The sequence below is a fragment of the Oryza sativa genome, chromosome 12 (genome assembly GCF_034140825.1).
Source record: "Oryza sativa Japonica Group chromosome 12, ASM3414082v1".
Classification (NCBI taxonomy): Eukaryota; Viridiplantae; Streptophyta; class Magnoliopsida; order Poales; family Poaceae; genus Oryza; species Oryza sativa.
Window position 1 is genome coordinate 15,513,982 of NC_089046.1, and position 69,986 is coordinate 15,583,967.

General features: G+C 44.3%; 5 protein-coding genes and 2 long non-coding RNA genes across 12 annotated transcripts; 4 read left to right on the forward strand and 3 right to left on the reverse strand.

Annotated features, from left to right (window-relative positions):
* Nucleotides 1-18,684: 18,684 nt before the first annotated feature.
* On the forward strand, nucleotides 18,685-25,505 carry LOC112937359 (uncharacterized). 2 transcript variants are annotated; one of them, XR_010738330.1, is made up of 4 exons: nucleotides 18,685-18,776; nucleotides 20,782-20,877; nucleotides 23,962-24,027; nucleotides 25,324-25,505. It is a non-coding gene; the product is annotated as an uncharacterized lncRNA (long non-coding RNA). The 2 variants fall into 2 exon arrangements; XR_003239897.2 differs by lacking the exon at nucleotides 25,324-25,505 and having other exon boundaries at nucleotides 23,962-24,049.
* A 511-nt stretch (nucleotides 25,506-26,016) lies between these two features.
* LOC136354821 (uncharacterized) lies at nucleotides 26,017-28,243 on the forward strand. The gene is made up of 2 exons (XR_010738640.1): nucleotides 26,017-26,586; nucleotides 26,699-28,243. It is a non-coding gene; the product is annotated as an uncharacterized lncRNA (long non-coding RNA).
* Nucleotides 28,244-29,013: 770 nt separating this feature from the next.
* Nucleotides 29,014-32,160, reverse strand: LOC107279656 (uncharacterized). Its single transcript, XM_015763737.1, has 8 exons — nucleotides 31,921-32,160; nucleotides 31,681-31,837; nucleotides 31,348-31,604; nucleotides 30,575-31,256; nucleotides 30,297-30,500; nucleotides 29,529-30,205; nucleotides 29,240-29,405; nucleotides 29,014-29,129 (listed from the first exon to the last, which is right to left on the reverse strand). Exons 1-8 carry the CDS (start codon nucleotides 32,158-32,160, stop codon nucleotides 29,014-29,016), a joined length of 2,499 nt encoding a protein of 832 aa, XP_015619223.1.
* A 1,333-nt stretch (nucleotides 32,161-33,493) lies between these two features.
* LOC4352155 (FACT complex subunit SPT16-like) lies at nucleotides 33,494-39,082 on the forward strand. Its single transcript, XM_015764811.3, has 2 exons — nucleotides 33,494-34,051; nucleotides 35,659-39,082. The coding sequence occupies exon 2, from the start codon at nucleotides 35,675-35,677 to the stop codon at nucleotides 38,882-38,884; it is 3,210 nt and encodes a 1,069-aa protein (XP_015620297.1). The 5' UTR covers nucleotides 33,494-34,051; nucleotides 35,659-35,674; the 3' UTR covers nucleotides 38,885-39,082.
* Nucleotides 39,083-42,029: 2,947 nt separating this feature from the next.
* Nucleotides 42,030-44,375, reverse strand: LOC4352156 (autophagy-related protein 101). Of its 2 annotated transcripts, none has more exons than XM_015763194.3 (7): nucleotides 44,223-44,375; nucleotides 44,032-44,068; nucleotides 43,281-43,366; nucleotides 43,012-43,107; nucleotides 42,765-42,924; nucleotides 42,515-42,668; nucleotides 42,030-42,369 (listed from the first exon to the last, which is right to left on the reverse strand). In XM_015763194.3, the coding sequence occupies exons 1-7, from the start codon at nucleotides 44,253-44,255 to the stop codon at nucleotides 42,309-42,311; spliced, it is 627 nt and encodes a 208-aa protein (XP_015618680.1). In that variant the 5' UTR covers nucleotides 44,256-44,375; the 3' UTR covers nucleotides 42,030-42,308. The 2 variants fall into 2 exon arrangements, with proteins under 2 accessions (XP_015618680.1, XP_015618681.1); XM_015763195.3 differs by having other exon boundaries at nucleotides 42,030-42,399.
* Nucleotides 44,376-44,627: 252 nt separating this feature from the next.
* On the forward strand, nucleotides 44,628-54,860 carry LOC9271078 (putative bifunctional dihydrofolate reductase-thymidylate synthase). 4 transcript variants are annotated; one of them, XM_015763413.3, is made up of 11 exons: nucleotides 44,628-44,760; nucleotides 48,709-49,235; nucleotides 49,337-49,736; nucleotides 49,814-49,858; nucleotides 50,696-50,761; nucleotides 52,019-52,080; nucleotides 52,163-52,237; nucleotides 52,351-52,516; nucleotides 53,574-53,697; nucleotides 54,367-54,473; nucleotides 54,585-54,860. In XM_015763413.3, exons 2-11 carry the CDS (start codon nucleotides 48,826-48,828, stop codon nucleotides 54,693-54,695), a joined length of 1,566 nt encoding a protein of 521 aa, XP_015618899.1. In that variant the 5' UTR covers nucleotides 44,628-44,760; nucleotides 48,709-48,825; the 3' UTR covers nucleotides 54,696-54,860. The 4 variants fall into 4 exon arrangements, with proteins under 4 accessions (XP_015618899.1, XP_015618900.1, XP_015618901.1 ...); XM_015763414.3 differs by having other exon boundaries at nucleotides 48,726-49,235; XM_015763415.3 differs by having other exon boundaries at nucleotides 48,759-49,235.
* Nucleotides 54,861-63,662: 8,802 nt separating this feature from the next.
* LOC136354846 (uncharacterized) lies at nucleotides 63,663-67,133 on the reverse strand. Its single transcript, XM_066306629.1, has 4 exons — nucleotides 66,101-67,133; nucleotides 65,461-65,999; nucleotides 64,547-65,319; nucleotides 63,663-64,438 (listed from the first exon to the last, which is right to left on the reverse strand). The coding sequence occupies exons 1-4, from the start codon at nucleotides 67,131-67,133 to the stop codon at nucleotides 63,817-63,819; spliced, it is 2,967 nt and encodes a 988-aa protein (XP_066162726.1). The 3' UTR covers nucleotides 63,663-63,816.
* Between the last annotated feature and the right edge of the window lie 2,853 nt (nucleotides 67,134-69,986).

The window sequence follows — 69,986 nt, forward strand, 5'->3', positions numbered from 1 at the left end:
AGTAAAACTATTCGAATAGCCGTGCCCGCGGTTATGGGTGGGTCTAACAATGTCTTTCGTGATTAGTTTCACACCTCTCATCATAATAACAGATGCTATAATTGGTAATAATTTGATTAGCTCCTGGTTTGGAATAGTATATTCCTGGTTTGAAGATAGAACTGTGCAGCCGGGATGGTTGTTCAGAATGGTTGGGCCCATGCAACAGGGTATGTTGTGTAGCGTTGGATTAATACTGTTTAATTAATACTTAACTGTTTTATTAAATTCTGAAATGTTTATTAAATGTTGTTTATGCAAATGAAACCCTACTATGCCATCCTTTGTTATCTTGTGCGCTTGCATATTTGCTGCGTGGCTTGCTGAGTATGTCATATACTCACGTTGCAATCATTCATCAGAGGAAGAGTTCTACAGTGAAGCTGATGGTGTGGAGGATTAGGTGTAGGCCTGGTCAAGCTGCCTGTGGAGTGGAGTCGTCTGCGCCGTTTATCTTATTTTCCGCTGCTTAGATCTTTATTGATTGAGAGGAACTATCTACCTCTATAATGACATTTTATTCGCTTATTAATTAGAGTAATAATTGTACTATATTATCAATTTGTTATTGTGTGCCTCGGCTGATTCCTGTACGAGGGTTCACACACATGTAAGCGTTTGGAATTTTGGATAGAAATTCCGGGCGTGACACCCCGGGACAGGTAGGCAGGACTGAGCCCCTAGCAGCAGGACACCGGCCCTGTGCCATCACATCTCGACTACCGGGCCGCAGCTCGTGTAGCCTTCATTTGCCCTAGAGATGTCCATCGACCCCCGACTTTGTCCATCTCCATCCGTGTACTTTTGTTTATAACCAGACTGAGCCACAAACTAAGCCTTACCCACTAGACATGTGGAAGTATGGTAGTACTTTGCAACAGAGGCCCGAAGACCGGTCCTTATATGACCGAGGTGCTACTATCAAAACCATGCACCCCGAGCCCAGCCTAAAACCATTTTGAGGGTTTTGAATAGAGGGGGAGGTGTGAATCCAATTCCACAATAATCCAACCATTCCATAGTGTCTAGGTGATATGAATATTCCCAAAGTCTAGAGTTGTAAAACCACCTAATGTTACCTAATTAAGCGGCGAAGCATCTACCTAAATTCATACTAGTGGTACCATGAGTAGAGTGTCCACTAGTTGGGGTTTTGTTTATTCTAGGGTGAACAAGGTAATAATAACAATAACAATAATAAGGTCATAACAAAGGTAAATAGGCATGGCTAGATAAAACAGTGACAACGCGGGAATTTAAATAAAGCGATAATGCAATAATTTAAATCAAAATAATTTTATAAACTAGGATTCAATATGTTCAAGGATGATGTGACTTGCCTTGCTCGCTTTCCCAAACATCGGCTTCAACCTCCATGAAGAGAGGATCTTCCGAAGCTGCAGCGTCTACACGACCAACGGAAAATAAAAGGGCTTTTACTCTAATAAACTCCATATAACAAGCAGGAACAAAGCACAAAAATGGGTTCTTGACTTCTTAAGGAAAAATTAGAGACTTGAACAGTCCAATTCCGAGTTCAAATGGCCAAGTTATGGCCATTTGAAGTTTATATACTCTTAAAATAAATATTTGCGAATTTCTTCATTTAAATTTTAATTTAAAAAGGGTTTATCGCGTCAGCCGAGGGGAGGGGGCGCGCGGACCGGGTCCATGGGAGTGGGGCCCACGTGGCAGCCTCACGGTCCACGGTGGACCGGGTGCACCCGGGCTCACACCGGCCGGTGCCGTGGGCCCCACACGTCAGCCGCACCCGAGGGCGCGGGCGGCTGACGGCCAGGCCCCACACGGCAGCCACTCGGCGCGCCCGAGGGCGGCCATGCCGGCGCGGTCGGCGAGAGGCGGCACGCCCGCGCCACTATGGTCGCCGGCGGCGGCCATAGACGCGGCGGAGCAGCGGCCGAGAGAGCGGAGGAAAAGGGGAAAGGAGGCGACGGTCCACGGCTCACCCCGGGGCGACGGCGGCGACGGAGGAGGCGGCCGAAGCGGAGGGAGGCGGCGGCGTGGCTCGGGTCAGTGGGGACGGCGGCACTCCGGCGGTCGGCGACCGAAACGGAGAGGTGGACGAGGTCGGCGAGGATGTGGTGAAGCCGAAGTAGGCGGCGCCGAGGTGGGAGGCGGTCCGGGGCGATGACGGCGGCGGACCGGAGCTCGGCGGCGACGGTGGAGAGAGAGAGTGACGGCGTGAGCTCGATTCCAGCGATGAGAAGGCGCGACAAAGGGTAGAAACATGCGAAGGAAGTGCGGGGAGGGTTTAAATAGGGTTGGAAGGGGGAGAGAGCGGCCGGAGGGGCAGGAAACTGGCGCGGGAGGTCCGGCCGCCATCAATGGCGCCGGCGAGATTTGCAGGGGCAAATCCGCCCATTTGAACGCGAGAGAGAGTGGGAAAAATGGGGGGAAAGGGAGAGGGGATCACGGGGAGTATTTCCCCCCACTTTGTTGCACGCGGGGACGGCGGGATGCGGCGGATTAGGCGGCAGCGGCGGCGCTTGGCGCGGGCGGGGCGGCGGGAGCGGTGGGAGGACGGGGATGACGGATGGGCCCCACACGTCAGCGAGGGTGGCGGGTGGGCCCGCCCGTCAGCGGCGCGCGCGCGGGGAGGGAGGCCGAATGAGCCGCGGGGGAGAGGAGAGAGAGAGAGGTGGGGGGAGAGGGAGATGGGCCGGACCGTCCCATGGAAGGGAAGGGGGACTTTTAGGGTTTTTCTTTTTTTTAAAACTTTTTCAACTTTGTTTATTTCTTCTTAATTATTATTTGTGCTCTGAAAATTCCACTAAAATTTATTTACACATTTTAGGCTTTTAGGAAATATACAAAAATCCTCCAAGCCTTATTTGACTTTTACTTTGCACATTTTAATTTTTGGAGGCTTTCACACATGGATTTTAATTATTCTAGGCATAATTTAAAGGATATATTTTAGGGTCGTTTTGGGACGTGACACTATCCTTCCTCCTCGTCGATGTCTCCTCCGGCAGCCCCTAACGCCGTGCCCGTGCGCCAGCCGACGTCGCCGTCTCCTCCGGCATCACCGCGGCAAGGTTGCCCTCGCCCTCGCCTCCCCTTCGGCTGAACCCCGCCGATGTTCGTCGTCGTCGTCGTCGTCCTCTCATCGTTCCCGGTTGTAGTGGCGTTCGTTCCGCCGTCAAGCCGTATCCGTTCGTCGCCTGCGTTTCGTCAAGGTTGCTACGGCCCCGTCGTCATCTTCGTCCATGCCTCCGCGTCGTCAAGCGTTGCGCCGGTCGTGTCTCGCCTTCGTCCAAAGATCACCGGCGCAATGTCATTCGTTCGTCTCCGTCGTTCCCGTCTGACTCCGCCACGCCCGTTCGTCGTCGTCGTTCCCACGCCTCATCGCGTGGTGGTAAGGGCCTGAAAGTGCATCTAGGCCCTTAATGATTTTGATGATTGATTACAATGCGATTAGAGAGGACTAACACTTTTATTCAAGCAAATGTGAAGGTTGTTATGTCCTCGACATGTTGTAATGAGATGCATACCCCATGAATGCGACATCACGATGCAATGCGGCAATGATCAAATAGTATATTGTACCTTTTACCTTACATTGTGTCGTAGGAATGTCGTACTATTAAGAGGGATACCACATGCATATTATTGGTAAAATACTAGTGCTCAAAATGCTTCATCTTTGTGTGAGTTGAAAAACCTAAGTCAAAATTTTAATCACGAGTTGTTTCACTTGTCACAACACTTACACCGGGTTTCTTTGCAAGTTTTTCAAAATCTCTTGAAGGTTTTGGACCATGTTTTATGTTGGGTTTGATAGCCCACGAAACTAGCTTTCCATAGAGTCCAAGATCTTCGAAATCGGAGTTCAGAGTAAAAAGTTATTGCAGTTTTACTTGAGCAACATCATAATATCCGATTTGAAATCAGACTATCCGATGTATCGGACTATCCGATTTTTCATATAACTTCACTCTCTGTCTTGATTTGAAAAAATCCTATCGAGTGAGTTTTTCTATGTATCGGAGTATCCAATGTCGGATCAGATAGTCCGATGATACAGAGACTCCGAAATTTCATAGAACTCGAGTCTCTGTATGAGGACGAAGTTTTTGCTTCTAAAATATCAGATACTCCGATTTAACATCAGATAGTTCGATGTCTCGGAAAGTCCGAAATTTCATGGAACTTCGTTCTCTATTTCTCGTTGCCTTGGAGGTTTAAAATATCGGACTATCCGATCTTGTATCGGACTATCCGACGTGGGCTGAAAGATTCCCCTCACACGGCCACATTTTTGGGGGGTCTATAAATACCCCCCACCTAACCCTTTTCTAGGGTTACCCAACTCATTTCATTCTCATTCACTTTGGGTTGAGCTTGGTACTAAGGTGCTTTGGATCTTTGAGCTCTCTCTCCCTCTCTCAAATCCCTCCTTGTTCTTTGTGTGGTGGATCTTGGTGGTTGTGGATTTGGTGTTTGAGGGCCTAGTGTGTGTTTCACTCGATCTTGAGCGCTAAGGTTTGACCAAGAGTTGTGTGGTGTTTGTTACTCTTGGAGGTTGAGAACTCCTAGATGGCTAGGTGTCACTCCCGAGCCACCGATCTACGTGTGGTTGGCTGGGAGAAGTTTGTGAAGGCCGGATCTCGCCTCCGCAAGGAAAGAGATACCCCTTAGTGGAAGGAAGAGTGCTTAGTGCAACCTCTTGAGGAAAGGGTTAGCAAAGACTCGGCTCTTAGTGAGCTCCTCAACGGAGAGTAGAATCCCCTCAAGGATTTGAACTCCGGGGACAACTTCGTGAACTTCATCATTGGTGATCTCCCTTCATCCTCCTTTTAGCTTTGCTTAATTGTGCCGCTATAGATCTAGTCGTTGTTTGTGCTTTACTCTTGTTTGTGTGATATATCTACTTGTTGTGCTTCATTGGTGGATCAGACAGTCTAATCCAACATCAGACTATCTGATATTTTCGGATAGTCTGACTGTGGATCAGACTTTCCGACCTTATTTCAGTTTTAGCTTCCGCATAAAGTTTTAAATTAGCCTATTCACCCCCCTTTAGGCCTAATTGACCCTTTCAATTGGTATCAGAGCCTAATCTCCTAATTAGGCTTAACCGCTTGGAGAGATCATGTCGGGTCAAACGGGGAATGGCAAGGATGGTGATAAGGGAGCTACGTTTCCTTATGACTATCCCTCCACATCTGCATCTTATGTGAGCACCTATAGCGGCAAAGCTCCGTACTTCAATGGTACGGACTATGCCGCTTGGAAACATAAGATGAAGATGCATTTGAAATCTATTAACCCTTTGATTTGGAGAATAGTCGAAAAAGGCTATGTTTTGCAGAATCCCGTGGAACCCACCAAGGAGGACGACAAGAACGAGCACAAGAACGCTCAAGCCGCTAATGCAATTCTTAGCGCCTTGAGTGGAAGTGATTTCAACCGTGTGGACGGCATTGAGAGTGCCAAAGTGATTTGGGACACGCTTCGGAGTTTGCATGAAGTTACGGATAGTGTTAGCGAGTTCAAGGTGGAGATTCTCAAGGGGCAGTTTGAGCGGTTTGTGATGTTGGATGGTGAGAGCCCAAGCGACATGTATGATCGATTAAGCAAGATCGTTAATGAGATCAAGGTACTTGGCTCTAAGGACATGACCAATGAGGTTGTGGTCAAGAAGATGGTTCGGGCAATCACTCCAAGGAACTCTACCTTGGTGACCATCATTCGTGAGCGTCCGGACTACAAGACTCTCACACCTCATGACTTGCTCGGGCGTATCCTTGCCCATGACATGCTTGAGCAAGAGTCCAAGGAGGTCATCCAATACATCAACCAAACCTCAACCACAAGCATTAAGAAGGAAGACTTGGCATTGAAGGCGAAGGAAGAAGAAGAAGAGAGTCGCAAGAGCAAGAGCAAGAGCAAGGCGGAGATCGATGATGAAGAGATGGCTCTCTTCGTCAAGAAGTTCGACAAGTTCATGAAGCAAAGCGGCTTCTTCAAGGAAAGTTCGTCCAAGTATTCCTCCAACAAGTCAAGTGGAAGACACTCCGCAAGGGTGTGCTATGTGTGCAAAGAGCCCGAGCACTTCATTGACGATTGCCCCCACATCAAGGATTGCCCCCACTTCAAGGAAGACAAGAAGAAGCTTGAGAAGAACGAGAAGCACAAGCATAGCAAGCATGATCGCTATGGCCAAGCTCACCTTGGGGTGATCTTCGGCTCCGACTTCGAGTCAAGCTCAAGTGATGAAGAAGGAGTTGCCACATTCGCCGTCAAGCCTTCATCACCACCGAGACTCTTCAACTACTCAAGTGATGAGGATGCTCCCATTTGCCTCATGGCAAAGGAGCCTAAGGTACCCTCTCCCCTCAAGTCATTTAATGTTGATCTTGTTAGTGATGAGGAGGAAGATGTTGAGGATGAGGTTATGGATGACGAGTTGTTCAAATCCATAGCCAAGGAATCCATACCACACTTGAGTGAGTTGCTTGGGAGAATTGAGAATCAATATGCAAACCTTGAGAGGCAAGAGGAATTGCTCATTCGTGAGAAAGAGCGGTCTCATGAACTCAAGAGTGAACTTGCTAAGGAGAGAGAGAAAAATGAGGCTTTGGTACGGCTTTACAAGCAAACCAAAGAGTCTCATACTAATCTTGAGGTGGCGAACGCTCAACTTCAAGAGAGAGTGGATGGCTTGGACAAAGCTTACCTCTCTCTTGAAGAGAAGTTCGAAACCTTAAAGAATAGTGTCTCTCTCCCTAGCGAGGCATCGTGCTCCAAAATTGTCCCAAGCAACGAACCATGTGTGAGGTGCAAAGATATTGATATTGAAGCTTGTAGTACTAACTCTACTTCTTTGAGTGCTTTACAAAAGCAAAATGAGAAGCTTATGGGACTCCTTCATAATGGCCTACTTAAGTGCCATATGGGTAGTAAGGCGCTAAAGGAGTACCTAGGCTATCAAAGGGACAACTTCAACCATGAAGGTCTTGGGTATGTTTCTCCACCTAAAGGAAAGGTGGACAAGAGTGTGATGATCAAGAATCCCCAAGGTCTTAGCAACTTTGTTAAGGCCAAATGTATCCTTCCTAATGATTATGCTTCTCATTGTTCTTTTGATACATCTTATGTTCTTAGGAAAAATGCTAATGGTCGTGCTGTTGCTAAGTATGTTGGCCCAAGGGGCAAAAATATTTCTATCAAGAGAGTGCTTTGGGTGCCTAAGGCACTTGTTATTAACATGAGAGGACCCAAGCAAGTATGGGTACCTAAAACTAGAAATTGATCTCTTGTAGTAATATCTCTCCGATGGAAGAAGTTGGGTGATTGATAGTGGATGCACAAATCACATGACCGGAGAAAAATCAATGTTTTCTTCCCTTGATCCAAATGGCTCTTCGCAAGAGAACATAATCTTCGGGGGACGATGGAAAGGGAAAAGTAATGGGATTGAGTAAGATTGCAATCTCCAATGATCTTTCCATCTCCAACGTCCTCTTGGTAAAATCTCTAAACTACAATCTGTTGTCCGTTTCTCAATTATGTTCCATGAGCTACAATTGTCTTTTTACCGATGTTGATGTGACCGTATTTAGAAGGGATGACTCATCCGTAGTCTTTAAGGGTGTTCTCGAGGGCAAGCTTTATCTTGTGGATTTTTTCTCAACTAAAGCCAAACATGAGACATGCTTAGTGGCTAAGTCCAACATGAGGTGGCTTTGGCATCGGAGGCTAACCCATGTCGGTATGAGGAATCTTCACAAGCTTCTAAAGCACGATCACATCCTTGGACTAACAAATGTTCAATTTGAGAAAGATAGGGTGTGTAGTGCATGTCAAGCCGGGAAACAAATTGGAGCACATCACCCCGTCAAGAACGTAATGATTACTACAAGACCGTTGGAGCTTCTTCACATGGACCTCTTCGGGCCAATTGCTTATCTAAGCATTGGAGGTGACAAATATGGTCTTGTTATTGTTGATGACTTTTCACGTTTCACGTGGGTGTTCTTCTTGCATGACAAGAGTGAGACACAAGCCATCTTCAAGAAGTTTGAAAGAAGAGCCCAAAACGAGTTCGACCTCAAGATCAAGAACATTCGAAGCGACAACGGCAAGGAGTTCAAGAACACGTGCATCGAGAGTTTCCTTGATGAAGAAGGCATCAAGCATTAGTTCTCGGCTCCATACTCACCTTAACAAAATGGAGTAGCCGAGAGGAAGAATCGGACTCTCATCGAGATGGTGAGGACAATGTTGGACGAATACAAGACATCGGACCGCTTTTGGGCCGAAGCCGTCAACACCACATGTCACGCCATCAACCACCTCTATCTTCACCGCCTTCTTAAGAAGACTCCCTATGAGCTTCTTACCGGTAACAAACCAAATGTCTCTTACTTTCGTGTTTTCGGTAGTAAGTGCTACATTCTTAATAAGAAGGCTAGATCCTCAAAGTTTGCTCCTAAAGTGGATGAGGGGTTCTTGCTTGGGTATAGGTCAAATGAGTGCGCATACCGTGTTTTCAACAAAACCTCCGGTATTGTTGAGATCGCGCGTGATGTGACATTTGATGAAATTAACGGCTCTCAAGTAGAGCAAGTTGACTCACATGTGTTAGGTGAAGGGGAGGACCCTAACGAAACAATCAAAAGGTTGGCTCTTGGAGACGTACGTCCTAGGGAGCCACAACAAGGGGCCTCTTCCTCAACACAAGTGGAGCCACCTACATCGACCCAAGCCAACGATCCCTCTACTTCAAGCTTGGATCAAGGTGAAGAAGGCGAGCAAGTGCCACCCTCTCCGATAAATCTAGCTCACCCAAGAATCTACCAAAGTATCTAACGAGATCACCCCACCGACAACATCTTAGGAGACATCAACAAGGGAGTATCCACTCGTTCTCGTATTGCAAATTTTTGTGAGCATTACACGTTTGTGTCTTCTCTTGAACCTCTAAGGGTGGAAGAAGCTCTTAATGATCCGGATTGGGGGATGGCGATGCAAGAGGAGTTGAACAACTTCACCCGGAATGAAGTGTGGACTTTGGTGGAGCGACCTCGGCAAAATGTGATTGGCACAAAGTGGATCTTTCGCAACAAGCAAGACGAGGCCAGGGTCGTGATAAGGAACAAGGCGAAATTAGTGGCGCAAGGGTTCACCCAAATCGATGGATTAGATTTCGGTGAAACTTTTGCGCCGGTAGCTAGACTTGAGTCAATTCGCATATTGCTTGCTTTTGCTACTAACCTCAATTTTAAGCTATTTCAAATCGATGTCAAAAGCGTCTTCCTCAACGGGCCTATCAACGAGTTGGTATACGTGGAGCAACCACTGGGCTTCGAGGATCCAAAATATCCCATCAACGTGTACAAGCTCCACAAGGCACTCTACGGTCTTAAGCAAGCCCCTAGAGCTTGGTATGAGTGTCTTCACAATTTTCTTGTGAAAAACGGCTTTGAGATCGGGAAAGCCGATTCAACTCTTTTTACTAAAAGATATGATAATGATATTTTTGTGTGCCAAATATATGTCGATGACATTATATTTGGTTCTACTAACAAGTCTTTTAATGAAGAGTTTAGTAGGATGATGACCAAGCGTTTTGAGATGTCCATGATGGGTGAATTGAAGTTCTTCCTCGGCCTTCAAATCAAGCAACTCAAGGAAGGAACTTTCATTTGCCAAACAAAGTATTTAAAGGACATGCTCAAGAAGTTTGGAATGGAGAATGCGAAGCCAATCCACACTCCCATGCCATCAAATGGCCACCTCGACCTCAACGAGCAAGGTAAAGACGTCGACCAAAAGGTATACCGTTCCATCATTGGCTCACTCCTTTACCTTTGTGCATCTAGGCCCGATATTATGCTTAGTGTGTGCATGTGTGCAAGATTTCAAGCCGCTCTGAAGGAGTGTCACCTTGTGGCCATGAAGAGAATTCTTAGATATGTGCACACACCTAATCTTGGTCTTTGGTATCCTAAGGGAGCGAGTTTTGATCTCATTGGTTATGCCGATGCGGATTATGCCGGGTGCAAAGTGGATAGGAAAAGCACATTGGGTACTTGCTAATTCTTGGGTAGATCCCTTGTTTCTTGGTCTTCCAAGAAGCAAAAATCCGTCGCCCTATCCACCGCCGAAGCAGAATACATTTCGGCGGGGAATTGTTGTGCTCAACTTCTTTGGATAAAGCAAACCTTAAGAGACTATGGCCTCAATGTGTCCAAAATCCCACTCCTATGTGACAATGAGAGCGCCATTAAGATAGCCAATAATCCCGTCCAACATTCCCGAACCAAACATATAGATATTCGCCACCATTTCTTGAGAGACCATTCCACAAGAGGCAACATAGACATCCAACATGTGAGAACCGACAAACAATTGGCGGATATCTTCACCAAGCCACTAGATGAAGCTAGGTTTTGTGAGTTGAGAAGTGAACTAAATATCTTGGATTCTCGGAATGTGGCTTGATCTTTTGCATGCATTTGTTTTTATTTCCTAGTATAAGTTGCTTTCCACCTTGTGATAAATTAAACATTCAATTCATGGATGTACACTAGTCACACTTTTGTGGATATTTTGAATCTATGTGTATGGGGATCTCATTTTTCAATGAATTTTGGTCCTTGCACAATTTGCAATAGATTCGTACATTCCCTCTTTGAGGGTGAATCATCATGTCTCATGATAATTCACTCTCATTTGATCTTTGGATCATCCATTTGACTTGTGGCTATTGTTTTGTGTGGTTGATTGTGTACTAGCCATTAACTAAAATGGGGCCTAAATGTTCGACTATTCCTTTCTCTCCAACTTCCATCAAAATTTTGTGAAAAATTGAATCTCTTCAAATTCCCGGTGCGATTCCCTTAAAAAAATTCATTTCCAAAAGTTTGCAAAATATTTTCATCAATATTCCGGCGAAAATCTTCCCTTTTTGGTGCTTAGATGCCAAAGGGGGAGAAGATCTATCCTTTTATTATGGTCGAACATGAGTGGTTTTTATTTGTATGAGACATGTGTGTTTCTTAAATTAGTTTAATGCTTTGTAAGACATTATTGTTTAATTATGAATGCTTGGGATGTAATGGATAATATTGTGATTGTGATGAGCAAAATGTGATATATTTATTTTCTCGTGAGCTTCAATGTGGATGCAAAGATTTAGGGGGAGATCTCTACTTGCTTTAATGCACACTTTTAGGGGGGCTTTTACTAAATCTTTGCACCAAAATCATCTATTATATTCATTCTCTCTTGTGATCTAATCGTATTGTCATCAATCACCAAAAAGGGAGAGATTGAAAGTGCATCTAGGCCCTTAGTGATCGTCAAGGTTGCTACGGCCCCGTCGTCATCTTCGTCCATGCCTCCGCGTCGTCAAGCGTTGCGCCGGTCGTGTCTCGCCTTCGTCCAAAGATCACCGGCGCAATGTCATTCGTTCGTCTCTGTCGTTCCCGTCTGACTCCGCCACGCCCGTTCGTCGTCGTCGTTCCCACGCCTCATCGCGTGGTGGTAAGGGCCTGAAAGTGCATCTAGGCCCTTAATGATTTTGATGATTGATTACAATGCGATTAGAGAGGACTAACACTTTTATTCAAGCAAATGTGAAGGTTGTTATGTCCTCGACATGTTGTAATGAGATGCATACCACATGAATGCGACATCACGATGCAATGCGGCAATGATCAGATGGTATATTGTATCTTTTACCTTACATTGTGTCATAGGAATGTCATACTATTAAGAGGGATACCACATGCATATTATTGGTAGAATACAAGTGCTCAAAATGCTTCATCTTTGTGTGAGTTGAAAAACCTAAGTCAAAATTTCAATCCCGAATTGTTTCACTTGTCACAACACTTACACCGGGTTTCTTTGCAAGTTTTTCAACATCTCTTGAAGGTTTTGGACCATGTTTTATGTTGGGTTTGATAGCCCACGAAACTAGCTTTCCATAGAGTCCAAGATCTTCGAAATCGGAGTTCGGAGTAAAAAGTTATTGCAGTTTTACTTGAGCAACATCAGAATATCTGATTTGAAATCGGACTATCCGATTTTTTACAGAACTTCACTCTCTATCTTGATTTGAAAAAATCCTATCGAGTGAGTTTTTCTAAGTATCGGAGTATCCAATGTCGGATCACATAGTCCGATGATACAGAGACTCCGAAATTTCATAGAACTTGAGTCTCTGTATGAGGATGAAGTTTTTGCTTTTAAAATATCAGATACTCCGATTTAACATCAGATAGTTCGATGTCTTGGAAAGTCCAAAATTTCATCGAACTTCGTTCTCTGTTTCTCGTTGCCTTGGAGGTTTAAAATATCGGACTATCCGATCTTGTATCGGACTATCCGACGTGGGCTGAAAGATTCCCCTCCAACGGCCACATTTTTGGGGGGGTCTATAAATATGTCACACCCTAAAAATCCTAAATATATAAATTGTTGTTTAATTGGAATTATTAGAATTTATTTTAAAAGCCTAGAAGAGAAGATCTAGTTTTAATTAATAAATTCCAATATAAAATGGGGCCAGATAAAATTTCATTTAATACTTTGCTTAATTCTTTAATTCCTAGATTTTTCTGGGATTTATTTGAGGTAAGGAAGTATTTTTAATAAATGGAATTGCATTTCATGAATAATTTAAATTGGAAAAGGTTTTAAAAGTTCTCTTTTGGCTTTGGGCCGAAAGTCGGCCCAAAACCTTCTCTCTCACTCTCCCCGGCCCAAGCCGGCCCAGTCCGCCCGCAGCAGCCGCGTGCGAGCGCCCTCGGACGCTGACAGGTGGGGCCCGCCTGTCAGGTCGTTGTCTACCTCCGGCTGCCCGCCGCCCGAGCCCTAGCGTCGCGCCGCCGCCATCTCCATCCAAATCCGGCCGCCCCTTTCCGTTTCCGATGAAATTAATAGAGGGGAAATTATCCCCGGGATCCCCTCTATCTTTTCTCTTATGGAATCATCGGCTAATTTCGTTTGGAAATCCATGGATTCGATCTCGAATCGGATTCGTCTCTCTCCCCGAACCCTAGACCTTCCTTCGCGTCGCCGGTCGCCGTGGGCCTCCGACGCCGCCTCCTAGCCGCTATTAATTGACCCCCAAGCCCGCCGCTACCCGCCGCCACCCTCGCCTTTGCCCGCTGCCGTCTGTAGCGCCCTAGCACCGTGCAGCCGTGCGCCGCCGTCGCTCCGGTCGTCGTTGCTGCTCGGGGAGGTCACCGTCGTGGTCACCAAGTCGTCGCCGTAGGTCGCCGGAGCATCGCCGTAGGTCGCAGATCTCGTCCACCCCTCCGTCGTCGCCGTCCGTTGATCTTCCGCCGCTGTTTTGGTCACCGGTGAGTTCGCCACGTCGCCCTCTACGTGTTGGTGTCCTCCGTTCGCGTCGTCGCGCCATTGTCCGCCGGCGAGCTTGCGCGCCCGAGCCGCCGCCAGTGATGACGTCATCGCCGACGTCATCGTTGCCGTCCGTCGTAGACCGGTCGTAGACCGTTAGATCTTGGTCGTCCGTTGTGGATAGGATCGATCTCGACCGTTCGTTTCCGTGAGCCGCCGCCGTGCACCCGGTCCATCGCGAACCCTAGCCGCTGACGCAATAATTCCCTTTTCCTTTTCAAAAATAATTCATTATTGCGTCATAATTCAATTAAAACCCATATAAGTGTTTTAATCCAATTTAATCTTTAAAAATTCATAACTAATTCATCTTAGCTCGGATTTAGTTGGTTCAAGTCTCTAAATTTTTCTAAAATTGAGATCTACATGTTAAAAATATCCACATGTACTGTTCATGCCTGTTTATGTGCTGTTTTGGTGATTTTGCTCCTTTCTGTCTAGATTCCGACGTTTCCGGAGAGTCCGTTTTTGCAGGAAAAAAATTTGAAGAGTTCCAAGGCCAGCAAGGCAAGTCACACAGATCCCATTTAAAGCTATTGTTTCTATTCAACTATTGCATTTATTTTCGAATGCCATTTGGTGGAATTAACCTATTGTTTGTTATAGCCCTTTTGTTCTTGATTACTTTATTCCTTGATACCTTGGGTTACTATAACTTGACTAGTTGAGCTTTATATATTGGTTCAGCTAGATATCAGATATGATTGCTTAGCCATGCTTAGAAACATTAGCACACTATTGGGATAACTTATAATTCACTATTATTTAATGATGGCTTAATGATAGTTCACGATGGTCAATCGTGATTGGTTAATTAATTAAATTGCCAACTAAAACTTGATAATGGTGGGTTGTGAGCACATGGTTTTGATAGTCGTGCCCATGACAATTAAGGACCGGTTCACGATTTTCGGATGTGAAACATTAACCGTGCCAACCACAAGCCAGCGTGGGCAACGGCTTTACCTTTTGTATAGCATGGTTCATTGCGGAGCACCAGACTGAGAAGTGGCGGAGATAAGCCCATGGGGGTTGCTGGGGAGTCCATGCCTTGTTTATAAGGGGGTGATTATGATCCAGGAATGGTGCGCTGTGGTGGATTGTGTTGTGCGAGGGGTACTGTCACAGCTCCTTTCTGAGGTACCGTGGTGGTATTGAGGCGCATGGTGACATGTTGTGGGGCTGTGTCTTGTGGGTACAGTGGTACATCTCTGGCCAGAGTAAAACTATTCGAATAGCCGTGCCCGCGGTTATGGGCGGGTCTAACAATGTCTTTCATGATTAGTCTCACACTTCTCATCATAATAAAAGATGCTATAACTGGTAATAATTTGATTAGCTCCTGGTTTGGAATGGTTAATTCCTGGTTTGGAGATAGAACTGTGCAGCCGGGATGGTTGTTCAGAATGGTTGGGCCTATGCAACAGGGTATGTTGTATAGCGTTGGATTAATATTGTATAATTATTACTTAACTGTTTTATTAAATTCTGAAATGTTTATTAAATGCTGTTTATGCAAATGAAACCCAACTATGCCATCCTTTGTTATTCTGTGCACTTGCATTTTTGCTGCGTGGCTTGCTGAGTATGTCATATACTCACCTTGCAATGATTCATCAGAGGAGGAGTTCTACAATGATGCTGATGGTGTAGAGGATTAGGTGTAGCCCTGGTCAAGCTGCCTGTGGAGTGGAGTCGTCTGCGCCATTTATCTTATTTTTCCGCTGCTTAGATCTTTATTGATTGAGAGGAACTATCTACCTCTGTAATGACATTTTATTTGCTTATTAATTAGAGTAATAATTGTACTCTATTATCAATTTGTTATTGTGTGCCTCGGCTGATTCCTGGACGAGGGTTCACACACATGTAAGCGTTTGGAATTTTGGATAGAAATTCCGGGCGTGACAAGTTGGTAAATTCCGGGTCTATAATTACCCCCCACCTAACCCTTTTCTAGGGTTACCCAACTCATTTCATTCTCATTCACTTTGGGTTGAGCTTGGTGCTAAGGTGCTTTGGATCTTTGAGCTCTCTCTCCATCTCTCAAATCCCTCCTTGTTCTTTGTGTGGTGGATCTTGGTGGTTGTGGATTTGGTGTTTGAGGGCCTAGTGTGTGTTTCACTCGATCTTGAGCACTAAGGTTTGACCAAGAGTTGTGTGGTGTTTGTTACTCTTGGAGGTTGAGAACTCCTAGACGGCTAGGTGTCACTCCCGAGCCACCGATCTACGTGTGGTTGGCTGGGAGAAGTTTGTGAAGGCCGGATCTCACCTCCACAAGGAAAGAGATACCCCTTAGTGGAAGGAGGAGTGCTTAGTGCAACCTCTTGAGGAAAGGGTTAGCAAAGACCCGGCTCATAGTGAGCTCCTCAACGGAGAGTAGAATCCCTCAAGGATTTGAACTCCGGGAATAACTTCGTGAACTTCATCATTGGTGATCACCCTTCATCCTCCTTTTAGCTTTGCTTAATTGTGCCGCTATAGATCTAGTCGCTGTTTGTGCTTTACTCTTGTTTGTGTGATAGATCTACTTGTTGTGCTTCATTGGTGGATCAGACAGTCTGATCCAACATCAGACTATCTGATATTTTCGGATAGTCTGACTGTGGATCAGTCTTTCCAACCTTATTTCAGTTTTAGCTTCCGCATAAAGTTTTAAATTAGCCTATTCACCCCCCCTCTAGCCCTAATTGACCCTTTCAGGGCCCCTCCCCCCGCTGCCCCGTCCTCGTCCTTTCGGAGTCGCCCCGTGCCTGTTGTGCGGTTGTCAATCCCGGTACCCGTGTACCGGTGTCGATAGTTGTTCGTGTGTGCATGTGGTGACCGTGTTTGTGTGCCCACACGGTAGCCACGTGGTTTCCACGTGTGTAGCCCGCGTGGTGTCTAGTGGAGTCCGTTTGTCGGCCACTCGCCTCGGTTGACATAAGGGGTCTGCTTCCGTCGACCCGTGGACCGTCTCTGTGTACTCGGTCCACCGTGGTCCTTTAGGTTGACATGTGGGGTCCGCATGTCAACAGCGTAGCCTTCCTGTCTTTTCCAGGCTAGCGCTCACACATGTTTTATAGTTGCAAAGCCTAATTATAATAATCCGTAATTCTCCATGTAACAGCATTAAACTTCGGATGATCATATCTTGGTCATACGAACTGCGAATCGACCCGTTCAAGTCTCTTAATGTTTGTTATAACCTAAAGAACCCTGTGCTTTCTTTTTATGTATTGTTATTGCTTCTTTATAGGCTTGTAGCTTTGCTTGTGTGCTTCGCGTAGCTTCTGTCATTCTGAGGTTCCCGAAGCATGGTTCGCGGTCGTCTCCGAAGGTTCGGAAGGCCATTCTCTCTGAGCAAGGCAAGTCACATCATCCTTGAGCATATTGAATCCCAATTTATAAAATTATTTTGATTTAAATTATTGCATTACCGCTTTATTTAAATTCCCGCGTTATCACTGTTTTGTTTAGCACTTGCTATTAATCCTTGTTATAGCCTTATCATTGCTATTGTTTATTACTACCTTATTCACCCTAGGAAAATAAAACCCCAACTAGTGGGTACTCTATTAATGGTTCCACTAGTATGAATTTAGGTATATGCTTCGCTGATTAATTAGGCAACATTAGGTGGTTTTATAATTTTAGACTTTGGGAGCTCTCATGTCATTTGGACATTATGGAATGGTTGGCTATAACGTCCTGAAAATTACCGACAATAAAAATCACTAAAATTTTGAACTTTTTAAAACTTTTGCATCATGCTGGATGTTATGATTGTTATTGCTCGCCAAACTATAAAATTGTCACAATGGAAAAATTAAACTAAATATATATACATCTAAGTAATAATCACAATAATACATTATTTATTATTAACCACATAAATATTTATGCACATGATAGCAAGCCAAATAAAACACAAGTCAATTATTAATTTCTATAATGTAAATTACAAATTGTATGTTAAATACTTGAACCATATCGACAAGTGTCATGACATCTAAGTAATTAGGAAATAGTCACCACTACAACGACCCTATATATAAAGGAGTGTTCCACTAGAATAATTAAATTAATATTTATAACTTTTATCGAGTCCCTCATGGAATAACATTGACTCACATAAGATAATTGGTCATGAAAACGAATAAAGCTTTATATATAAAATACATTTATGTGAGTGTTTAATTAAGCATTTAGACCAATATTGTACCAAGCCTCAATTTACTTTTATGACATAATAGATTGAACATGTCCATGTAAAATACATTGTTATACAAATAAACTCGACCAATGTGCTATGGTATTATGAAAGGTCACATTAGAATATTTAATTAGTTTTTAAGAAATATCAAAGCCTAAAAGTAATATTGGATAATTTTTGGATAATCTAATGGAAAGCAAACTCATTTGGGAACTAATGAATAACCAAATAAATATTCAAATCAAACATTTGAATTCTCAAAACCAAAATGTATAGATTGCATCTCAATTCAAATTCCAATCCCATTCACTTTTGCAGTTTAGCCCCTCCCTATTCCTCTTTTTCCTTTTCTTCCTTCTCTCTCTTTTCCAGCCGGTTACTATTCATGGGCCACCAACCGTTCGATATGGGTCTAGCCCAGACCGAACTCTTCCTGACCCAGCGCCGCTCCTCCCCGGTCGCCACTGAACCGCGTGCGCGCCTTCCCTGCCCCGTGCGTTTCACCGTGCCGTGTGCCGCTCCCGTGCGCCGCTCCGAGTCACCGCGCCCGCGTGGACCCACCGCCCGACCAAGCCGCCGAAACCCCGCGCAAAAGCTGCGCCGCCACGAACACGCGCGTCATCGCCGTCGCCATCGCGCGTCGCCTCGGGGCAGATGGAGAACGGCCGCTGCGCCATCCCGCATCACCCCTAGCCCTAGCCAACTGCCCTACACCGAGAAAACCGCTCTCACCAAGCCGTCGCTCTGCTGTCGCCCATGTGCGTGCGTCCCGTCGCCCCCATTCGCGCCCAATGGATAAAACGGAGCCTCCTGCCACAGCTAGAGCTAGAACGCACAGACTTTAGGCTTTAGGTACGATGATGGAGCCAGGAAACCTTAATTGAGAAGGAAATCAAGCTTTATCCCGTCATCCACCTCATTGTTCTTACCCAATCGCCATTAGGGCTCTAGCTCGTCCAGGCATGTGTTGGCAATCTTATCCCCAACGTTTCCTTACACGCTAAGCTAAGCCCCCAACAAAATCCCCATCCCTCTCTGCCTTTTCCTCCAATACATTTCGTCGAACACCTTGGGCGCGTGCTGCAGCTTCTTCCCTGCTCCACCACCGCGACATCGAACTTCGTCGTTCCTCCTTCCCTCGGTAATTCCTCGCTCCTGTGACTCCTCCTAGTCCCCTAGGGATTAAATCCCCCATCAATTTCGTTGATTAGGTCCATAGCAGTGCCAAGCCGAGCTCCAAAGCTCCACCCATGGAGGTCACCGTGGACATGCTATCCCGGGGGCTCTCCCTTCTATTTTACTGGAAAAACGGAACCCTCATGCGCCATAGATGCTCACTCTCTCACCAATTTGGTCGCAAACCATCCCGTTCGCCGTAGCTGCTTGCAGCCGAGCTTGGCCATGGCGTTGCCGTGCCGCAACGCTCGCCCCTGCCCCTCCTTGCACCGCCGCTGCCGGTGGAGGGCCGCTAGAGCTCCTCCGCAAACCCCCTGTCCACCGCCGTGCCGGCCTCGCGCCGTACCGGCTGCGCTCGGCCGAGCCCAGCCGTGCCCTGGGTGCTGCCTCCCGTTCGGCTGGAGGTAGAAGAAGGGTAGGAGAGAGAAACAGAAAGAGAGCAGCCGGACCCACTTGTCATTAGCTCCATCCTATTTCCCTTTAGAAAATTAATCCTGTGAAAAAGAAAATCAAAGCATTGACCCCATATGTCATCAGCTGTTAGGGATAAGGATATATTTTGGAATAAACATAAATGAATTAGGAACAGTAGCTTTTCGTAATTTCTCGGATTAATTCGAAATTGAATCTTTAAACTAGTATAACTTGCTCATTTTAACTCGGATTTGAGTGAAACTTGAACCTAAATTCATATAAATTCATAATCTTTCCAATGGTATATAATTCACTAATTAATAAAATATATTTATAATTATAAAATAATTAATACCAAGAAATTAGATACTAGTTAACTTAAAAATGTGCTAACAAATAAAACTAATATTTTACAGTAAAGTAGATGTAAGAATATTTGTCTCCAACATGTCTTGTCACTGTAACAAATACACAAACTAATTTAAATGATGTCTCATATTAATGTATATATTAATGTATAGGAAGATAGTACTATTTAATGGTTGTATAATTAAACCCATGACTTACGAATTATTTACATAAATTTTAGCCTCATATTTAGTAACTAAAATATAAACACATAAAGATGAATCATTAACTTGTTTAGGAGAATAATAACAGAGCTAGATGTGAAGGAATCACCAAATAATTTAATCAATGCAATACCATATAGAATAGCATGTATAGACCTAAATTGGTTACCACTTATTAGTAACCCAACAGAACCAGTGCTTAAACTTGCCCCATCACATATATAATATCACTCATAGAAACTAGCTAATGTATAATTTAACTACAATATATTCAGGAATCACTTGGGGCATTGGGTAGTACACTTTCTAAATGGCTCATGTACAGTAGGCGACCAAAACCATATATGTTGTTGCACACACATATAATGTACATTCCATTATAACTATACTATTGATTTACCTTTTCCATACATTAAACTGGGGAGTATATGACAAACATGTATATTAGATAAACACTAATTATAAATTTCGACCTCCTGTAATTGATCGTTACGGGACCACAACTACAAATAATCTGTACCTATAACCTCACAGATCTAACATACAAAGCATGGATAATTATTAACCCTTTTATAATTTATAATGACAAGTAAAATATGATCATAATTAAAATAATGCCTCATTGGAAAAATGATAATATAAATTAATCGATGTAATTATTTGTTTGACCCTAAATCCATCCAACAACAGAACCTTTAGTATAAGACCATTTATAGATGTATGCGTAGTCGTATAACCCTCCCATAACCCTGTAGCTTGACTAAACCACATATTAGCTGTATGTACCTCATTCATATTATACTGGTTAGCTCCCAAATGAACTGCCATGACAATAGAATGATTAAGAAATCTTAGCCCTAGCATGATTGGAATCCATTAGCAAGCACGAATAATATGAACAACCCTAGGTTCGACACCATCATTATATTTTGCTTGTGCACATTTGATTGTTGTTTGAATATTGGTTTTTATCGCGTATTACAGAATTTGTATATCGGTTAGTCGTGAGGCAACGTATGCAGCTTCCAGGAGGTGAAGGTTGATCAAGATTATATCAAGAATAAGAATTATCCTGAGCAGGCAAGTCATCACCCCATCCCTTGAGCATGTTGGTCCTAATTGTGAAACTGTTTTGTTTACAAATAAAATTGCATGCAGTGATGCATATCCTACTTATTATTATGCCATGCCTTTGATTATTGCTTATCTCATTATTCCCTTGGACCCATAATTACGTATGAGTCCCTAGTCACTTATGACAAATGCTTAGTAATGCTAATTTAGGTTCATGCATTCTCATATTTATCAAATGCTTTATGCTTAGGCAACTACCTTGGGGAAGGTAGTTGAGACATGAGCGCCACATTGCCATGACATTGATGAGATAATTTGTGAAAGAAAGTTAAAACTAAAGAAATGTTTTCGACTGGGATGGCTGGAGGACTTAGGTGGTGTCCGGTAAAGGCTAGTGCTGTCCCTGGTCAGTTAAGGACCGAGCCATGAAGTTAAGCATGAAACGACCCCCGTACAACCGTACTTCTCGTGTGGGTATAGACCTAGCGGAGTAAATAGCCGAGCGGAGGTGGTACCCAAGCCGTAGTGGTTTTCTTGTTGTGTGTGAGGTAGGGCCTACGGTGGGGCAGCCATTGGTAGGACCGCATGGGGCGGGTGCCTACAGTGGTGTCGCCATCGGTAGGACTGCCATGTGCAAACCTAAACTTAACTATAACTTAATGAATGTGTGAGTCTTTCCCCCTCGGGAGCACCAGAACTCCTCTCACTGCTAGAAACCTTGGACACCTAGAGTGCATGAGGACTAAAGTTCATGGAGCGGGTACTGCCAATGTGAGGTTATTGAAAGGCTTTGCCGTGGCAAGTCTCATTCGTTGAGATGTAGGCTCATGTGTTGGGCAAGTCGCGGAGTACGGGTAAAGTGTACATCCACTGCAGTGTGAGTAAACCAAATCTATTCAAATAGCTGTGCTCACGGATATTGAGCACCGTGACATGTATTACACTTGGCTAGACTCTGAATTCTTGAAATGATGGGTGGGATGTTGCATGATGATTTTGTACTGGTGGAACAACTTCTCGAGAGGCGAGAAGGGGTAGACCCCAGAAAACCATGACGACCAGTGGCGGGAAGCTATCCTTGGGAACACAATGGATGGTGGATAGAACCGTCGCTGTTTAATGAACAATGGAACTAAAACTTGAACAGTTTATGCTAGGTCTTAGGTTTGTGAAATGATATTTGAAAACTCAGCTTTACGCAAAGTAACCATAGCCACTCTTTGTAATACCCTTACATTACTGCATTTTGTGTGGTGGCTTGCTGAGTACTTTTGTACTCATTGTTGCTCTATATATATCTTTTAGCAGAGTGTTGAAGAGAAGCCCTTGTTAGTATGCTTGCGTACCTAGCAAGATGATCGGAGTGCGGTTCCATTCTAGGTCTCGTTCCCCAGTCGACTGCTTGTGGCATGTCAACTGTCACGTCCTGATAAATTCATCCCGAAATAAAAATCATTTTCTAAAAGGAATAATAGAATTAATTAAAATTCGAAAAGAAATTGGCAAACACTAAAATGCGTACAAGAAAAATTTGAATGTGGCCCGGAGAATTTTTGTTAAATTCTCCTTGGTCTAAAAGGAGCCCTCAAATTTTACTTGAATTTTCAGAGCATCGGAAATAATTATTAAGCAACAAAAACAATTATCAGAGTTTATTAAAAAGAAAAAGCTAAAAATAATCCTCCTTTTCTTTTGGGCCAAGTTTGGCCCAAAGTTCCCCCCCTCTCTCTCTCCCGGCCCGCGGCCAAAGTCTCCCTCTCCTCCCTCTCTTTTTCCTTCCCTCTCTCTCTTGGGCCAGCCCGGCCCATCTCCCTCCCCTCTCCCTCCTCTCCCCGCGGCCCACTCGGCCTCTCCCCGCGCGCGCGCCGCTGACGGGCGGGCCCACCCGCCACCCTCGCTGACGGGTGGGGCCCACCTGTCATCCCTGTCCTCCCGCCGCTCCCGCCGCCTCGCCCGTGCCCTAACGCCGCCGCCGCCGCGAATCCCGCCGCCTCCCGCCGTCCACACGCGCAATAAAGTGGGGGGAAATATTCCCCGTGATTCCCTCCCTCTTTCCCCCCATTTTTCCCTCCCTCTCTCCCTCGGATTCGTTTGGAAACCTCTCCCCTAACCTCGCCGGCGCCATCAATGGCGGCCGGATCTTCCGCGCCCGTTTCCTCCTCGTCCGGCCGCTCTCTCCCCCTTCCAACCCTATATAAACCCTCCCCGCACCTCCTCCGTTCGTTTCCGCCTCTCGCCGCTCTCTCTCCCCGCCGGAATCGAGCTCGCGCCGTCGCTCTCTCTCTCCGCCGTCGCCGCCGAGCTCCGGTCCGCCGCCGTTGCCGCCGAGCTCCGGTCCGCCGCCGTCGTCGCCCCGGACCACCTTCCCCCTCGGCGCCGCCTCCTTCGGCTTCGCCGCGTCCTCGGTGACCTCGTCCACCCCTCCGTTTCACTCGCCGACCGCCGGAACGCCGCCGTCCCCGTCGACCCGAGCCGCGCCGCCGCCTTCCTCCGCTCCGGCTGCCTTTCCGTCGTCGCCGTCGACCTAGGGTGAGCCGTGGACCGCCGCTTCTTTTCCCCCTTCCCTCCCCCTCTCTCGGCAGCCGCTCCGCCGTGCCTATGGCCGCCGCCGGCGACCATAGGGGCGTGGGCGCGCCGCCTCCTGCCGCTGCGCCGGCGTGGTCGCCTTCGGGCGCACCGAGCGGCTGCCGCGTGGGGCCCGGCTATCAGCCGCCCGCGCCCTTAGGTGCGGCTGACGCGTGGGACCCACGGTGCCGGCCGGTGTGAGCCCGGGTGCGCCCGGTCCACCGTGGGCCGTGGGGCTGCCGCGTGGGCCCCACCCCCGTGGACCCGGTCCGCGCGCCCCTCCCCTCGGCTGACGCAATAAATCCATTTTTTTAAATTAAAATTTAAATGAAGAAATTCGCAAATATTCATTTAAATAGCATATAACCTTCAAATGGCCATAACTTGGCCATTTGAACTCGGAATTGGACCGTTCAAGTCTCTAATTTTTCCTTAAGAAGTCAAGAACCCATTTTTGTGCTTTGTTCCTGCTTGTTATATGGAGTTTATTAGAGTAAAGCCTTTTCTTTTCCGTTGGTCGTGTAGACGCTGCAGCTTCGGAAGATCCACTCTTCGTGGAGGTTGAAGCCGACGTTTGGGAAAGCGAGCAAGGCAAGTCACATCATCCTTGAACATATTGAATCCTAGTTTATAAAATTATTTTGATTTAAATTATTGCATTATCGCTTTATTTAAATTCCCGCGTTATCACTGTTTTATTTAGCCATGCCTATTTACCTTTGTTATGACCTTGTTATTATTGCTATTGTTATTATTACCTTGTTATTATTACCTTGTTCACCCTAGGATAAACAAAACCCCAACTAGTGGGTACCCTATTCATGGTTCCACTAGTATGAATTTACGTAGATGCTTCGCTGATTAATAGGACAACATTAGGTGGTTTTTATAGCTTTAGACTTTGGGAATTCTCACATCATTTGGACACTATGGAATGGTTGGCTTATGGTGGAATTGGACATACCCCTCTCTTCCTCTTTCAAAACCCCTAAAACCTGTTTTCCGGTGGGGTTTGGGTGCATGCCAGTTGTGGGAAGTAGCACCCCGGCCAATATAAGGATTAAGCTCGGGCCTCTGTTGCAAAGCACTACCGTACTTCCACATGTCTAGTGGGTAAGGCTTAGTTTGTGGCTCAGTCTGGTTATAAACAAAAGTACACGGATGGAGATGGACGAAGTCGGGGGTCGATGGACATCTCTAGGACAAATGAAGGCTACACGAGCTGCGGCCCGGTAGTCGAGATGTCATGGCACAGGGCCGGTGTCCTGCTGCTAGGGGCTCAATCCTGCCTACCTGTCCCGGAGGTTCCGGCCGTAGGTGGGGTTGGGTCGGTACTCTTGTCTATGGCTAGGATGGGTTGGAAACTATGTCACGTCTTCCGTCCGTATACCGTGGTGGTATGTGGCACGTGGTTACACGTGAGGAAGATGTGTCTTGTGGGTAAAGATGTACACCTCTGATCAGAGTATAATCTATTCGAATAGCCGCGCCCTCGGTTATGGGCAAGCCGAGCAATGTACCCAAGTCAGTGTTTTAATTCTTAAAATTTGCTTAACAACTAAAATGTGGAATGGTTGGCCTGGGTTGGCTTGGGACGAGCTGGGACCCAGGGTCGGGTTGCCAGTTCGGTCTGAATCATCGTAGGCCTTGGGTTAAGGCAGGTTCGTGAGGGTTCACGGCCTTGATTAATAACACTGTGTAACTCTAGGATCGTCTTATAAAATGGCTTTGGGCAACTAAGTGACTTTTAAATGCTGTTTTCTGCAAAGCTTAACCCCTATATTATTACCCCTTGTACCCCCTTGCATTAATCATGCATCTGCCGGTGTGGCTTGCTGAGTACTGTGGTTGTACTCATTCTTGCTCAATCTTTTCCCCCCCCTTCAGTAAGAGAAGCTTGGGAGAAGAAGTCTTAGGTGGAGTCCTGGCTTATACCCCAGTTGAGCGCCTGTGAAGATGGAGCCGTAGGCCCGCAAGTCCGCTGCTGTTTATTTTTGTTTGTCAGGCCTGAGGTGCCTTTGTAATAATGTAAATATTATCGATATAATAAAGATGTGTCTTTTATATCATGTTTGTGTGGTGTACCCCGGCTTTTCCTGGGACGGGGATTAATACACTAGCGTTCGGGAAAAGGCAATTTTCTAGGGCACGGGCGAGGCGGCGGGAGCGGCGGGAGGAAGGGGATGACGGGTGGGCCCCACCCGTCAGCGAGGGTGGCGGGCGGGCCCGCCCGTCAGCGGCACGCTCGCGGGGAGGAGGCCGAATGGGCCGCGGGGAAGAGGAGAGAGAGGGGGAGGGATGGGCCGAGCCGGCCCAAGAGGGGGAGGGGGAAAAAAGGACTTTTTAGGATTTTTCTTTTTATAAAATCATTTTAACTTTGTTTATTTCTTAATAATTATTATTTGTGCTCTGAAAATTCCACTAAAATTTGAGGGCTCTTTTTAGACCAAGGAGAATTTAACAAAAATTCTCCGGGCCACATTTGAATTTTTCTTGTACGTATTTTAGTGTTTGCCAATTTCTTTTCGAATTTTAATTAATTCTATTATTCCTTTTAGAAAATGATTTTTAATTTCGGGATGAATTTATCAGGACGTGACACAATGGTCTGTATATCATGGAGCAGTTTCATGACTACAAGATGGCTGACAACCGTTCTGTAGTCGAACATGCTCATGAGATACAAACCATGGCTAAGGAACTCGAACTCCTTAAGTGTGTCTTACCCGACAAATTTGTGGCCGAGTGCATTATTGCAAAACTACCTCCATCTTGGAGAGGTTTCGGTACTGCACTCAAACACAAGAGACAGGAATACTCCGTTGAGGGGTTGATAGCATCTCTTGATGTTGAGGAGAAAGCTCGGGAAAAAGATGCCGCGTCTAAGGGCGATGGTGGACAGTCCACTGCCAATGTTGTGCACAAGGCCCAGAACAAGAGTAAGGGGAAATACAAAGCTCAGCAGACCACCAACTTCAAGAAGAAGAAGAACAACAACAATCCTAATCAGGATGAGAGGACTTGCTTTGTGTGTGGTCAACCTGGTCATCTGGCCAGGAAGTGTCCACAACGCAAGGGGATGAAGGCACCTGCAGGGCAGACCTCTAAGTCTGCTAATGTGACCATTGGCAACACTGGAGATGGAAGCGGGTATGGTAATTTATCTACTGTTTTTTCAGTTAATCAGTCTACTAATTGGTGGGTTGATACAGGGGGCAATGTACATGTTTGTGCTGACATCTCATTGTTTTCTTCTTATCAGGTCGCGCGGGGTTCCACCGTCCTAATGGGGAATGGGTCATATGCTTCTATTCATGGTGTTGGCACGGTAGGTCGAGCCGAACCAACTAACTGCTACAGCCAAAAATGCAAGGGCAATTTCACATTACGAAAATGCAGGTAAAAAGAAACAAATCAAAATGAGCATGCAACATTCGCATGACATGGAATAAATTTTTTTGTGTATTTAGGTGACATGGTAGATGAATACTAATATATGAGGTCCACATGTCAATCAAACAAAGAAGATAGTGGGACGTCCCACTACCTCCACCTCACCCTCTCTACCTCTATCTCCTCGATCTCTCCGCCGGTGAGCCAAAGTCAGTGGGGAGGTTGGCGAGCGGGGTAGGGAGGCTGGCAAGGGGGGCGGAGAGGCCTCCCCATGTAAATCCAAGTCATCACCGTCATCGTCAACCGTGGTCAAATTGGACGGTGGTGAAGAGCTTGGGAGAAGAATTAATAAGTGGAGCCATCAGAGTAGTGTGTGGCCGTGGGTTTGCTTCGGATGGCGACGGCCATGTCCCTCCCCGCCAGTGGCGACGACGACGTCGTCAATGAGAAAAAGGAGGAGGGGAAGGGGAAGGCCTTCTGCTCCTGCCGGTGGCGGGCGTGTGTAGTTGCGCGGCAAGCAACTGCAGTAGTTGCACAAGATCTTTCTCCGGTTTGACCTCGACGGCGACGGGAGCCTCACCAAGCTAGAGCTTGGCGTGCTTCTCCGCTCGCTCAAGCTCCTTCGCTTGCTCAGCCTCCGCCTAGCCGCCGAGGATGAGATCCATGCCCTCCTCGCCATCATGGAGCTCGGCGCATTCCTTCACTCACTCCTCCTCCGCCCGGCTGCCAGGGATGAGATCAATGCCTTCATGTCGGCATGGAGTTCGGCGCGCTCCTCCGCTTACTCGGCCCCTGTCTGGCAAAGGTACATGCTGAAATATAAAGTAATTGCCCGTCTTTCCTCATCAATTTAAACTTTTGGGTTGAATTGGTCGACGCATGTAACTCAATGGGATATCAGAGCCAGAGGTCTCGAGTTCGAATCCTGGCTGGTGCGCAATTAAATAAAAATTGCAGCCCACTTCTAATACCATCGAGTTCGACGTGGGTTCCGTCGAGTTTGATCGACGTGCTCGCCTCCATACTCACAGAACTCATCGTCGGGCCTTGCTGCCCCATCATCACCCTCGACCAGGCGGAGGTCACCGAGGCCTTCAGGGCCTTTGACTGCAAGGGCAACGGCTTCATCTCTGCCATTGAGCTCACACGCTCCATAGCTGACACGGCGACACCGACAGCCTCATCATCCTTTTATTTGACTGTGGGTCCCATCACCCACTGACATGTGGGTCATAGTATTTTTTTTCTTATTTGTTTAACTGATATGTGGGCCCCACATATTTTGTTTTAAATTTGTAGTTTTCAATTTTGCTCGTTTTATTTTTTCGGGATCAAACTACTACGTAAGCGCTACATTAATGCCACGTGGGACAAAGTCCTCGTCAATCAAAATCAGGGAGCAAGAAATCTCGTTTGACTGGTTTTGTAAGTTGAGAGACGGGATGAAACTGGTTTTTCGGTTCATGGACCAAAATCAGACTAGGACAAATTTCTAGGGACCAATGTATCATGGAACGACCAGGGTTTCAAAAACCGCCGGGGGCCCGGTTACCGCCACCCGGCGGTACGGCGGTTACCGCGCGGTAACCGCGGTAACCGCCAAAAACCGCGACAAATTCACTTTTGAAATTTTTGAAATCAAAACCGCGGTATGAGACGCGGTTACCGTGCGGTTTGCCGCGGTAACCGCGCGGTTTGGCGCGGTTACCGCGCAATGTTGGGGCAAATGAAGAACAAAATTAAAAAAAAATTAAAAAAATAGAAGAAACACCTAAAAATTTATAGAATTTTGGGATAATAATTAAAAAATTTTGGCATGATATTTTCTATATTACGGACTTGAAATCAATTGAACAATACATGTAGGTATAAAATTAAAAATTTTGGCATGATCTTTGCTATATTACGGACTTAAAATCAATTGAACAATTCATAACATAATATTTCGACAACAACAATCAACAATCTGAAGATATCGCACAAGGTGTCCACATGTTCACATGTCAAGACGTCCACAATATAGAGTTCACAAGTGAAATGAATACAGTCGACAATATAGAGTTCACAATATAGTCCACAATATAACATCCACAATATGATAGTTCATATGAAAAGCAATATGCAAATAGAAGTTTTGTTGGACGATGAAAGGAAATAGAGAAGGACGTACCAACATAGAGCCAGCTATAAGTTCCACTGATTATATGCCATGTTGTACTCCTCTGTGGACATGAGCATCAATCCATGCGACTGTAGCAACCCTGCCTTGTATTCCTCCCAACTTTGACCTGTCCATGATGCTGTTGTTTGCCATTGAGCATACAATTGAGCGTACCACTGGGGCTCTTGCCACTCGTACACCCATGTAGGAGGGGGATAATCAGAAGGTTGGGGACGATTATACGCATACCTTGGATAGCCACTTTCAATGCTAGAGGCACTGAATGAGCTGTAGCTATCCTGTGGTATGTCAAGATGTTGTCGTTGTTGTTGGTCACTCGGTGAAACGGTAGTTCGTTGAGAGCTTGGAGCACCGTGATCACGGTCCTGAGTCGCGTGAGTGAAGTCGGCCTCACCTGCAAATGAAATTGTAAGAAGAAAATTAATCAATAGTGAAATGCATGGTAAAGGTCTAAATAGAAAATGAAGCACATTGCACCAGTGAATTGGATAGGGCTGTGGTGACCCCCAGAAGGCACTTCAGTGGTTCCTTCTCCTCCTTCACCACCATCGTCTCCATCATCTGTATCAGTTCTTGAGCTACTATCATTGGACTCTTGGTAGTCTGGGCTATGTTCGGTCTCTTCATCGCTATCAACATTGCGAGACTGTGGACCTGTGCCCTTAGCTCTTTTGGATGTAGGTTTTTTTGGTGGCTGTCGAGTCTTCCTTTTTCCAATATGAGTGTCAGCTATATTCACATCAGCCCACTCTGCAATAGTAGAAGCTCCCGTGGTTCTGCGCAGGTCAGTCAAGTCCACTAGGTTGGCTACAAGTGGACTAGGCACGGGAGCATCACTTTCAGTTGAGTCTTCATCTAGTTCTGGGTTGGCATTGGACCGAGCATTATCCATCCATTTTTTAATCTGATTGTTACTTTCATAGAATGATAGGTCCGATAGTCTCTGAAGGGGATCGTCGTCCTCCTTCCTAACTTGGGCATTTGATTGCTGAATTCGTAGGCGAAGGTTGTAGTTCACATAAACTAGTTTGTTGAGCTTGTTGTGGGTAAGTTTATTACGGACCTTGGTATGCACGAATGCGAATGTGCTCCAGTTCCGTTCACATCCACTTGAAGAGCAACATTGACCAACCATGCGCAACGCAAGCCTCTTCAAATTCGGCGTGTCTGAGGCAAACATAGACCACCATTGTGCTGCACATGCCAATTTTCATGTCAATTTACATCACTGAATACGTGTAGAAGCATGAAGACATAATCCATGTGCAAATAATTAAAGACATACCAGGGGAAGTTTTTCCATCAGTTGCCATCTTTCTTGCAAGGGCCCTCCCAAATTCACCAGTCTTACGGCGATACATCTCAACCTCAAGCAAAGCGGCGGCGGCTGTATCGATGTCCGTCATCCACTCAAAGGCCTGACGGAGGTCTTGGAAGACGCTGGCACTTGGAGAGTATTGGTAGTGAGTCATAGGGTTTAATGCCGCACCTACAAATCATGAAACAAGATCGATGAGAGTCGTACAATACCAAATTTTTCATTATGTAATGTCGGTTACTCACTGGCATTGATTAGAGTTTGATTGGTGAGGTCGTGCATTCTCCTATTGACAATTTCCATGTATGCTTCGAATTTATCCCTTTCACTCGCAAAGAGACTGTCATATTCCATTCTCAACAACTGATATCTCAGAAGAACCTCACTCAAATTGGGGTTCTTGTCCTCGTCAGCAAATCGAAGGAAGGAGTACATCGGCTGGACTGAGTTGACCACGGTCTGTAAGTTCTCCCACCAAGACATGCTAGATAGGCATGCGTGCGCATACCTGCCATCCATTGTGCCACTGAATTTGCTTTGCATGAACCCAGAAGAAGCCATCCACTGCATGAACTGATCTCGCCTCCTAAGGAAGCTCTGAAGGAACATGTAGTTTGTGCCGAACCGTGTAGCATTCCACTTAACCAGTTCACCACCTATAGCAGACACCATCATGGCATGCAGCTTGGAATGGTTGTATAGCCATCTGCAAATTTTCCTTGCACTCTCAATCACCATTTCATGGTCCGGCATTTTTCCAACCTCCTTAAGCATCAAGTTAATTGTGTGCGCCACACAAGGTTGCCACACAATTGTTGGATACTCTTGGCGCAACAGTCTGCAGGCCTTCTTGTAGTTAGAACCATTGTCTGTGATAATCTGAACGACATGTTGCGGGCCTAATTCGCGAACCACCTTTCTTATCTCCTGCATGGGTCAAACACAAAATAAAACAAGACCTCAAACACTACACTTGATGTTATCAAATGAGACTAAAGTGTTAATGGAACGTAGTTACCTTTAGTACGAAGTTAGCATCTTGGCTATGGCCGGTGGCATCAACGGAGTTGTGGAAAAACATGATTCCATTGCAATATATCAAAAAGTTGATGACCGCCATACCCGCCGGTCCTGTCCAAGAATCACACATTAGAGTAACACCGTACTCATTCCAATCACGCTTGAACCTGTCGAATTGCTTCTTGACGTCCTTCTCCGTAGCATCAAGGTACTTCCCATGAATCTCCGAACCGCTTGGGGAAGGTATGTTTTCACCTACAATGTACAAATACAAATAATTAATGCTTGGAACGGTTAGAACAATGTAAATTCATATGAAATGCATACTTACCCCACTTCTGTGTTTCTCGAACGGCGCTGACAAAATATGAATTATCAGCATTTCTTGCAGGAATACCCGAGGTGTAGAAGAACCTTGCCCAGGACTCACCAATGGCCTCCCTAGCTTGCCTTCCCTTCTTTGTGAAGAATCCTGTATCGATGCGTGTCTGCACAGGAGACTTGGCAGATGCTAGATTGTAATCTCTCACAGAAGGTGACTCCTAGTGAGATGTAGCCCTTCGCAACAAACTGGCAATTGGGTTGCTTCTTCCTTTCCGTGCCTCGGACTGAGCGGATCCACTGCCACCGCCATGCTCATAAGTGCCACCTCGTTGCTCCACACCCCTCCTAAAACTCGCCTCTTGCCGTGAGGCTTCCATGGCTGCTTCCATTTGTTCCTCCTCGTCGGCATCACCTGATAGGTCATAATAGTTGACCCCAGCCGCTTCAACCCTTCTTGCCCTCTCACTCTGACGAGTATCACCTGCATCTTTTATCCTGTCCAATTCGCGCCTGAAGAATTCGCGAACATCTGGAGGCACTGAATTGCAATACGTAACCCCTTTTCCTTTTCCAGCCAAATGAATTTTAAGTCGAGTTGCTCCACCACCGCCCTTTCTTTGATGACAATACTTACAACGCCATCCAGGTGCCATGCTCTCCCCGTGCTCCCACACTGGATCCCTACTATCTGCCATATCCACCCTGTATGTAACATACGCGAAAAGTATAGTATTAGAAATTAAATCACCAAGGCCGCATTTCTATTTCACTAATGCCATACGTATAAAAATTCGACTTACACATAGACTTACACATAGTCGCATATGAAATCCAAATTACACTCAATTACAAATTACGCTCGCACTTGTACGCTACGTTTTGTTATGGACTTATTTTACTACCATTCCACTACTTTTACTTTTTATCTGAGTGTTTCATAATTTGTAGTGATAACAAACAAGCAAGACAATTGCATTGCGAAATCAAAATTACAAAAATTCCTAGCTACGGTTTACCGGCGATTTGCTCGCGGTAACCACGGTTTCTACGCGGTTACCGCTCGGTATGCCGAGGTTACCGCGCCCTATAGCCCCCTGATGCTAAACCCTAAAGCCACGGCTACCGCTTAAAACCGCGCGATAAATCGAGCAAATCGCGCGGTTACCGCGCAATACCGAGCGGTACCGGAGGACTTACCGTGGGCGGGCTGGCGTCGGCGGTTACCGTCTCGTACCGCGCGGTTACCGTGCCCTACCGCGCGGTATCGTCGCTCGCCGGCGCGGTGGCGGCGGATCTGGGGCGCGGCTGGCGTCGCCGGGGCGTTGGACAGAGAGGGAGAGACAGAGGAGAGATGGAACGCACGGGGGGACGGTAGAGATGGGGTTAGGGTTAGGGTCACCTCGTTTGGGCCTCAATGGGCCGTGTGCACAGTATCGGGCTGGCCCATTTTTTTTTCTTTTTCCAATTTTCAAGTTTTTCATCCGTTTTGCTCTCAAATTTAAATAAATATTGATCTTTTTCGACAAATTTCTTCACCATAAAACACTACAAATCAAGCACTACCGTTACCATTTTTTTTGATTTTTTTTCTTTTTTTTTTTTGAATTTTTGAATTCGGATGAAATTCGGCAAACCGTACCGCGCGGTACGGGTAACCGTACCCCCGCGGTACGGCGGTAACCGCGCGGTTGCCGGTTTTTGAATCCCTGGGAACGACTCAATCTTTCACTGATATACGGGCCTCGAGGAATACTCACGGGCCCACTTTCAGCCCAGCCCGTAAAAGTTATAGCCGACCGTCCCTCCCCGAACCTGAAACTGAAAGCAACACGAGACCGCAACGAAAGCCTAAACGCCCACGCCTCTTCAGGGCCTCCTCTCGCCTCCGCGCGCCATTCCGGAAGCCCTAGCCACGCCGATGCCGTCGCCGCCGCCCTCCGGGGAGCTCCCCCTCCCCCGCCGGAGGCTCCGCGGCCACCGCCGTCCGCCGTGACGCCGCGATGCCCCCCACCCCCGCCGGTGGGCGGGGGCGGGGGCGGCCCCACCCACCACCACGACGCCGCCTCGCGCCCTCCGACGCGGCCGCGCGCTGCCCAGGGTCGGTGCGGCGCGGGGCGGGGCGGGGCGGGGCGGCCTATATAAGAACCGGATCGCAACCCCGCGCGGGGGTACCACGGGGAGGGAGAGATAGAGAGAGGGAGGCTGTTTCGCGTGAGGAGGAGGAGCGTGGATTTCGGCGACTCCTTCCCTCTTCGTTCTTCGGCGTAGTTCTCCCGATATCGTGGCGGCGAGATCGAGGGGGGATTTTTTTTGTTCTCTCGAGATCGAATTTGTTGCTGGTGATCGTCGAATTCTCGCCAGACCCGGATTTCTGCGAGGTATGTTTACGATCGACAACCGTTGCTCTTGAATTTCTGTGGTTTTGATTTCTGGCGTGCTAGATTGGACTTGTTCGTCGCTCTAGGTATCAAATCCGCAGATTGATTTCGTCGGATTAATCTTGATAAAATTGCGATTATCATCGAATTCAGCATATAAGAAAATCGATTCTCCGAACACCTGAAAAAAACGAAATCTTCTTCTAAAAATAACTGATGAATTTGACAGCTAAATTAGTTGTATAAGCAAAAGATTTTGTGAACACCGGAATAAAAAGAAATCCTGCTAAGAAATTATTGATAAACTCAACACCTGATTTTGGTGTAGCAAAACGATTCTGCAAACACCAACAAAACGGAATTCGCAAAGAAAATTGTTGATGAATTCGAAAACTGAGTTTGGTGTATAGGAAAAACGATTATACGAACACCTGACCAAAACCAATTCTGCAAAGAAATTACTGATCAATTCAGAACTGCATAGTTTGCAATCTTCTACTCCATGTCTAGGCAGTTGGTGAAAGATTGTTCATTTGTTACTAGATTCATCAACTTTTTACTATGATTGATCAACGAAATACGAAGAAAACATGAATTGCCATGTATAAACATCAATCGCTTACTATGATTGATCTATGAAATAAGAACAAAGGATAAATTGGCATGTATAAAAATCAATGAGAAAATTTAGGTCATCAAGACATGGCATCTGTGATTTATGTAGGTTGAATACAATTAATATGAAGAGTTTCTGTCCTTTACTGTTGTTTCTGATACTGTTAGCTTATTGATGTTTTTAATGATTGGATTTAACATAAAAAGTTACTGTTATTTGTATCGAATGTGTATAATATGAAAGTGTTAAAATATCGTTGCTGTCAATCCTTGTTTCTCTATTGTTCATTAACACATAGAATTGGGAATTAACAGTATTAATTTTATTGAGAAGGGGAACATGATTTATCAAATAGTATTGCTGATAATAGGGTTAGATCCAAACACAATAGATATGAAGAGAAAACAGATTGAACTCAATGCATTAGTTCTGTTGTGAGCAGGAACTTTCTGACCTATCCGTTGGTAGTTGAATACTGATGTATTACTTAAAGTTAGTGGCGACTCTAGGAGGAGGCTCAAGAAAACTGATAAGCATGGCTCTATATTGAAAAGCATAAAAGTGATACTAAAAATGTATGATAAACTAGGAAAAACTATACATTGACCAGAAGTTATATTTTGATTTTCATTTGAAGTTTGCTGTTGTAATTTTTCTTTAAGAATAGTGTTTCATAATAAGATATTGTTGTTTGTACTCTAATATTGAGGTTTTCCATGAAGCCATTGGTTTATGAGTGCTTTCGTACAAGATTGTTCTAAGAAATATCATAGCTAGTCTCAGACGAATTACAGATAAACAAAGTTGTTGGCCATTTAAGTTGAAAACTTTATTGTAGGTCAAAAGAACATATTATAGACAGCTACTGATCACAGAAAACTTTTGCTGGCTGTTTTCCCTTAATTGTGTACTTGTTTCTGCAATGTATTTGCTGGTTCCTATCTTTTGCACTGAGGTTTATGACCATGCTCACTTTACGTTTGTTTTGAAGGCACTGCAGCTGTAGAATGGCTATTCTTGAAGCACTCCAGCAAACATCGATCCCTGTTACTGGATCTTCTTCTATTGCAGTCAGTCCAGAAAACTTTATCAAATGTTTGAAGAAGTTTTACCATCATTGGAAGGAAGATGGATCAAACCTTTGGGGATCTTCAACTGCAATTGCCATTGCTACTCCACCACCTTCTGATGACATCCGATATAAGAAATCATTAGCCCTGAGCATGTGGTTTTTTAATCGTGAGCTCCCTGAAACCATAATGGTTTTCACAGAGAAGCAGATTCATGTCCTGTGCAAGCAGAAAGGTTGTGATGCTCTTAAACCTTTGAAGATGCCTGTTTCAAAAGCAGTCAGCATTGAAATCGTGTTGCATAATTTGGCAAAGGGTGACAATGGTTCTTCCTTAATGGATGAAATCCTTCATGCTGTATGTTCCCACTTTGAATCAAAAAGTGCTGTTATTGGGCACTTAGCAAGAGAGAAGCCTGAAGGTAAGATTCTTGAAGTATGGTCTGAGAAGTTGAACGGATCAAGGCTAAGGCTTTCTGATGTGTCAAGCGGCATCTCTGATCTTCTTTCTGTGAAAGATGCCACAGAGATTATGTATGTTAAAAAGGCTGCATATTTAACTGCATCGGTTATGAAGAAGTATGTAGTTCCAAAGCTGGAGAAGATTATAGCTGATGAAATGAAGGTACAACATTCAAAACTCACGGATCTGATGGAGAAGATATTGCTTTCCCCAACAAAGATAGATGTCAAACTGAAAGCAGAAAATGTTGATATATGCTACCCACCTATTTTTCAAAGTGGAAGCAAGTATGATCTCCGGCCTGCTGCTGCTAGTAACAATGATAATCTGTACTATGATTCTGGAAGCCTTATTGTGTGTGCGATGGGTGCAAAGTACAGTAACTATTGCTCCAATGTTGCAAGGACTTTCCTGATTGATTGTGCTGGGGAAAAATGTAATGCATATAAGGTCCTCTGCCAGGCACATGACGCTGCTATTGCTGCTTTGGTACCAGGTAGCAAGGCTAGTGATGGTTACCAGGCTGCGGTTTCTTTGGTGAGGGATAAAGCTCCTGATCTTCTCCCCTTTTTTACCAAGTCAGCTGGGACAGGAATTGGCATTGAGTTCCGTGAAACTTGGTTGTCTTTGAATGAGAAAAATGACAGGATACTAAAGGAAGGGATGGTTTTTAATGTTTCCCTTGGTTTCCAGAATCTCCCAGAGAAGACTGGCGATTACAAGAACAAAGAATTCTCTCTATTGCTGGCTGACAGTGTTCTTGTTTGCAAGGAAAAGCCACATGTCTTAACAGCTTTTGTCTCCAAAGCTGATGGTGATGTCTTTTATTCATTTGATGAAGAAAAGACAGGTTCCCCTTCTGTGAAACCATCGTTGAATGCAAAAGTGATGGTCCCAGAAAAACCAGTGCCAAAAGCAGAGTTGATGCTGCCGTTGAAAGAAAACCTGCGATCCCACAGCAGGACACCAAAGGAGGACCTTAGGAAGCAGCTTCAGGCAGAAATTTTACAGAAGAGAACTGCTGAAATTGCAATGAATAGTAATGCCTCCAATCATAAATTGCTGGAGGGACAAGGCCTTAGAGCTATGCGTGAACCTGTTGCATACAAGAGCACAAGGGATATTCCCTGTTCCAATCGGTTGGAGATTCAGGTGGATAAGCAGAATGAGGCTATCCTATTACCAATATATGGAGTTATTGTCCCCTTCCATGTTTGTACTGTAAAAAAAGCAGAAATCCGTGGGGATAGCAACAGAGGAGTCTATGTCTGTATTACATTTAATGTCCCTGGCACTGCTTCCAATCTCCAAGATCCCTGCCTGAAGACAAATGCAAATCGCATTTTCTTAAAAGCAGTCACCTTCATTTCAAAAGACAGAAAGCATGCTGACGAGGCTATTCAATTAATGAGGATTATTCAAAGAGGAGTATTAGAAAGAGCTAAGAGAGCTAGTTTGGTCAGTCAGGAAAGGCTTCAACTATGTGATAGAATGACTAGGGACAGGATTCAGTTGATGGACTTGTGGATACGCCCAACTTTTGCTGGTCGTGGGCGTAAATCCCCTGGAATTTTGGTGCTCCATGTCAATGGTTTTCAGTATTCCGCATCTAAATCTGAAAAAATTGAAATCATGTTCTGCAATGTCAAGCATGCGTTCTTCCAGCCAGCTGAGAAGGAGATGATAACTCTCCTCCACTTCCATCTTTACAATGATATCATGGTGGGCAACAAGAAGACTAGAGATGTGCAGTTCTACATTGAAGTGATGGATACTGTAGATTCAGTTGGTCTGAGGCGCCGAACAGCATGGGATCCTGATGAAATTGAAGAAGAGCAGCGGGAAAGGGCACGGAGGAGCGGAATAAACAGGCAGTTTGAGCTCTTTGTGAAAAGGGTCAATTCCATTTGGTCTCAGCCAAGGTTTGAGCAGCTCGGCTTGCAGTTTGAAACTCCATCGCAAAAGCTTGGGTTCAATGGAGTCCACGGCAGAACAACATGCTTTATTGTTCCTACTCCAAGTTGCCTGGTTCAACTGGTTGAATCGCCGTTCCTTGTAACTTCTCTGAGGGAGGTTGACATCGTATGCCTGGAAAGGGTGGCGCTGGGGCAGAAATCCTTCGACATGGTTTTCGTGTTCCAAGACCTGAAGCGAGATGTTATCCGCATAGAGGTCATTCCAATGACCTCCATTGATGGGATTAAAGATTGGCTCAATGGCTGCAACCTGAAGTACTACGAAAGCAAGCTGAACCTCAGTTGGCGTAAGGTCCTGAAGGAGGTTATGAACAATAAAGAGTCAGACGAGAACAATAGGTGGGAGTTCTTGAACCCAGATGCTAGCGACTCGGACTCGGAGAGCTCACAGACAGAAGATGATCAGTATGAACCATCAGATGCCGACTCATGCTCTGAATCGGATGACGAAGACAGTGACAGTGAATCTGTGGTGGATTCTGGTGAAGACGACGGTGCCATGGATGGTTCAGAAGATGATGGTGGTGATGCTGCCGAATCGTGGGATGAGATGGAGCGCAAGGCGAGGGACGCCGACATGGAGATGGGCAGTGAGTCGGACAGCGAAGACGAGAGGCAGCGGCGAAGGGAGAAAGCACTGGCCAAGTCTCGGTGTCCTAGTCATCCACAGGCCAAGGGTGCTGCGCACAAGAGGCAGCGAATTAACTAGTTCTCAGATAATGGAAGTTTAGCTTGTTCTTGTGGCACTTTATTATGCATCTGTCGCTTTTTACCTGTCGTTAGTTTCGGTGGTGAACTTTTGATATGTTCTTCTAGGTACTTTGCATAAGTACATTACTTTGTCAGCATAAGTGACTCGAAGAATGTTCAGTTTTCTATTATAGCAACATTATCTCGTTTTACTGCACATGGTACTTTTTATTGTGGCCAAATTACTTGAGCAACTCGTTTTGTCCATTGATTTGCACATGGATAGTCGGGATTAGGGTTAATGCTCGTTACTGTCTCCTCTGCTATGACGGAGGATCTCGTTCCCCTTATACCAAGAATATTCTTGATGGTAGAAGCATTGGAGCTGTGTGTGGAGTTATTGGTGCATAGCATGACTTCATCCATTAGGGTTTAAATTCTGATGCCCTAGAATGTTACGTATATGTAAGCGGGCTTTTAATATGTTTTAGTGAGATTGGATCTGTTGCTAGTTTTCGTCTTCTTAAGCAGTTTTCAATAGGCTTTAATGAGATTAGATATGTCGCTAGTTTTTTGTCTTCTTAAGCGCATATTAAATGAGATTAAGATGTGTCGATTTGAACATATGTTGTTTGGGGAAAAATGGATGTGTTAGTGTGGTGTTGTGTGTATAGTGTGCGTGGGTGTGTCTTTGCTATATAATCAGAAAAAGAATTATTGTTGATAGCTAAAGAATTTCAGTTTTGATCTAACTTATGAACGACACCATTGCCTTTTGCAATTTGACTAAACATAAGTTTTTTTTTTAAAAAAAAACAGGAACTGGAAACAGGAGCTTCCATTAATCACAGGCTCAATTCTCTTTTTATTTTGAATTGCAGTAGACTCCTGCGCAAGTTTTAGGACAGGATGAAGTCGAACAGGAAGTAAAATGAGAAGACATAAACGATCGTATCTGCCTAAACAGAGCAGTTAGGACTCCGATCCAACTCTTCGTTTGTGTAGTAAATGCCGCTTCTAGACAGTAGCATCTGTTTCCAGGAAGATTGGAGTCATTCAAGTTGTGCTGCTCTATCCAGAACCACACCAAACAGCTATCGCCTTAGGGTGTGTTTCCACGTCAAAATTGAAAGTTTGACTAAAATTAGAAGCTTGAAGAAAAAAGTTAAAAGTTTATATGTGTAGGAAAGTTTTGATGTGATGGAAAAGTTGAAAGTTTGAAGAAAAAGTTAGAAACTAAACAAGGAGTTAGTCTAGAGATCCTTCGCACCATAAATCACCATCCACCTTTTATGAACTCCCATGTTTCAAGACATTAAGGCTGTGTTTAGATCCAGAGGTGTAAAGTTTTGACGTGTCACATCGGATATACGGACACACATTTGAAGTATTAAAACATAGACTAATAACAATACAAATTACGGAATCCGTCTGTAAACTGCGAGACGAATTTATTAAGCCTAATTAATCCGTCATTAGCAAATGTTACTGTAGCACAACATTGTCAGATCATGAAGCAATTAGGCTTAAAAGATTCGTCTCACAATTTATACGCAATCTGTGTAATTAGTTATTTTTTTTCATTTATATTTAATACTCTATGCATGTGTCCAAACATTTGATGAGACAGGGTGAAAAATTTTGCCAGACGATCTAAACATGTCCTAACATTTAGAGTTGGTTCGGTTTACGGTTAGGTGGATGAGATATGGTCATCTTCTTTTTTGTTGTATGAATCGATCTATTTTCTTTTTTCTTGTATTCTCTCCGTCCCCAAAACCCTAACTTTTATGGGTGGATTTGGACGAGTGTTTGTCCAGATTTACTTCTAAGTTGTTATTTTTCAATGATGGAAAAGTAAGTCTCAGCTGATGGGGGTATTCATTTTTTAATAGGCCTTGACATCATTGAAAAATAACTTGAAGAGCAATACTTTTGTTAAGAAAAGGACAGTTTACCAACGTTCTTACAAGGATCACACCCCCAACCCTAGCACCTCACGCGCACCTTTTTAAGTAAAAAGAGGGACCTAGATGACGTCTTCATGGAAAGAAGCGACGAAAGCACTACCGCCGCTGTCCACCAAAGGTCTCAAAAGAGAACCGAGATTGGGTTTTCACCTAGCTGCCCCACTAGAGGCGGAGATGGCACGGCAACGCTCTCAGGAAGGAGAGACGCTCGAACATCATCATTGCCAGCCCTACCAAGGCCAGGCTGGGCTTTCACCTGCCGCCTACCGCCTGCCTATCCACAACTGACGCACCATTTCTCCATCGCCATCTAAATTTTTTCAACGTGTGAGCACCACTGCACCGATGCCCCCCGCCGGTCAGCCTCCACCGCCGCAGGCTTGCCAAGCGGCTGCTTTCCCGCGCCTCCCTCCAGCCACCTGCTACCTTCGCTACAAGAGTCGCACGTCCTTGCGACCTTCAGCCTTCTTTGCCACCGGCCACTGCTTTCGTGAGCCTCTGCCAGACCGCGTCTCCAGGGTCGCGCCACCGCGAGCTCATCCTCTCCCGATTCCGGCTATTCCGGGCTTGCCAGGGCGGCCATTTTGGGCGCTGCCTCCCACGCCGAGGAGAAGCTCCACCGCCGCCTTCCGGGCCAGCCCCTCGGGCTCCGCTGGTAGTGAAGCGGCTAGAGGGACGAAGGTGGTGGTGCGGGCTGCTAGGGTTTCTCCCCCGAGCCGCCCTCGTGAGAGCGACACAAGGGACCTCTACTAATGCTACACGTAAAGTGCAAAATTCAAACACATAATATGGGCGTAAGAGAAATACAATATCTTTGCCTAATGTGTGGTACAAAAGAAAGTATGAACAAGAAGAACGTCACACAAGTGAAAACGGCGCATCATCTCCTTGTCATATACTACAAAGGATGTGCACCATGGTGGCGGCCTTGGGTGCAATAGAGCCAGCCTCAACCCCCTGCAGAATGGGAACACAAGTGTGGTGGGAAAGAAAAACAAAAGAATCTTCCACCTTGAAAGAGACAAAACTTTAATTGTAAATTCTTCCAATATTTTCCTACAAGTAAATTATTTTTTGTGAAATTCGCACACATTACCCCCTGTTGTTTAGCAACCACAGTTGCAAATTATCGATTCCCCAAATAAGATTAGCCACTGTCAGTTATTATAGCAAAGCTGCTTGTGGTCACACATATTGACTGCAGACAACTCAATTTCTCTCATAGTAAGATTTGCCAGCATGAGTTTTTAGTTAGGAACAACTGCTTTTGGTCACAGATTAACAAGGGAAATATTTACATCTCCAGTGAGTAAAATCGTTGGTTTCTGTCTGTTCTATTATTACCTAAATTATTCTGTACAATATGATACTGTTCATGACAATGGCTTGACATCTTTGACAGAACGACCACATAGGGGGTTATCTTCTATCCCAACGCTGGACATGGCGTACTTGATGATCACCGTCTTCAGTTCAACTATTCAACACTCTTCTAAGGACGTCGGCGTTCCACCCGAATACAGAATCAGAAGAGCTGTCAACACGTCCAAGGAAAAGGTGTCACCTGGAGATTCAGATATTGATACAGAATCTTCAACAAACTTACAGAATTCATCTGTCATCAGAGGGTACCCAACGAAATGTTCAGTGCAATTAGATATGTAAATGAAAATATGCACCTGGGGATCGAGATCTCGTGATTGAATATCCTATCGGAGATTGGAGGAATATGGTCTTTTTTCTCATTGGCGAAGTTGATGATCTGGAAAAGGACTTCCTGGATCAGCAACCCCAGCGCAGCACGCTTGGAGCTGGCCTCTTCCAACGCTTTCCCTGAGGGGAAATGTCAACAGAAATTAGTTTGCCGATGATTTGCTATATACATGTGAAATAATACAATCCTGAAGAATGAGCTGTAAGAAAAAAAACCTCGAATACTTGTTGATGCTTTGGAGCTACGTGATTTTCCATGTCCTTTAGGGCTTATGACATGCAAATTGATGAACCACTGTTCCCAGTAAATCCTCTCAGTTTTGCTGGTGAACCAGCTTGGGTTTTTGTTCTTTTCGTCAAAGAAGGACAGGCAGACCTAATATATTGAACTCCCCCAGTATTAAAACCAAATAACGCAAATGTGTAAACGGCAGAGTATAATGATTATGAATATCAAACAAACCTGGCTTCTTCGATTTGGATGCTTCTCCACCCAAGCAATGAACTGGTTGATCTTTTCATCCACCTCCTTTTCTAAGTCAGGAAGTCCGCATTGAACCTGGGGGCAGAAGCATGCAGAAAGAACAAGATTATTTGTTTGGAACCAAGTCCAGCAAACGTCATCAGATCATAATTCCTTAAATTGGAAACCTTGCAAAATTGTTTGCAACATCAAATAGACAGATGAAATGGGCTGTAACATGGTTCTTCAAGAAAGAAAACAGTACTCACATAGGTGATCTCAAAGAGATCGCAGTCAACATCTTTAGGCCGAACAAGAGTAAGAGTTCGGTGGAAGAAGATCGTATGTAAAATGCCTGCAACATATTCATACATAACATCACTACCAACATAGCGTGGACAGACATAAGAATAACACATCTGGATGGAAGCTCAACTTGAAAAAAGTAATGAAATCAGGAAAACAACATCTAAGTTGCGACTAATTAGATTCTTGAACCATATATCATGTTATGTCACAGAAGTGCTGCAGATAGAATAATTAGATCCAGATATAACATTGCATTATGGAATACAGCCAGATCCCCATCTCTCCCTCTACCATCATAGACACTTCACACAAGATGCTTCTTTATAATTAGGGATGGACTAATCTTAATGGTTGTAATCCTTATTCCACTACCACCTGCTAGTATTCACCATGGTCGATGCTTCCTTTGATTCACTGAAAAAGGGACTTTTTTCTTTTTTTGCAATATACGACTCCGAACCAAACAATCACTAGTTTGTCCCTAAAAGAAAAAAAAAATCTGAATTTTCGATCTCAAGAAGCTTACATGTGCAGCACATAGCACAAAATCCTTCATTAAAAAGTTTTGTTTGTCTTCCTTACAAAGTTGATCCTCTGATTTGGGCAAAATTCACACATTGTATTCATCAAGGAAACAGAAAGTGCGTGCAATAATAACTAGGATGTAGGAGTACTACTCATCAACAAGAGGTGAAATAGAAAAAAACTCACATCGAAGCACATCTTTGATCTCATCCTGTTCCAGCTCCTAGTGCACCACATGCGATTAAAAACCATCATTAAACCGTCAGTAAAAAACCTCTTCTTCGAAGCACAAATTATCACCCCCCTCCCCCCACAAAAAAAAAAAAAATCCCCCCCAACATGAGAGAGGGAGGGAGGGAGGCGGCGCTGGATCTCACCAGCTCCTTCAGCTGGCACGTCTCGCAGTTCATCGCGACCGGTCTCTCTCCCCTCCCTCCTACCTCCGCGGCGGCGGCGGCGGACGCTCTCGATCGATCGCCCCCCTGCTCGCCGAAATCCTCGCCGGAATCCCCACGAGAAGAGAAGAATCCGATTTTATTTTAATTTTTTCCACATATAAATATAAGGGAATAAATCCGCTCCTGTTTCGGTTACCGGGTAGGAGAAGCGAAGCAAACGCAGCTGTGCCACTGACATATGGGTCCCACTGCCACACGAGGGACCCACCGTCCAGCAGGAGACTGCCATGTGGGCCCACGCGGAAAGTGACAAGAAGGATTTTTGGTGAGGGAAACTCGTCTCCGGCTCTCCGCTACTAGGGTTTGCGCGCGCAAGTTTCCCGCAGTCTCCCGCCAAAAAAAAGAAAAAAAAACGCGGCTCCTCGCGCCTCCCCCCGACCACCACCTCGGCGATTCGACGGCGACCGCTCGCTGCTGGCCTCCGCCGGCTTGGTTTCGGCTCGCGGCGCCATCTCGGGTGAGTGATTCGGTGTGCTCCCTCCCTGTTCTTTGAAGCAGATTCGTTCCTTTTTTTCTTCTTCTTCTTCTTGTTCGGTTAATTTCCTGAGAAAATCACTCAGGTTGTAGTGTATTCGCCTTGGCTGACTCAAAATTGGCACAGTGGGAAGGAAGAGTATATTAGGTGTAATCTAGGTGTTATGTTGTTCTTTTGTTTCTTAATCGTGCTTGTTCTGTGGCGAAGGTTAGAATTTGGGGATGAATATATTGATGTGGAACATATAGTGGAGGTTCACCCAGGGAGAATACGATAGTAATATGTTTAATTTCTTTCGAGAAGGAAGAGTATTAGGTGTAAGTGAAGTGCTATGTTGTTTTTCTTTTAATCGAGTGTGGTCGGTGGCGAAGGTAGAATTTGGGGACGAATATATTGGCTTGGTGAAGAGAACTGAGGTTCACTGATGGAGAATTCAATAGTAATTTTATCAATTTCTAACTGTAATTCTTTGAAAACGGTAATTGAAATATTCGTGGTCAGGCCAATATTGAAGCGATCCAGAAATGAGTAGTTGGCAAATTTTCTTCCTTTTTTTCTTGATATAAATAAATCCGCTCCTGTTTTGATTGCGGAGTTTTGTTGGATTGGGTAGGAGAAGTGAAGCAACCGCAGGGCTCAGCTGGGGGACTGACAGGTGGGTCCCACCCTTATATGTGTGACCCATCTTTATGGGGCAGCCGATGAACAGAGCAGCGGCAACGAAAGGAATTAGTTCATTTTAAGTCCCTTAACTTGAGAGCGAATTCGATTTTCATTCCTTAACCGTAATACCAGATACAACCGATCCCACAACTGTCAAAACCGGTGCAAAAAAGATCCCAAGGCGGTTTGGATGGCGGTTTTGGTTGACGTGGCATCTAAGTGGCTAGTTTGACTTGTTCTCGTCTTACGTGGCGATGATGTGGCAACGGAAGCAAAATACAAAAATTAAAATAAAAAAAGTGGAGCCCACATGTCAATCAGATAGAAGATACTCCCTCCGTACCTGTAAAGGAAGTCGTTTTGGACAGCGACACAGTCTCCAAAACACAACTTTGACTTCTTGTTTCTATAAAAATATTTATTGAAATGTGATATATGTATACTCTTATGAAAGTATTATTCAAGACAAATCTATTCATATATTTTTTATATTTTCAAACTCAACAACTTGAGAATTATTCATGATTTATATTCCTAAGGTTTGACTTAAACATTGTCCTGAACGACTTTCTTTTCGAGTATGGAGAGAGTAAGAACTAGTGGGACGCACATGAAAATTAGCGGACCCCAGATATCACTAACACATCCTCTCCTTACCCCTCTCTCTCTTTGTTTCTCTCCCTTTCTCTCAGTGTGAGCGGCACATTTTTCTTGGCATTTGCGGCGTGGGAGCAAACACTGTGGATGGCGGCGAAAGGCAGTGGCGGAGTGGAGGAGGAAGAGGAGGAGGAGGAGAAGGGATGGTGATCGAGACACCATCACTAGGCCACAGCTGCGGCCTCGCGTCTCCGTCGCCGACCAAGGTGGGGGAGGTAGCCGAGGTCGGATGCGTCGACGGTGTCAGGCGTGAGCAGATACAGATGGCGATGGTGTCATCCTCTGGCGGCGGTGAGCTGGTCCTTCTTGGTAAGCGGACGGCACGGCAGTGGAGGAAAGAGGAGACGAGGTGGCACCGTCGGGCTCGCGCAGCTCGAGAGAGAGGATAGATGAGGCGATGTGCTAGACGGTCACGGGCGTTAGGCGGAGGCGACTTCTTCCGTCATATCCGTGCCCGGCTGCTCATCGAGCCACGATATTAGGTCTAGGAGGTAGCCGTCGTCACTAGCATCGGGCGGTAGCAGGAGGCCGGCGAGCACGACGGGCTTGTGGTAGAGCTTGACCTCCACCACCCTCTCGGTCTCCGGCGGCGTTGGCGACAGTGCAGGCGTCGACGAGGAGATGGAAGGAGAATGGGATGAGGAGATGAGGAGATAGAGAAGAGAGGGAGAAGGGGAGTTAATAGAGAAGAGAGGGGATGGGCTAGAGGAAGGGGATCACTGACATGTGGGTCCCACTATTTTTTAATCTTATTATTTGACTGACATGTGGGCTCATATTTTGTTTTATTTTTAAAGTTGTGAAATTTTGCTTCATATGCCACATCAGATGAAGACCGAGTCAAATTAGCCACGTAGGCGTCACGTTAGCTAAAACCGCCGTCTAAACCGCTATAGGACCTATATTGCACCTGTTTTGACAGTCGAGGGACCCGTTGTATCTGGTTTTCCAGTTGAAAGACGAAAAATTGGATTCATTGACGAGTCAAGGGACCTCAGATGAACTTCTTCCGTGGTGAAAACACAAGCTGAAGTAACAAAGCGGTACGCACGCAAAAAAAAATTATTAGGTCCTAATGCCCAATCGTGGGCTAGTGGCTCATCTCCTCCTAGAGAGAGATACCTAGAGGGGAAGTTTGAGAAAACTAAAAAAAAATTTCGGTGCAAGTCGTTTCTGCTGCTAGGATTTGCGCATGAAAATTTCCCGCCGCCTCCACCCCCTCTTCCCCCCCCTCCCCAAAAAAAAAAATTTCCCGAAACGCGGTCTTCGGGCGCCTCCCTCGATCACCGCTCGGTGAATCGACGGTGGCGTGGCGCAGAATAGCGCAGCCGCTGCTGGCCTCCGCGGCTTGGTTTCGGTGCGCGGCGACATCTTAAGTAAGGAATTCCATGCCTGACCCGAGACCCACATGCCCGTGCCCAACCCGAAACTCACATGCCCGTGCCCAACCCACACTCGCCAGGTCTATCGGGCAAAAACCCCATGCCTGTGCCCATGTCTGACGGGAACGGGTATGCCCGACGGGTACCCACTGGATAGCACAAATTTTAAAAACAGAAGTATAAATGCAAAAGTTACAACAAAACCACATCTACACACATAATTTAAGTTCAACACTTACAACATCTACATCATGACATCAACATCAAGACTTGCACAACAAAGCCAGCAATATCAATTAATCAGGGCAGCCATCAGTTGCACAACAAAGCCAGCAATATCTCAGTTCAACACTTAATCTCAGCTCACAAGTCACAACACCAATATCAGATCTGGCATAAGATCAGGCTTGCCTGCGTGCGCCACCGCCTGCTCCCTCCCGTGCGGCTGTGCGCCGCCATCTATGTGCCGCCACTTGTGGTCCCTCTGCCTGCTCCCTTCCTCCCTTGCGCCGCCGCGCCGCCGCCCGCGCTCCCTCCCGTGCGCCGCCGCCTATGCTCGTTCCCTCCCGTGCGCCGAGAGCCCGAGAGAGAGAGACTGAGAGAGAGAGACGCGAGGGAGTGAGGGACTAGGGTTAGGGTTATGCAGAGATGTGAAATATATATACCGCCTCATACAAATGGGCCAATGGGCTGGGCCTGAGGAGGGATGTTAAACTATTGATGGCATGCCTGATGGATAATTGGATATAGATGTGCTACAAATTTTCGGGTCGGGCATGGGTTACCTGTGGGCAAAATATAAAAACCGGCTGCGCCCACTAAGTTCACGGGTGTCGGGTCGGGCGTGCCCACGGACAAAAGAACGCGCCCACGCCCCTGCCCATCGGGTCGGGTATCCATGGATACCCGAGCCTGTGGGCATTACTGCCATCCCTACAGAAAATTAAGTTTTACATTTCTTCCATCAGAAGAGTGCAGGATGTACTCTGGAAGTAAAGTAGGGCAATATAATTAGGGTAGTCAAATACCATTTCCTCAGTGATTTCTAAAGGCCAGTGATTGATTCCTCTTATTTGGTGAGGATGTATGAGGTCTTAAATTCTTATAGACGTTTCCCTAAATGTCCTTATTGGCATTATCTAAAAAAAAATGTCCTTTTTGGATCTCAATATTTGAAGAGTGCTGTCCTTTTTGGATTCTTTCTCATTTGTTGCCTTCTAATATTCAGGCCACACATTTTTTCAGAAAGAGTAACATCCTGATCTTGAGACTTCAAAGTCTCAAATATCTTGAATTCAGGGACAAACTCAATTTCTCCCGCTTTCACAAATCTCAAGTGATAGTCATGTCTACAAATGTTAACAATGGTAACTCAGAGAGCAACCTTAAGAGAAGTTATCAAGTTGTGGTTTCTGCTACTCGCGACATGGGTATTGGGAAGGATGGGACGCTGCCATGGAAGCTGCCGGGTGACCTGAAGTTTTTTAAAGATATTACAGTGACTACGTCAGACCCTTCAAAGAAAAATGCTGTTGTAATGGGAAGGAAAACATGGGAAAGCATACCCCTTAAGTTTAGACCACTCCCTGGTCGTTTGAATGTAATATTGACTCGTTCTGGGAGTTTTGATTTTGCAACTGCAGAAAATGTTGTTATCTGTGGGAGTTTGGATTCTGCCTTGCAACTGCTAGCAACAACTCCATACTGTTTGACAGTTGAGAAAACTTTTATAATAGGAGGTGGCGAGATTCTGAGGTGAGTCATCACCTTTTTATTGGAATATCTTTGTGCACAACATTACTTAGCTATTCTGTCATCAGATTCAATATTAACTTTAACAACAAGTTCTGTTGTAGGCAATCTTTAAATGCGCCTGCTTGTGAGGCCATCCATCTTACCGACATAGAGTCCAGCATTGAATGTGATACTTTCATTCCTCCAATTGATCTCTCCATGTTCCACCCATGGTATTCATCATTTCCAGTGGTAGAAAACGGCATCAAGCATTCTTTCATTTCCTTTGTTCGTGTTACAAAATCAATTGCAGAAGCTAATGATTCTAGTGGCAAGGAATTGACTGGAAATGATTCTAAGAAGGTCAAGTTTGAAATTGAGAATTTTTCCTTTTTACCTAAAATGATATTTGAAAGGCACGAGGAGTATCAATATCTCAATCTTGTTCAAGATATAATAAGAAATGGTGCTAAGAAAAATGACAGAACAGGAACAGGGACAGTATCAAAGTTTGGTTGCCAGGTACTTTCTCATCATATTTTTGTTGGAATTGTATTTGATCCGTGGAGGGCTATAAGTATTTTTTTGTTTCTTATCAGATGCGGTTCAACTTAAGGAGGAACTTTCCATTGCTCACAACGAAGGTATTTTATACTGTATTCTTTTTGAACTGTATACACTACTAAGCACACTGCTCTTTAAAGTCTTAATACATTGATATGCATAGCTTTTGCATATTCCTGGAAAAAAAGGCACTACCGAGTATAAACAAAGCTATGGTCAGTGCATGGTCCTAGAACTGAAAGAAAACCTTATTTCTGATAATTCGTTTTTGGTAAAGTTTTTCTTTCAGGGAAGAAAGTAAAGGGAACTGTCATATAATAAACAAATACACCTTTATCTGGTGTTAAAAATTTAAGCTGCTTCTAGCCTGTTGAAGAATGACTTAGATGAATATCAGTGATACCTGCAAAAAGGATGTCAATCATGTTCTGCTGAGGGATTTGCACTGCATTTTTATTTTTATTTAATTTGTACCTTCTTTTATGGTTAATTTCTTGGTTAAATGGGCCTCATTTGTATTTTGTACTCTGCAAGATGGATTTGCAATTTACTGACTGCATCAATTATTCTTAATTCTGTTGAAATGAGCATTTCACTATTGCATAGCTTGGTCCTTAATAAGGTTAAATTAAGATATTTTTACCACAAATGCCCTAAAATATTATGAGACTGATTTATGTGACAAACTATGTGAATTTCCTTTTTGATAGTTTTCAAGAATTGTAAAATTTGGCAAAGTCATCTTATTTATCTTAATCAGGACTTGCCTGTTTGTCTGAACTTTGAACTATGGATGAAAAATCTTGGGACATTGTACCCCTTGTGTATTTACTAATCCTCAAACAGCATAACATTTATTTTTATTTATTATCCTGGACTACTTTTGAAAAGTGAAATGTTCTCTTTGCCTTTACCAGAGGGTATTTTGGCGTGGTGTTCTTGAAGAGCTATTGTGGTTCATTAGTGGCTCAACAAATGCAAAGGTGCCTTTTCCTTTAATACATAGAGCAATTAGTTGCTTGATGTATGTATGAGACGACCTCGTTTCTACTTTGTTGTGCTGTATTATTTTAGTGGTAAAAGGGCTAGTGCACTTTTCACGTGCAAGGGGACACACTCTCATGCGCACTGGAACTGTTGTGGGTGATAATATAAAGTTATAACGCACAATATGGTACATCTTAGAGCTTGCATCATGCATCATGTGGAAGTTATGCATAGCTAAGTTCAATGGGATTCTTTTTGTACTGTATTTTCTAATGAAATATGTTACTGACAGTCTGACACTTGGCCCATTCATCTGTTTTCAGAATACCACCGTACATGTGTATCCTATTTCCAGCAAGTTGTGCATCTTATGTTTTCTGGCTGTCATGTGACAAATTTACTTATCTTATGCTGGCAAGCATAGTTATATCCCAATTACTTACTTTGTCTGCCTTTCATGACATGATTGCTGTTTTATTGTCGCTATAATGATCCTTAAACCGTCAGAGGGACTGGCTTGTGACGACTTTAAGTAGAACAGTGCTAGGTGAAGTATATGGGACCGGCTTGGGAAAGAATAGAACTAGAGTAGCTCGTCACAGGAAAGGTAACAGCTGAAGTGGAGTGGCTAGGGACTTGTTATTAATCTTGTCATGCAACCCCATTCTTATATAGGTAGGGTGACCCCTTAAGAAACTTTTCTCTAAAATTATGTAAATAGATTACAACTCAGAGCCTGTTTACTTTGCTGCCAAAAAAAACCTTACCAAATTTTAGCATTGCCAAAATTTTGGCAACTATACCAAAATTTTGGTAACTTGCCAAAATTCTGGCAGGATTTCTTATATAGTTACCAAAATTTGGCAGCAAACTAAATAAAGCCACTTTTTTGGCAACTTTACCAAAATTTGGTAAGATTGAAAATGGCACCAAAGTGAACAGCCCCTCAGTCTCTAGTTCAATCTCGAAACAAACTCACTTCTAAATACTGAGGATACTGTTCACAACGTGAACAGTGTTCCTGCACATAACAGTTATAAACTTGTAATGCATACATGAATACTGTTAGTACATTCAAATTGTTGGTTGTTTTGTCATATGCACTGAACTCTGTAACCCATGAATTGATAGTCTCCTTCAATTCATTCAAGCTGTTGTTTATGGGCACTGTTTCTGAAATTTTAAATTATTGTTTTCTCCAAATAGTTTGTTATTTTTATTTGTCATGGCAGTAAACAAGTTTTCTAATGCAGGTTTTACAGGAGAAAGGTATTCACATATGGGATGGCAATGCTTCAAGGCAGTATCTTGACAGGTACATCTCTTATTATATATCTTCTTGATAGAAACATAACTTGGAAGCAAGTATCTTATTTTTTTTTCTCGGAACTTTGTAGTATTGGTTTAACACAAAGGGAGGAGGGGGACTTGGGACCAGTTTATGGATTTCAGTGGAGACACTTTGGTGCTGAGTAAGTTTGCAGTACTTTGAAACTTTCCTCTCTCTCTCTCTCTCTCTCTCTCTCCATATTTCCTTAACTTTATCTATCTGACTAGATTCTAATTTCCGTGAAATATTTTGTAGATATACTGACATGCATGCTGACTACGTGGGAAAAGGTTTTGATCAGTTAATGGATGTCATTGACAAGATCAAGAATAATCCCGATGATAGAAGAATCATTTTATCTGCATGGAATCCAACAGACCTGAAAAAGATGGCCCTGCCACCATGCCACATGTTTGCTCAGGTTAGCATAGCTTAGTCTTTTTTCTTCATGTTTACATCTCAAGCTTCTGTCCTCTCTATTTAAGAATTTAATCTTACCAATCTTCAGTAATCACAACCTTGTACATAAGTGAAGCACTGAAGCCAATGTTAAAAAACTTAACCATTCATTTATCTCTAAATTGGGAACCCCTCGTGAGATTTTCTTCAGAGTTCGCTTAGTTTCCAATGCATATTGGTGACATGGTGCCGATACTCTGATACAATTTTCATGAGATTATTATTTTTAGTAGCAAGGCAAGATCTCTGCCTAATGCATTAATAGAGGTAGCAAACATAGTTTACAGTCTCCACATTGATTTTGAAGGCTGTCTTTTGGAGATTGACCTTTGAGTTGGAACACTCCTCTATCTCTCTCCTTTCGACTGTTCTAGCAAGCGTAGATCATGAGGTTGTTGAATTTCCTCATTTTTATTTGTACATTGGCGTCAGACTCATGCCTCCATCCTGTGAAGCTATGGAAGACATTTCTCAGTTTGAACTGTTCTTATTTTTTTCATGTTTTCACCTTGAAGAGGTTAGGTGCAATATGTTTTGGCTCCATGATTCCGAACAAATGCCAAGGGTCCCTTTCATGGACAGAATGAAGCTCTGCAAGTCCAATTCACCAATCATTATCTGTAACTGCTTTTCTATTCATGCACTGCCACTTCAAGCAGAGTGCCGTTTAAACTTATTAAAACTCTAATTCACAGACCTTCCTCAATGAGGAAAAATCCTTTGGTTTTTCATATTTGTCCCATTTAACAAGACAGTGACCCCACTTGCACTATCTGAATCCATAATGGGACAATACCTTGATGTTATCTAATCTCTTCATTGCCGATTAGCAAAGGAAATATTGTGAGGTGATAGTTTGGCATAGTGGAGAGAACCGAATTAAAAGGGTCAGTCTTCTGGATGGAGACAAGTTTTCAGTGACATCTCTTAGTTTTTCATGAAATGATTTTGATGCTACCAGATGTGCTTTTCTCATTTGACTATCTTATCTAACTTCTGTAATGTACTGAAATCCCCAGTTTTATGTTGAGAATGGGGAGTTGTCATGCCAGATGTACCAACGCTCTGCTGATATGGGGCTCGGTGTGCCATTCAACATTGCATCATATTCTCTTCTGACATGTATGATTGCACAAGTGTGTGGTATGTTCTCACTTGCTTATCTTTTTACACCGGTTATTCGTTTTTCCTAAAGTCAAAGCTTCAAACTAGAACCCATTGCACATGCTAATTATTCGTAACAACTTGGTTTATTGTTGATTCTGATAATCCGATTTATATATTGATTGTTGTATACTTGTATACACAGCGATCTGTCATATTAGCCTGTTACGCTGGAACTTTCAAATGCAATTTAGAGCTATCAGTTTTCTGGCAGAAAAACTGTTATGAATCATTCTTATGGTAATATAGAATAAAATTGTACTCCCTCTGTCCCAAAATATTTGATGCCGTTGACTTTTTTAAACATGTTTGACCGTTTGTCTTATTCAAAAAATTTAAGTAATTATTAATTCTTTTCATATCATTTGATTCATTGTTAAATATACTTTTATGTATACATATAGTTTTACATATTTCACAAAAGTTTTTGAATAAGATGAACGGTCAAACATGTTTAAAAAAGTCAATGCCGTCAAATATTAGGGATGGAGGGAGTAATATTCTTGGTTTATTGCCTTCCATTTTGTAGTGAATATAAAAATACATTACAATGAACAGTTGCAGAACTACCTGATCCCAACTCTTTATGTACCCATTCTGTTTATATGTTTTTTTTTTTACGTAAGCATTCTGTTTCTATGTGAGCAGATCTTTCTCCTGGGGATTTTGTCCATGTTATAGGTGATGCCCATGTTTACCGTACGCATGTTGAAGCGTTAGAGGAGCAAATGCGGAAGCAGCCTAAACCATTCCCTGTAAGCAAATGTTGATTAATTTACTGCATAAAAATGATATATTTTTATTCAAAGTACCTGATTATTTGATTATTCAACTGATTTTTTGTGAGTTTTGGATCCCATCTGCAGATTTTGAAGATAAATCCTGTGAAGAAAGATATTGATTCTTTTGTAACATCAGACTTCAAACTGGTTCGCTATGATCCTCACCATAAGATAGAAATGAAGATGGCAGTATGAGTTGGTAGCTTCTATTTGCAGACTTCTGTTGTATATTTGATGGCAAATTGATATGGTTGATTGGATTGAAGTGCCTTGTCATCCTGTCTTACAAATATGTCTTACAAATTGATATATTTGCTGTTGTACTGGATGATTGGTATAAGATGGATCATTTCCACCAAATCTTCCATCCACACTAAAGAATATGCTAAAACGTTTAAAAAATTCATTAAATTTACTTTCACTTGTTTTCATTCTGTATTTCTGTCTGCAGCAAATACAGCTAGAGCCTTTTTAACAGTACACGGAATTTAGAAAAATGTCATGAGCCCTTGAATAATACTAATTTGACCAGCCTCAAACTACTATCCGCTTGATTTTGTGCCTCAAACTCAAAGCAAAATTTCTTTACTAAATTTAGCATGTATTACTTTGCGTGACAATTTTTACTGTTCTGATAGTGAGGCAGCTTGGAAACTTATTTTTCAAATGCACATTTGTGCTCAACATTGGGATACCTGTCCAGCCATTCCATGTGATTCTTCTGGTTTTGTGATCTGATCATCTGAAGATTGAAAAGGCACCATTCTTCTGGTTTTGTGATCTGATCATCTGAAGAGTGAAAAGGCACCATCTGACCTTAATTTCGGTAGTTATTTCTTCATTTGCAAGTATTTGGATTCGTCTGCCACTAATTATTGTATGACTCATACTTCTTTTAGAAGGAAGGACACAATGTCATGTGACCAAGCCTCAAAATTTTAAAAGAAAGCCAGAACAGTCGATTAAGGCTCAAACATAAGAAACCAAAGAAAAGGAGATAACTGGGCTTTCCAAATCATCAATACAAGCACTTAAGCAGAGCCAAGATCAGGCAGGAGACTGCATCACACTACACTACCAGCGAAAGGAGAGCTACCACTGAAGGACATTCACGAACCAACTTCCTATCCTAGCCTTCAAATATTTCTTGGCAGCACATCCATCGGCCTCAGGAGAAGTTGTTACCGCAAGTCTTGCCGCCCCTTCACTTGTCTTTGCCCTGATTCGATTTGTAACATCTTCCATCTCTGTATAAAAGGCACCATTTTGTACTGGATATTCAGAGGTCATTTGAGTACAACATCATTGATGAATAAAATCATTCCTTGTTTTAACCACAATATCCCAACAGGCAGCACCCAGGATCATCAACAGAAAATTTATATGCCTTATGCAATTACCCCTCATACTGCAGATGTATTGCTATTTTAGGGGACTCCTCAAGTTCGCAAAAATAAAGCTAGATCATACTGCAGATAATGAATACTTACATAGGGAGCTCCAGAAAGATAAATTCCTGATGCCTCACAACCTTAGATCGATAGTTTTTTGTCCTTTGGATAATGCCCCCAATGTCTCCATGCCTTTTGCTAGATGAACTTGTAGCAAACTAAGGAGTAGGATACTTGAAAGGAGACTAGCATAAACTTGCATATATTTTGATTTCTTTCAGATTTGTTCTAGTGGCTGGTGATCTCTTTGACGTGCCAACAGATGTGGCATATATGAAGCAGGAAAGGCAGTTCTATTTAGCAGTATCAGTATTCGCCTTCCCTTCAAATTGTCATACCTTGCGAGTAATGTTTAAGTTTCACACTACGAAGAATGAAGTGTGATTTATAGCTCTTCAACCTCTGTCCTAATTTACATCCTGTATAATTGATGAATTCCTGATTCAGTATGCATCTTGTACAACCAGGCTGGTTGCACAAGATGCATAATTAATAAAGAATCATCAATTGTACAAGATCCATGGGCATCGCCTTGAGATCGAGATGGGTCTGGTTACAGTGCACTTCGCCGGAGAAGCCATGGCACGGTCTCAACATCCCGGTTTCCTTGAAGGAGCAAAATTTTGCGACGGCTTCAACGGTCTGTGTTTTGGGCAATGGGGAGTCCATCCTTTTTTGGGAGGACATTTGGTTGGAGGGTTCCTCCACTGGTGGAGAAACCCTTTGTAGTCCCGGTTCGTAACCCCCCTTTAGTCCCGGTTTCCAAACCGGGAGTACCAATCCGGGACTAAAGATCGCTATCTTTAGTCCCGGGTGAAATAACCGGGAGTAAAGATCGATCTTTAGTCCCGGTTGGTAACACCAACCGGGACTAAAGATGGAGCTGACCTTTTTTTTTTTTGCATGCCCCTGTTGCTGCATGGTTTATATATATATAAAGAAAAACCATGCATATATATGTTTCAATACATATATATGCATACATATATATATATGTATTTATACATATATATGTTATGCAAATGCATATGTATATAGATATATATATGAACAAAATATATTTACATTATAGAAAATGTGTACACATGCATATAGAAACACATGTAGTCATGTATTAATTACAATCCATTATATGTCCTAGCTAGCTACGATTTCGACGTAGTAGTACTCGCTGCTAGCTCAGAAGCTAAGGACCGGTGAATTGTGTTTCCGTCGTAGTAGAATTCACCCTTGGGATCAAGGATTTCTTCGTTGATGAATCCCATGAGTTGTTCTTGAACCGCCGCGATAAATTCCTTGTGTGTGGTCAGGTTATCCCTCATGCGAATAAACTATATGAATGTATGAAATTGATTAGTAATTAAACAAGAAATCGCTACGTAATGAAATTTTGAATTTATTTGTACGTACATCGAGCTCTCTTGTGGTGATGATTTGGTCTGCAAGGCAGTGGCAATACTCGCACACGTAATAGCCGCACAAGTTAGTTCCCTGCTTTTGCTTTGCGCACTACAAATAAATGACAAACAACGAGAGATCTAATTAATATACACTTGTATGTATTTGAATCGGAGAAATATAAATATAGAGCATGTGTACTCACAGGAAATTTGAACTTCCGCCTAAGTCTTTCTCTCCATTTGCCGCGGACCAAATGACGGAACCGATACCAAGCCCTACATGGAGTTTAAAGCTATGATTCGTAGTAGCAATTAACATAACAAGATTTTCTTAATTAACAAAGGAACTTATGACGGTACCTGTCTATAAGTTCGAAAACCTTGTCAAACGTAGACTCTTTTTTATCCATTGAGTCATATACGTTGACGGTGCAGGCCTCCAGGTCGATGAGTAAAAGCACCCAGTGGAATCTGCAATGTGCGTGGGATGCATTACATATGAAACACTTAGCAAGTTCGTACGGGAATGAAATTTGGTATGTAGGAAGACAGTAAAATTAAACTAACTCTGTGTTGTATGGCAACAGTATGAACGTCTTGTAATGCTGCGCCTTCAGGAGATGGACGAGATTGTCCTCTGTTTCTTGTGGATATTGGTCGAGCATTGCGACGTTTACTTTCCGAGGGTCGATGAATCCAGTATCGAAAACCCTCCGCCGTCGGGCCCTTTGAATCTCCATTCTACAACGATAAAAGGGAGTATATTATTTTCTATGGTCTACTTATATACAAGGACCTAATTAATTAAAGGAGACGTATAGTAAGAAATCTAACTGAACGATATACTTACAAAATCCAGCAACTCATAATAGAGACGTCGAGGGCGTCCAGCTGGTATAGTTCGTAGATTCCCCTGAAATTGATCCAGAGAATGTCAGGTCCTTGCAAGAAGTCCGTGTCCCTGATCCTCGCTCCGATCATCTCTCTACCGGTGGCGCTCATCTCCATGTACAGCTGATGGAACTTGTACATTTGTGTGGGTAGGGACTGCAGCAGCTCAGGCTTGACAAGTGGTTTACCGAGTTCGTACATGTATTTCACTTCCGCCTTTTCGATTGGTGCGACTCCTAGCAATTGATCCGTAGTTAGACCGGTGTCAGTAATAAATTGTTCTATCGTCATTTCTTTACCGGTCACCAACAGCTCGATCTCCTGGTTTGGTTGCTCTCCAAGCTGAGGGACTGGTTTGGACTTTCCAGAAGATGCTTTCTTCAGCGTTCGCTCATAGTCCGATAGCTTGATGGCCTCCTTGACAGATGCAGACATACCCCTGAAGAAGTTCCTGACACTAGGGTCTATAGGAATCTTCTTTTCTGGACTTCGAGGCTTGAATTGTCTCTTGACTTCTGATGCAACGTAAGCGTCAAGCTCCTCTTGCGTGCAATCGTACCCCGGGTCCTTGTTCTTGGCGGCGTCAACTTTCGCCTTCTTTGTTGCCCTTGTGTGGGCAAGGGTGGAGCTGGGGGGGCCCTTGACTTTGAAGGTGCCGGAAGAGGAGCTTGCGGGGGAGTAGGTGTAGGAGCACGAGGAGGAGTCGGTGCAGGATCCTGAGGAGTCGATGCTGGAGCCTGAGGTGGAGACGGTGCTGGCGGAGCATGAGGAGGAGACGGTGCAGGATCCTGAGGAGGAGATGGCGGAGCCGAGGAGATGGTGCACGAGACGCCGCTTGTCGCCCAGGGAGGATAATGTACCGCCTGCGCCATAGAATAATGGCATGGCATGTGTCTCGTAGATGCGTCTCACCGTCTCCTCCAGGGTAATCCAGCTCGAGGTCCTCGTACGCGCCTTCGACCAACTCAACTTCGACCTTGGAGTATCCTGCTGGAATCGGCCTGCAGTGGTAAGTACCTGAAGGGTCCGTTGGGATGGCCATGCCCGACGCCACCTTCATGTTGTGAGAGATTATTTATTAGTAATCAACATATATAAGCAGCAACTAGCGGAATGGCTAAATCTTACCTTTATTGATAAGTTCTTGAAAGGAATATGCAGCTCACATGGTGTCCGCTGAGTGATGTCATCAACGGGACAGGTCGATTCGTCCTGTGTTTGCATGGCGTCCATGCTCTGTGATCCTACCTGCCCCATTGAGGCGCAGCTGCTACGGTTTCCTGACGGGCTCACCATTGCAGGAGGAATGGTCGGCTGGGGATCATGGGACCGATGTGCGGCCATGCGTTCATCAACCTTCCTTGCCACCTCCTCTTGCATGTTGAGTTCGTAGCTCGATACCCGGAACTCTAGGTCTGCAATCTTCGCCTCGGTATCTCTCTTGCTCCTCATCCGACTCCTGTACGTGTGGATGTCCTCCTTGAAACCAATCTTCCAAGGAATCACCCCTTTCCCTCGAGTTCGTCCTGGATGCTCTGGAGTCTGCAGGGCGAGTGTCAGCTCGTCCCTATCTCTGTCTGGTCGGAACGTGCCCTGAGAGGAGGCCTCCACTGCATCTGTTAGTCGTCGCGCAGCCTCTTGTATCTGATAGCCGAAGACCAGTGAGCCATTAGCTGGGTTGAGCGTTCCACCGTGAGCATAGTACCAGAACTTCGATCGTTCCGGCCAATTGGCTGTTGCCGGTTCGATACCCCTCTCAATCAAGCTAGCCTCCATCTGCTCCCACTTCGGCATCGCGACGCTATAGCCTCCTGACCCCAAGTGGTGATGGTACTTCTTCTTGGCGGCATTTTCTTTGTTTCTTTCCATCATCGCCTTCCCTTGTTCACCTGTCTTATATGCAACGAACTCGTCCCAGTGATCCCTTAGCTTTGGGAATGTGTCGAAGTTCGGTGTCTGCCCCTTCAGTATATACTTCTGGTACAGATCTCCCTTGAAGCTCTGAAACTGTTCTGCTATTTTCTTCAGAGTCCACCTTTTCACTTTGTCCTCTGTACCCGCAGGAAGGGTGAATGTCTCGAGCATTGTGGTCCACAGCATCTCTTTCTCCGAATCTGGGACAAAGCTCTCATGATCTCCGCGTGCCCTTGTTCTTCGCCAGTACACCGTACTGACAGGCACGTTATCCCGCACAACCCAACCGCTGTGACGTACATAGTTCTTGGCGGCTTCGGCCGGGGCACTAGGACGTCCATCTTCTTCCACTTCCGTTATGATGTGCCGACCCTCAAGCTTCTTCGCTGCACCTCGTTGCCCGCGTGCCCTCTTCTGTCCAACGAAGGGTTGACTACCACTAGCCTCCTCCTCCTGGTTCCCCTCCACATCCCTTTCCACGTGCCCCTGCTGGTTCCCCTCCGCATCCCTCTCCACGTTCCCTTCCTCGTTCAAGTACTGGTTTGGATCCTCGTTCCCCTCTTCTTCATTCCAGTACTGGCTGCTTCCCTCCGCGATTGTATCGTACAATATCTGTTCCTCATCGCGGTCAGCCATCTGTTGATACAAGAAACATCTGCTAAGTCACGAGACATTTATGTTTTAACAATCTAAGTCATGTATGCTAAGTGTAAATGTCGTACATTAGAACCCTACACAACCTTACGTGCTAAGTCTAATTACAAATCGTGATATAAGCTAAGTCTAGGTGACGTAAATTATACAACCCTAGCTAGTAAATAATTATATACTAAGTCTAATTACAAATAAAATAATCTTATATTAAAACTCAAATAATATTACATGCTAATACTAAAATAGTCATGTATATGCTAAGTGTTTCGTGCGTATATGCTAAGTCTAATTAAGACTACAATAGTCAATTGCTACTTGTCGCACCAATTCCGTAGTCAATAATTACATACCAAGTCTAATTACAAATAAAGTAATATTATATTAAAACTCAAATAATATTACATGCTAAGACTAAAATAGTAATGTATGCTAAGTGTTTCGTGCGTATATGCTAAGTCTAATTAAGACTACAATAGTCAATTCCTAGGAGTTGCACCAATTCCGTAGTCAATAATGTCATACTAAGTCTAATTTGCAATAAAATAATCTTATATTAAAACTCAAATAATATTAGAACACTACACAATCTTATATGATAAGTCTAATTACAGGTCTAATAATCTTAATTAATTGCATTACAAATATAACAATCATTTATATTATTACGTCACTTGCCTGCTCCAATTCCTTCTAGGGCTAGCTCTTCCACTCAGGCTTGACGGACGACTCCGACAACACGTCTTTTCTGCAAGATAAAAAAAATGTATTAGGATAAATGCGAAGTAACATATATATATATATATATATATATATATATATATATATATATATATATATATACATGTATATATATACATGTATATATATATACATGTATATATATATATATACATGTATATATATATATATATACATGTATATATATACATGTATATATATATATACATGTATATATATATATACATGTATATATATATATACATGTATATATATATACATGTATATATATATATACATGTATATATATATATATATATATATATATATTGCATTTCACGTTAACGTTCGTCCTCGTTCGTTCGCTCGTTCACGTTCCCTAGCTCGTTCACGTTCGTTCGATCGTTTTCGTTCTCGTTCACGTTGTCGCGGCAACGTACGTTGACGTGTTCGTTCTCGCTCTCGTTCGTTCGATCGTTCTCGTTCTCGTTCGTTAACGACGGTATGGCGGCATCGGGGCGGCGGTTGGCGCGGCGGCGTGGCGACGGCGGCGGCGGCGTGGCGTTGTGGGGCCGTGGCGGCGGCGGCGTGGCGTGGCGGCGGTGGCGTGGCGTGGCGTGGCGGCGGCGGTGTGGCATGGCGGCGGCGGCATTGCGCGCGCGGCGGCGAAGGCGGCGGCGGCGTGGCGACGGCGGCGGCGGCGTGGCGTTGGCATGCGGCGGCGGCGTTGCGCGGCGTCGAAGGCGACGGAGAGAGATCGAGATCGGAGAGATCGAGATGCATGAAGGGAGATGCGGCGGCGGCGTGGCGTGGCGGCGGTGGCGTGGCGTGGCGTGGCGGCGGCGGTGTGGCATGGCGGCGGCGGCATTGCGCGCGCGGCGGCGAAGGCGGCGGCGGCGTGGCGACGGCGGCGGCGGCGTGGCGTTGGCATGCGGCGGCGGCGTTGCGCGGCGTCGAAGGCGACGGAGAGAGATCGAGATCGGAGAGATCGAGATGCATGAAGGGAGATGCGGCGGCTCTCACCCCAGAGATGCGGCGGCAGCGGAGGAGGCGGAGGCGGCGGCGAGGACGACGAGCTCGAGACGACGGCGAGATACGGCGGCGTCGGCGCGGGGATTTGCCCTAGGCAGTGGCGGCGAAGGAGAGAGGCCGAGAGAGATCGATCGGCCGAAAACGTTTAAGTGTTGGTGAAGAAGACGAGGGCGCACCGGGAATATATATACCCCTGGATCTTTACTCCCGGTTGTTGAGAACAACCGGGACTAAAGATATCTTGATATCTTTAGTCCCGGTTGTTGAGAACAACCGGGAGTAAAGAAAAGATCTTTAGTCCCGGTTGTTCTCAACAACCGGGAGTAAATATCTTTTCCCGCTATTTCGAAATTCTTTTTAAACCCGGTTAGGGTTAAGAACCGGGACTAAAGATTATAGCACTGCATATGATTTTCGCTTACATATGTGTTTATAAAATAGAAGTTAATGCATTAACATTATTTAAAGTACAAAGATTGATGACAATTACTTCGAAAAATTATTTTTGTCTGTAATAAATTAAGTGGATCAATCGTAATAAGCAAATATATGACTTATAATTAATAAAAATTCCAATATATATATATTCTTAGCATATATATGAATGATATTATTATATTGGTAAAAACTCTAATTAAGATATTAATGTACATACTGCATGATTTAAAATTAATAAAAATTGTAATCATCATATGTACTTAGCGTAGGAATTATATTAAATTAAATGCTAAAAACTCTAATTAACATATGTAAATGCCACATGCATGATTTAAACCTTTTAAAAATTCGAATAGTCATATATAAGTAGCATATGAAAGATAGTAAATTAAATTGTGAAAAACTCTAATATATGAATGATAGTTTTAAAAATATATTAAATTTAATACTTTTAAAAATTCTCCAGTCAATTATAATTAGCATATGAATGATAGTAAATTAAATGTTAAAAACTCTAATTAACATATGAAATTGCCACTTGCGTGATTTAAAACTTTTAAAAATCCTCTAGTCAATTATAATTAGCATATGAATGCTAGTAAATTAAATGTTAAAAACTCTAATTAACATACATATGAAATTGCCACCTGTGTGATTTAAAACTTTTAAAAATTGTAAGTATCACATATAACTAACATATACATGATTTAAACTTGTTGAAACCTCTAATAATCGTGCGTAATTAACATATGCCATACATCAATTGATTTATATGGATAATCAATACATCCAAAATAGTTTACATCGTGTACACAATAATTACGGCATTACATCGGCGGTGACGGTTGACCGCACGTACTTTCTCCTCACTATTGTTCCCTCCTTGTGATCGCTGCGTGAGTAAGGGGTGTCTTCATTTGATAGGAGGATGCTAGGGTCAATCGTCACTGTGAAAGGGGGTTGCCCATCCAACTGATCGTAATCCTCGTCAGTCTTGTCCTCAACTCCGACGATTTTTCTTTTGCCTGGGAGAACCACTTGACGCTTAGGCTCATCAGGCCCTCTGCCCTTCTTTCCTTTGCTAGACATGTCCTTCACGAAAAAGACTTGCGTTACATCATTGGCAAGGACAAAAGGTTCGTCCGAGTATCCAACCTTGTTAAGGTCAACAGTTGTCATCCCACTGTCATCAATCATTACGCCTCCACCAGTCAACCTAACCCATTGGCACCGGAACAGAGGAACCTTGAGAGGACCATAGTCAAGTTCCCATATGTCCTCGATGGCACCGTAATACGTGGCAGTTGTTCCATCGTGTCCCATGGCATCGACACGAACAGCGCTGTTTTGGTTCGTGCTCTTCATGTCTTGGGCTCTCGTGTAGAATGTGTACCTATTGATCTCATATCCCTGGAATGTCGCGATAGACCCAGACGGTCCCCTCGCCAGGAAGGCAAGTTGTTGGTTGATCGACTCGTTACCCATGAGATGTTGTCGTAGCCACGCGGGGAAAGTATCAATGTGATGCCGTGTAATCCATGCATCGGACTTACCGATGTTCCTGGCGCGAACTAGAGCCAAGTGCTCCTCGATGTAAGGAGCTACCAATGAAGAGTGTTGCAGAACAGTGAAATGGGCTTTACGGAATAAATTGTTGTCTACCGTCATTATTGCTTTCCTTCCGAGAGTTCCCTTTCCCCGTAGTCTCCCTTCATGGCGTGATTCAGGTACCCCGATTGGGCGAAGGTCTTCGATAAATTCTACGCAAAATTCGATGACCTCCTCTGTTCCATAACCCTTGGCGATGCTTGCCTCTGGACGAGCACGGTTACGAACATACTTCTTCAGAACGCCCATGTACCTCTCGAAAGGAAACATGTTGTGTAGGTACATAGGCCCGAGAATACGGATCTCTTTCACAAGGTGACAAAGCAGATGCGTCATTATATTGAAAAATGAAGGTGGAAATATCAACTCAAAACTGACGAGACATTGCACCACTTCATTCTGAAGGGCTTCTAATCTATCCGGATCGATGACCTTCTGCGAAATTGCGTTCATGAATGCACATAGCTTTGTTATTGTTGCCCGGACATTGTCTGGAAGGATACCCCTTATTACAACTGGTAGCAGTTGTGTCATCAACACGTGACAGTCATGAGACTTTAGGTTTATGAACTTCTTCTCCTTCGTGCTTATTATTCGCTTGATATTCGTGGAGTATCCAGACGGTACCTTTATGCTCTCCAAGCATTCAAACATACTTTCCTTCTCTGCCTTGCTAAGAGTGTAGCTGGCTGGACTCAAGTAATGGCTTCCTTTCTCCTTTGGTTCCGGGTGAAGGTCGCCGCGTTGTTCCATATGCTTCAGATCATTACGTGCTTCCAGTGTATCTTTCGACTTTCCGTATACACCTAGGAAGCCAAGAAGGTTTACGCAAAGGTTCTTAGTGAGGTGCATCACGTCGATTGCGTGGCGTACGTCCAAGAATTCCCAATATGGTAACTCCCAAAATATAGAGTTCTTTTTCCACATCGCCGCGTGACCATCTTCGCTCTCTATATGCTGGCTTCCAGGCCCCTTTCCGAACACTACTTTAAGATCTTTAACCATAGCAAACACTGTTTTCCCGCTGCGATGTTTAGGCTTCGTACGGTGGTCGGCCTTATGTTCGAAGTGCTTGCCTTTCTTCCGTACCGGGTGGTTTGCTGCAAGGAATCGACGATGACCCATGTATACAACCTTCCTACAGTGCTTAAGATACGTACTTTCTGTTTCATCCATACAGTGAGTGCAAGCCTTGTACCCCTTGTTGGACTGTCCGGATAGGTTGCTAAGTGCAGGCCAATCGTTGATGGTTACGAACAGCAGCGCTCGTAGGTTAAACTCCTCCTGTTTGTCCTCGTCCCACACGGGGACACCTTCCTTCTTCCACAACTGTTTAAGATCTTCGACCAGTGGTCCTAGGTACACGTCGATGTCGTTACCAGGTTGCTTGGGGCCTTGAATAATAATCGGCATCATTATGTACTTCCTCTTCATGCATAGCCAGGGGGGAGGTTGTAGATACACATCGTAACGGGCCAAGTGCTATGGCCGCTGCTCATCTCTCCAAAAGGATTCATGCCATCCGTACTCAAAACAAACCGTATGTTTCGTGCGTCCTTTCCAAATTCTTTAAATTTTCTGTCGATGTTTCGCCATTGCGAACCATCGGTGGGGTGTCTCAGCATCCCGTCCTGTTGACGCTCTTCAGCGTGCCATCGCAACATTCTAGCATTCCCCTTGTTCCTGAACAAACGCCTTAGCCGTGGTATTATTGGAAAATACCACATCACCTTAGCAGGAATTCTCTTCTTTGTTAGCTGCCCGTCAACTTCTCCTGGATCGTCCCGTCTAATCTTGTATCGTAGTGCTTTGCAAACAGGGCATGCTTCTAGGTTCTCATACTCCTCACCGCGATATAGGATACAATCGTTCGGACATGCGTGAATCTTATGAACTTCCAGTCCTAACGGGCAGACTATCTTCTTAGCCTCGTACGTTGTCTCGGGCAATTTGTTTCCCCCCGGAAGAATGTTCTTGACGAGTTTCAATAAATCGCCAAATGCCTTGTCACTAACCCCATTTTTTGCCTTCCATTGCAACAACTCCAGAGTGGTATCCAACTTTTTGTGCCCCTGCTCGCAACCTGGGTACAACGAAGTTCTGTGGTCCTCCAACATCTTGTCCAATTTATGGGCCTCCTTTTCACTTTCGCAGTCTTCCCTGGCGTCCTGCAACATCTGACCAAGATCATCCGCAACGTCGTTACCATCAGCAGCTATTTCCTCCTCGCCCGTTTGATTTCCTTCAAATCCAACATACTGAGCAAATTCCGGAATATTGTCGTCTTCCACTTCATCTTCTTCCATTTCAACACCTTGCTCTCCGTGGGATGTCCAACAATTATAGCTTGGCATGAACCCCGACTCAAACAAGTGGAAATGAATAGTCCTGGATGCAGAATACTCCTTCTGATTCTTACACTTATTGCATGGACAACAAATAAAACCCCTTTGCCTGTTAGCTTCGGCCACTCTCAAAAAATAGTGCACGCCGTCAATAAACTCTTTGGACCGCCGATCAGCGTACATCCATTGCCGATCCATCTACATGAGTCAAAAAAACCGCACACAAATAATTATTCTTACAATAATGACAGTCATACAATAATTATAAGATATCTTTATTCATACAAAAATCATAAAATATTACACCAAATAATTCTTAAAAACTATTTGTAAAGTTTTAAACTAATTTTAATGTGTTTTACTTCTTTTAATTTTTATTTTAGTTTGTTTTCTATTATTTAATATTAACTTTCACTAGAGTTTTCCTTCTCAACTATTTTATAAAACCTTGTTTAGCAAATGAACTAAATTTCTATATATTCTTTCTTCCCCACACACATTTTCTCTCTCATCAACTTACAACTAAATTTTGGAGACAAAAAAAGTGTGCAAAACATAGGTGCAAATGTAGTATGACAAAAAAAAACATTGGAGGATGAAGTTGCAAACCTTTTAGGCACCTCCGATTTGTATGTAATCACCAAAATAAATTCAATAGAAATTTTGGCATGACCTCCCCTCTTTTTTGAAGAAATTTTGAAGCTTGCTCGGGCAGCTGGAGGAGGAAGAAGACATATATATAGGGGTGGGACTTTAGTCCCGGTTGGTAGCACCAACCGGGGCTAAAGATCACCGGGATCATTAGTCCCGGTTGGTATTACCAACCGGGACTAAAGTTAAGATCTTTAGTCTCGGTTGGTAGCACCAACCGGGGCTAAAGATCACCGGGATCTTTAGTCCCGGTTGGTATTACCAACCGGGACTAAAGTTAAGATCTTTAGTCTCGGTTGGTAGCACCAACCGGGGCTAAAGATCACCGGGATCTTTAGCCCCGGTTGGTGCTACCAACCGGGACTAAAGATCCCGGGGGGGCCTGACAGGTCCTGACAGCATTCGAACTGGGACTAAAGATGATCTTTAGTCCCGGTTGGTAACACAAACCGGGACTAAAGATCAAATATGCCCGTTACCCTTTTGAACCGGGACTAAAGATCATCTTTATGATCTTTAGCCCCGGTTTTTATTGCATCCGGGACTATTGTGGAAATCGGCCGACCGACGAAAGATGGTTTCTCTACCAGTGCTCCATTCGCTGCATCGCTTCAGCAGTTTGGGTGACTGTCCCGGCAGGGCTTTGCCGTCGCAGAACAGTGGCCGAGGCCCTTAAAGACCGAAGATGGATTAGAGACTACACCGGGGCGCTGGGTTTGCAAGCTATTCTTGAATACCTTCAGCTTTGGAGCCTTCTGAGGTCGTCGGTGTGGCTCTCTGACCACCCCGACTCTTTCATTTGGAAGTAGGAAGCATCGGGAATCTACTCATCACGATCGGCTTACCGTGCACTCTTTCTGGGTAGGGTTCCGTTCCACTCCAAACCTATTTGGAAGACTCCCCCCCCTCGAGATGCAGGTTCTTTGCCTAGCTGGTCACAATGAGGCACTGTTGGACGGCGGACTGCCTGCGTTCCAGGGGTTTGCCTCACCCGGACAGATGTGTGCTCTGTGACCAACATGATGAGACTATTGATCACATCTTGGTCACCTGTCCGGAGTCTCGTCAGCTTTGGTGGGTCATCCTTCTCTGGCTCTGTAATTCCCACCTTAAAGTGGGGAGGGCTAGCAGGTGGGGATTTGACACAATTGCAACCCTTACTGCGTGGACAATCTAGAAGGAGAGGAACAATAGGGTCTTCAACTGTCAGCAAAAGTCCTGGTCAGAGATAGCCCGAGCTATGGCGGCGGAAGCGACTCTCTGGCGGTTGGCACACGCGGCGTTGCTGGTGCTAACCATTTAGGTCTTGTTCTAGGTCGTCCCCTTTCTGTTGCTGCGAGAATAGGCTTAAGCTAACTGTTAATCCCTTGTATCCCGTCCTCCTTCTATTTTTCATTTTTGGCTCGGATTGTACATAAACTTTATTTCTCTTAATACCAAGATGCGCTCTTTGCATATTCCCAAAGAAATTGTACAAGATGCAAAATTCTTTACTTCTACGAAACATGAATGATGTAAAGATCAAACATTCAAACACCAGATAAAATCAATCATTACTTCATCACAATCCACCCATTCAATGGAATTGGATCCATTGCTGTAGTATGGTGCCTTATCAGAGGGCTGTGACAGCTAGCGCTTGCCATTTGTCCTGATCTCCACTATCCTCTCACTAACCAACATTCTAGATTGGCAGCTACAATACCTGTGCCGTAGACTATTTTTCCGGGCATACGTTTTTCTCCTTTCAATGCTGCACACTGTGCACGTTGAGAAACAGTTAATTGTGCATTATGTGGATGAAAAAAAGTTTCTTAGACACATGTATAAAACAACAACTCTATAATACTGAATATTCTTTATTTCCTCCCAAATATCCAATACTTTCGAGGACTAATAGTCTAATACCCACCTTCACTTTGGTCATCATTATGTGTAAATGGTTAACCTAGAACGACCTGTGTTTATCACCTATATAATTCCTCATTTGTTATTGATCTTATCAATGCCACACCATAACACACGCAGGACCTCCATCTTTACTAATGGGCCAGAATATTACACATTCATGCCATTTCTTTTTTTATTATCTTCATCATAATTGGTTATGCTTTATTCTTGCGGCAATATATATACGAATGAGATTGAATGGACTGTTTTTGTTCCACAAAATTTCTACTTACTCGAGATATTTCAGCCGCTGATTTAAAGATGCATTGGATCGACAATGTTTGCAACTTCACTTCGAAAGGGAAGTTTGAACCCTCACCCCTCCCCCCAGTACACGAACAATTTCGTCAGAAATTCTCAAACTTATGTGTATTTGAATGTTTGATCAGATAACACCGATGCACGATATCTGACCAACCAGTGTGTTCCTTCGTA

Bases quoted from the DNA above. Each gene is read 5' to 3' on its own strand.
- LOC9271078 (XM_015763413.3), top strand. From the start codon at position 48,826: ATGTCTACAAATGTTAACAATGGTAACTCAGAGAGCAACCTTAAGAGA. The intron at 53,698-54,366 runs GTATGTTCTCAC...CTATGTGAGCAG, and splicing joins TATGATTGCACAAGTGTGTG to ATCTTTCTCCTGGGGATTTT. The intron at 54,474-54,584 runs GTAAGCAAATGT...TCCCATCTGCAG, and splicing joins AGCAGCCTAAACCATTCCCT to ATTTTGAAGATAAATCCTGT.
- LOC4352155 (XM_015764811.3), top strand. From the start codon at position 35,675: ATGGCTATTCTTGAAGCACTCCAGCAAACATCGATCCCTGTTACTGGA.
- LOC4352156 (XM_015763194.3), bottom strand. From the start codon at position 44,255: ATGAACTGCGAGACGTGCCAGCTGAAGGAGCTG. The intron at 42,925-43,011 runs GTTTGTTTGATA...TCAATATATTAG, and splicing joins ATCCAAATCGAAGAAGCCAG to GTCTGCCTGTCCTTCTTTGA. The intron at 42,370-42,514 runs GTGCATATTTTC...ACGTGTTGACAG, and splicing joins CACGAGATCTCGATCCCCAG to CTCTTCTGATTCTGTATTCG.
- LOC107279656 (XM_015763737.1), bottom strand. From the start codon at position 32,160: ATGCAGGTGATACTCGTCAGAGTGAGAGGGCAAGAAGGGTTGAAGCGG. The intron at 31,257-31,347 runs GTAACTACGTTC...TGACCCATGCAG, and splicing joins ATGCTAACTTCGTACTAAAG to GAGATAAGAAAGGTGGTTCG. The intron at 30,501-30,574 runs GTGAGTAACCGA...CATGATTTGTAG, and splicing joins TCAAACTCTAATCAATGCCA to GTGCGGCATTAAACCCTATG.
- LOC136354846 (XM_066306629.1), bottom strand. From the start codon at position 67,133: ATGTACGCTGATCGGCGGTCCAAAGAGTTTATTGACGGCGTGCACTAT. The intron at 65,320-65,460 runs GTGATGCACCTC...GAACCAAAGGAG, and splicing joins ACGTACGCCACGCAATCGAC to AAAGGAAGCCATTACTTGAG. The intron at 64,439-64,546 runs GTCCGATGCATG...CTTCCTGGCGAG, and splicing joins CGCGCCAGGAACATCGGTAA to GGGACCGTCTGGGTCTATCG.